Here is a 72,089-nt window from a genome sequence, read left to right as displayed (position 1 = left end):
GTGGAGAAATAGAAACACTTTTACACTGTTGGTGGGAGTGCAAATTAGTTCAACCATTGTGGAAGACAGTGTGGCGATTCCTCAAGGACCTAGAAATAGAAATTCTATTTGACCCAGCAATCCCATTACTGGTTATATATCCAAAGGATTATAAGCCATTCTATTATAAAGACGCATGCATACATATGTTCATTGCAGCACTGTTTACAATAGCAAAGACCTGGAACCAACCCAAATGCCCATCTATGATAGACTGGACAGGGAAAATGTGGCACATATACACCATGGAATACTATGCAGCCATAAAAAATGATGAGTTCGTGTCTTTTGTAGGGACATGGATGAAGCTGGAAACTATCATTCTCAGCAAACTGACACAGGAACAGAAAATCAAGCACCTCATGTTGTCACTCATAGGTGGGTGTTGAACAATGAGAACACATGGACACAGGGAGGGGAGCATCACACACTGGAGTCTGTTGTGGGGGAATAGGAGAGGGACAGCAGGGAGTAGGGAGGTTGGGGAGGGATAACATGGGGAGAAATGCCAGATACAGGTGACAGGGGGATGGAGGCAGCAAACCACATTGCCACGTATGTACCTATGTAACAATCCTGCATGTTTTGCACATGTACCCCAGAACCTAAAGTGCAATAAAATATATATATATATAATTGCTCCAGTCCTTATAAAATATTTTGATATTTTATCATGTTATTCTTAAGAAAGGATTGCAGTTCCTGTAGCTCAAGATTTTATTCTCCTTGAGTCAAAAACAAAAACAGAAGTTGCCATTATGAATCATGTTGACCCCTTGATTACATTGCTTGAGCAAAGAGGAAAGCTCTGTTGAAATTCTCGAGAAATTCCATGGCATCTAGCATTTGAGCTGATTCTTCAGGGGTGTATAGAATTTAGTTTAAACAAAGGGAGATGACAAGAAGCCTTGAGGGAAGTGAAGGAGGCGGAAAATGACAGTGCTCATTCTGGCCCGCCTGTTATAACCAGGGATGATGCCTGTTGCTTGACTGGTCACTGAGATGTTTGAAAGGTACCCTGACAGAGAGACTGCTAAATACATACAGTAGTATAGATAGACAGCACATTTGCATGTTGATTTGCCTACAGATTACAAATGTGTATTGGAATCAGTTAAGACAACAGAATCCCATAAGCTACATTCATGTTATGATATCTCGGCAGTCTATTTTATTTGCTTCCCATCTCGTTTGTAATTCCTAATCTGACTGCTGCAGATCAGAAGAAAGAACATGTGTGGTAGAAGAGAGAATTCGTTGGAATTCCTCTGGCTAAATGTTGCTAGACATCTCAGATGAGCTTTTGGTTTGTAGTCTCCTGGTCTAAGAGTCTGTAAAAGAACAGTTGATTTAATGGTTTCTGTTTTTTCACATTTGGGGGCTCTCTTTAGTGGAGAAAAATGCTGAGAATTTTTAAGGAAATATTTAAATAACTGCATTTTTTAAATCAGGAAAATTTCATATTGATGGAATCTTTTCATGTGGTATAGATTCAATTTTTTATGTAGATAGTCTTTCTATAATTTACTGATTTAAAAAACTTGGTTTCTTATATATCTGATTTAAGTTCTGGTTTTCTAATGTACCAGTCAACTGAAAGTTTTTAAGGAAACAGGTGATTTCATGCTTCTGTTTTCTTATTTGGGGGGCACTCACAATAGTGATAGCAATCCTAAAAGAGTTTCAAAGTTTACATTTAAATAGTTCCAGTTTTTCTTAAATCAGATATGAATTAATTTTTTGATGTAAATAATCTTCCTGCAATTTACTGGTTTCAAAAATGTACTTTTGTATATTGGGTTTGCTTAAAGTGAAACATGTCTAATGTACTATTGACTTTATATTAAGACCATTAAAGTATCCAGTGGACACATCTATCAATACTTCTCAACATGTGTTCTAAAATCCTATCAGGTTTAGAGGATAGGCAATCTGGAAAATTATTTCTGATGCAATATTAAAAATAAGAGTTTATTCTAATATAGCCTGTCATAAGATAATGGCTGCAAGTGGGTATGGGACCGTTTCCATGTTTGATTAGGGCATGCATATTTGACATATAAAATATTGTTCTTATTCTTGTTCATAGCAGTAGATTTATTTGGGTAAATTTTAATTTCAGTGTTGGTGATTTCATTATTGTTGAGTGTTCAGCCATTTCACAGCTTGTTAAAGATCTATTTCAAGCATTTTTTTTTCAGAACAGTTTCTCAGTATCTAATTATTAATGAGAACACACAATATGTAGAACAAATTCACATGTGCAAAACTGACAATCCCAGAAGTGTTATATTATTATTTGTATCACAGTCTTATTCATGTCAGGTAAAATCCACATTTCTCAAATTTCTCTTCTTTTCCTCACTGAGCCTCTTAGCAGGGATGCTGTACATGATACTGCAGGCATGCTGTTAGGAATATTAAAAAGTTTAAGAACCTCAAGCTGAAGAATTATGGGAAAAGGATTCAGTGTGAACTGTCAATCAGTCCTCTCTTGCCTTTTTAATTGTTTTACTTTCTTGTTGGCAATATCTTGGGGAAAATGAAACTGCGTTTGCAAAAATTATGACACTGAGAAAAATCTGACATAGGAAAATTATGACAGTGAAAGAAATCTGACCTAACCAACTCCATCTTGCTTTTAACTATCAAGCTGCCCCTGCTCATTCCCAGTTGCAGGCCAAACTAACTTTGGTAAGAATTTAGTTCATAGTTTAACTTTAAACAAAGATGATAACAATTTCTTCCTAAAACAAACCCCCTTCTTGTGTGGGGACCAGATCTCCTTTTTAGAACTAACAAATTAGCCACAAGATTGAAAATTACAGCTCAGTCACACAACTAGAAACCGAAGATTTCTAACTGCTCTAATTGCACTTACAGAGAACATTATTATTGTAAAACCTAAGATTGGTGTTTGAGGTATTTTTTTAAACCCTGCATTCTGATAGACCAACTGGTGCCATCCAGACTAGTAAATTGGCTCATCTGTTCTTGTGGCCCCACCCAGGAACTGACTCAGTGTAAGAGGATAGCTCCAATCCCTATGATTTCATCCTGACGTAACCAATCAGCATTCCCCATTCCCTAACCCCCTGCCCACCAAACTCTTTTTCAAAAACCCTAGCCTCCAAATGTTTGTGGAGGCTGATTTGAGAATAATAAAACTCCAGCCTCCTATTTAGTTGGCTCTACATGTGTTAAACTCTTTCACTATTGCAATTCTCATGTCTTGATAAGTTAGCTCTCCCTGGGCTGTGGGCAAGAAGAACCCATGAGACAGTTACAAAAATCTGAAGCTCTTTTACCTGCTACCGTTCATCAATATTAAAAAAAAAATTTATTTTCCAGGGACTTGTTTGAATTGACAGGTTCTATGCTTCATATCAAGGTCTGAACATTTTATTTCTTTTTCTAGAATGTTTCATTCCCTCAGACAGTGCATTCTTACTGAATGTTCCAACTACTTGTTGGAAGTAGCAATAATCTAAAGGATCCCATTAAGCCAGAATCAGCCTGAAGTTGCTAATGGCTGCCTGAAAGGAGCAGTTATCATTCCCTGCAAGGTGACTGGGAAGAAGCCAGAGAGCATGCATTTCTCAGGCATAATCAGCAGGACTAACCCTTGTAAACCCTCAAAGACCTCATCATAGTGAAACTATTGCTATAATACAGCAATAGTTCACAAAAAAATGCCTGGAAAAAACCAAGATTGCTATGAACGTAAATTTTCTGCAGATAAATTACAGACCACAAAATGGCAAAACTCATAAAAAATTTTCTGCGTCTGTATTTTACTTTTCTCATATATATATATTTTAACATATAGTCATGTGTGTGTGTTTGTGTGTGTGTAAAAAGAGGCATTTATCCTTATCCTTATAGATAAAAATGCAAAAAGTATGATAGTAAATAAGTTAATAACATTAATTTGTAAAATGTTATTAAATGTAATGAATTACTAATATATTTTTGAAAGAATAAGACTGAAAAGAATCGGGTACGGGTTGTAATCCAGATTTTTAGAAGAAGTTCATAAAGTCTTTAACTGAAAAATGTATCTATTTGTAGAGAAAACCCCAGAGGGAACAAGTAACATACACTGAATTATTAACTGTTGCTTAGTATGATAGGCGTGAAAGCTGTAGTCCAGGGATTAGCTTTAGATTGTGTGAGTCTTTTTCGTGGCCATATAGTCCCTGCTATATAACAATCTTTACAAAGAAACATTGAAAGGGTTAAAGAGAAAGAGATAGAAAGGTAGGTAGAAAGATTTCTATATAGGTAGATGAACAGGTTACAGTAAGAGGGAAGAGGAAGAGAAACTGATTGTTTTAATTTTTTTCTCATGTTCCATATGAAAAGTAAAACAGAATTCTTTAATAAGTTTTAGTTCTATACATCTCTTCTATGAATGTCAGTCATTTGCCCAGTGCGATGATGTAGAGAAGGAAGCTTCAATGAGACTATGTAAACATGTGACTTATCCTAATTTGCATTTTAGAGCATGTAGAAAATAGCTATTGGTCCCAGGCCATCTATTTTTAATGTATAAGTATGTTCTTTCACTCTCATCGCTTTTAAATCAAAGCTTACAGGTATTTCACTCACAGAAACCCATGTAGACACCTTCATTTTCCTGTTTGTAGCTTTTTCTGTCAGCAGAAAAGTTAATGGATTAAAACTTGAGTGAGGAAACCATGCACGTCACCACAGTTCCCTTTTACAGGGGGTATTTTTCTTAGAACGCTTTCATCAAAATTACCTTTAGTACATATTTAATTATCTTATAGTAAATCTACATTTGGCCTTCTAACCTTAAAGGCTCTAAAGGAAATGAATAAACATTGTTTATACGTTTAGAAATATTGAGAATGCCCAGAAAGCGATAGAAAGCTGAAAGGTCGTGAGTTTTTAAAAAAATAATTTTCCTCATTATGAATTAAAATGTTTTGTTTGCTACTTGAAAAAGATCTGGAGGCTATTTGCCCTAAAGCTGCCTTTTATTATTCTATACTACTTGTCCTTAAGTACTTAATTCTCTTTATAGTGAGTCCGTAGAGATCAAGGCAAGATATCCTGGGATAGAAATCCATGGATAACATTTTACATACAGCAATAATTCATATATTTTGATTAAAACATATTTCTTTACTTCCCGGCTATAGGACAGGCGCAGAATATTTTAAAAGGGTGATAGTGGGGAAATGGTCATCATTTCCTTGGATTTGGAGTACCTATGATAATGAGAGTTAATTAATAGGTGTATAAAGATCCTTAAGATTAATTGCTGTGTTCACTTAAATATCAGTTAACTTTCTAGGTACTGCTAATTATCTTTCAGGTAGCCCTTGGCAGCTCTAAAGATTTCTATGTGATGTTGATCTCAACAAAGACATAGGGGTCATTCAAGCCTCTCTAACAGAAATTCTAAGTAGGTTTCAAAAAGAGGGAAGCAAAGGGAAAATAATTTTTTTTCCTACCCCTTCTCTCCACTGGGATCTAGGCCTTTGGAAAGAAGGTTAGGGTGTGTTTTCTCTGGATTTATTGTAGAGTGTTACTTCAGCTATACATTATTCTTATATTTAGCCAGTCAACAGCCCAAAGAGCCTACCAGAACTGTTAGAAGGAGTGTGTGAGGGGAACACTCTCAAACTCTTGTCTGTCTTGAAGTAATTTAATCTAAATTTTTATTTTATTTTTTTTAGACAGAGTCTCGCCCCGTTGTTTACACTGGAGTACAGTGAGGCGATCTCAGCTCACTGGAAACTCCACCTCCCGGGTTCAAACGATTCTTCTGCCTCAGCCTCCTGAGTAGCTGGGATTACAGGCATCTGCCACCATGCCCGGCTAATTTTTGTATTTTTAGTAGAGATGGGGTTTCACCGTGTTGACCAGGCTGGTCCTGACCTTAGGTGATCTGCCTGCCTCGGCCTCCCAAAGTGCTGGGATTATAGGCGTGAGCCACCATGCCCAGCCAAAATTTCTATTAACTCAGTTACTCAATCATTCACTTGATTCTCCTCCAATCTCTCCATGCCTTACTTCACATGTAGTAGGCTGTTTATGGTGTACTCTCAGGGACAGTAATCTTTGTGTTTGCTGTCTAGTTCTTTGTCCTATACATTCTATAATCTGAAATCAGAATAGCGTTCTTTGTTGCAAAGAAGAAACTGATTCTGGCTACTTTTTTTTTTTCTGTTTTTTTCTTAGATATTTAGATTATTTTAAAAAATGTTTGTGGGTACATAGTAGGTGTATATATTTATGGACCACATTAGATATTTTGATACAGCCATTCAGTGTGAAATAAGCACATCTGGAGAATGGTATATCTGTCCCATCAAGCATTTATCCTTCAAGTTGCAAACAGTCCAATTATATTCTTTGTTATTTCAAAATATACAATGAAGTTATTATTGGCTATAGTCACCCTATTGTGCTATCAAATAGTAGGTCTTATTCATTCTTTCTATTTTTTCATACTCATTAACTATTCCCACTTCTCCCCCAAGCCCCCACTACCCTTCCAAGTCTCTGGTAATCATGTTTCTGCTCTCTATGTCCTTGAGTTTAACTGACTTGATTTTTAGATCCCACAAATTAGTGAGAACATGTGACATTTGTCTTTCTGTGCCTGGCTTATTTCACTTAACATAATGACCTCCAATTCCATCCACATTGCTGCAAATGGCTGGATCTCATTCTTTCTATGGCTGAATAGTACTCCATTTTATATATGGACCACATGATCTTTATCCATTCATCTGTTGATGGACACTTAGGTTGCCTCCAAATCTTGGCTATTGTGAACAGTGCTGCAACAAACATGGGAGTGCAGATATATCTTCCGTATACTGATTTCCTTTGTTTTGGGTATATACCCAGCAGTGGAATTGCTGGATCATATGGTAGCTCAATTTTTAGTGTTTTGAGGAACCTCCAAACTGTTCTCCATAGCGGTTGTGATGCTGGCTAACTTTAGCAGAAAAATCATCCATTTGAAGAATATTTGCTTGAGCCTGAGAGGTCAACATTGCAGTAAGCCGCAGTTGCTCCACTGCACCACTGCACTCCATGGGTGACAGAGCAAGACTGCCTAAAAAAAAATTTTTTTAATAAAATAAAAAATGAAGGATGTTGAGTAGATTGCAGATTTGAATGGAAGCCTGGAGAACAAGGCTTGGAATTATGGCAGAAGCAGAAGAATGTGGTAAGCTAAATAATACTGCCAAGGTGACATCCCAGAAAATGTCCAGTTAGGACTTTAGTAATGGAGCTGGTCATGTTCGCTGCTGGACACCAACCCCAATCATCCCTTCTGTGAATAACCTGCTGCTGCCCCTGTATTTTGTGTCTCTTGCTCTCTGGCACACACGTGTTCTTTGAGGTATCTGGGATAACTGCTAGGTTTTCAGCACCTCTCTGCATGGTGTCTTCAATGTCATTAACTACAGTTGGCCCTCTGTATACACAAGTTCTGCATCCACGTACTAAACAAACTGTGGATTGAAAATATTCTGGAAAAATAAACAATAAAAAATAACAATACAACAGTAAAAATACAAATAAAAAACCAATATAGTATAACAACTACTTACACAGCATCTACATTGTATTAGGTATTATAAGTAGTCTAGAGATGATTTAAAGTATGCAGGAGCATGTGAGTAGGTTATATGCAAATACTGTGCTGTTTTGTATAAGGGACGTGAGTATCTGCAGATTTTCCAAGGTCCATGTCTGCTAAATGGCCACAACGACCTGTGAGGAAGGCTAGTTTGAAGACTTATGAACTATAAGATGTAATCATTCTTCATGTTGTTCTTCACTTTTAAGTTGATCTTAAAAACATAGCAAACTAGAACCATTAAATCGGAAATACTCACTTCCTAATTATTTGTGTGGGTTGACTGCCATTTCCATTTATCTTAGCCAATTTTCTTTCCAAGTAGTTTCCAAACAGCCTCATAAAGAAGTAAAGTGAACAAGATGAAATTAATTTTAATAACATATTTTATTTAATCTAATATACTCAAATATTATCATTACAACATGTAGTAAGTATAAGTAATTATTGAAGAGATACCTTACATGTTTTTTCATACTGAGTATTCAGTATTCAGTGTATATTTTACATTTACAGCACATCTTATTCACACTCAACACATTTCAAGGGTGCAATCACCATATAGGACTGGCAGCTATTATATTGGATAGGGCAGGGCTAAATTATGTTACTGGATTCCAAGAGTTGGTTATGAATTCTTCAGTAAATAGTTTTGGACTGTTCTCAGATCCTCACCTGGAAGGAGAAATACAGAAAGAGAAAGAATAAATCAAAGTTATCTAAAGTGTATTTGTGCTATTTTTTTTTTTTAGATGACGTTTCGCTCTGTCACCCAGGCTGGAGTGCAGTGGTACGATCTTGGCTCACTGCAACCTCCACCTCCCAGGTTCAAGTGATTTTCCTGCCTCAGCTTCCTCAGTAGCTGGGATTACAGGTGCACGCCGCCCCAATTGGCTAATTTTCGTATTTTCAGTAGAGACGGGTTTCACCATATTGGTCAGGCAGGTCTTGAACTCTTGATCTTGTGATCCCCCCGCCTCAGCCTCCCAAAGTTCTGGGATTACAGGTGTGAGCCACTGTGCCCAGCCTAGTATGTTCTTTTTATAAAACTTATCCAGAATAAACATAAAAAAAAATTGTGATTCAAAAACTACACCTACTGTTTTTAGAAATCCAAGTAGCAGCCAACAATTATTAGGGAGGGATTACACTGTGGAAATCGAAGGAAGGCTATATCGTCAGTTAGGATTGGTTGAGAGAAAAATCAACAGCAATTTAGCAATACTGAAAGGAAGCTGGTTGAAATAGTACATTTAAAAAATAGTTGTGATAAAAATTATCCATAATAGCCAGTGAAATCTTTTTCCATCTAAGATCTTTTAAAATGACCATTGTTGAAAGGAAAGAATTGCAAGATTATTTTATTTCTGATTGGGCATACCAATGCGTTTCTTTCTTTAAACTAGTTTTGTTTTCTTCTATGGAATGGAGGCAGTGCTACAGAGATTAAGGTGCTCTCTTCTTTGATGCTATCCGTTACCAGTTTTATCCTGCTTCAAACCACAGCCATGACTTCAGTTGTCATCCACATGGTTAGTGAGCCAAGTCAACATGCTACCTGGAACTTAAAAAAAGTCTGTCAGTAACTTAGTTCATTATAACAGGCATGAAAACTGTGTTTATGTGATGCCATTGCATATAGAATATGCATGAATAATTATTAGGCATTTGGATTTTTGGATAGGACTTATTGAGAGCTCATATGAGATTGATTTTTTTTTTAATTTGCCTAAACTTTTTATCATGGAAAATTTCATATATGTGCAAAATTAGAATAAGATACAATTTTAACTGGTAGATAATATTTTTTCATCTATAACTCTATCACCAGTTACCTGAAAATAGAATTTCAGAATCATTGACAATTCATAAATAATTTCAGTATTTTTAATAAAATGCTGCATCACACCAAAAATTTAAGAATCCTAATATTATCAAACACTGAATGTTTGTATTTCTGAAATTGTCTTTTTTAAAATAATAGACTTGTCTGAATCAGGATACAGTCAAGATGTACATGTTGCCTTTGGTTAATAGGTTTAAATCTCCTAATCAACAAACTCCTTTTCCCTTTCCCCCTTGTAATGTGTTTTTGTTCATTTGTTTTGGCTTTTGTTTTTGAGACAAGGTCTCACTCTGTCACCCGGGTTGGACTGCAGTGGTGCAAACATGGCTCATTGCACCCTCAACATCCTAGCTTTAAGCCATCCTCCCAGTTCTGCCTCCTGAGTAGCTGAGACTATGGGCATGTACCACCATGCCCAGCTAGGTTTTTTAGTTTTCTGTAGAGCCAAGGTTTCATTATGTTGCCCAAGCTGGTCTCAAACTCCTGGGTTGTCTTGACCTCCCAAAGTGCTGGGATTACAGGCGTGAGCCACCTCACCCGGCCCCCATATAATATATTTTTTGGTGAGAATTAGGTAATTTGTTCTTAGAATGTCTCACAGTTTAGATTTTGCTGATTGCATCCCTGTGATATATCATGTGCCTCTGTCTCCTGCATTTCTTGTATAATAATAATTAAACTAAGAAACTCAACCAGATTTATATTTATTTATTTATTTTTTTGCTAGGAATATTTCATAGGTGCCGTTGTATGCTTTCCTATAGAATCACATAATGTCTAGCTGTATCTCTTCTTGTGATGTTAACTCTGGTGATCATGTTTATGCGTCATCAGCTTGGACCATCCATTCATTATAAAGTTCCCCATCTAATTTTTAGCAAATGGGTTTAGCAGCCATTGATGATGATTGCTTTGATCCATCATTTCATTAGGATCACAAAAATTCTAAAACTGACATTCTTTCTTAATTTATTGCCTGGAATATTTTGACATAGAAAAACTTGCCTTTATCCACAATCTGGTTACTTTGAGGTACAGTTTCTAAAGCAAAGGATTAATATTTGATTTTTTTCCTTATTTAGTAGTTTGGTTGGTTGGTTCCCTGGGGTATCCTTCAAAGGTAAATAACGTTTTGGTGTTCTTTTTTTTTTTTTTTTTTTTTTTTTAGTATTATTATAATTCCTGGATTCAAGCATGTTAAATGTATTTTAATCCCTTCTATCTATTACTGTTTTTGGTGCCTCACTCCGGCTAGTTGGAAGCCTCTTTAAGTTGGCTCTGAGTCCTTTCAACATGACTGCGGTGGATTTTGACAGCTTTCTTGCTTTCTGAAGTGCCAAGATGTTCTAGGCTCATCTTACATTTCTCCGTTCCAGATCTTGAATCAGTCATTTCTATGAGGTTTCTGGAGGTGAATAAATGTTTTTAGAGATTACACCTGGGCATCTCAAGTTTTAAGCTTAAGGAATTTTCAATCTGGAGTTCGTATTAGTTAGGGAAACTCTAATGAAAGTTGCCGTAATCTTTACCTAATGACATGGTTAGGTTTTGTATCCCCACCCAGATCTCATCTTGAGTTGTAATCCCCAGGTGTTCAGGGAGAAACCTGGTGGGAGGTGACTGGATCATGGGTGCCATTTCCCCCATGCTGTTCTCATGATAGTCAGTGAGTTCTTACAAGATCTGATGGCTTTGAAAGTATTTGTAGTTCCTCCTACACATGCTTTCTTCTCTCTCCTGCTGCCAGGTGAAGAAAGTCCTTTCTTTCCCTTCCCCTTCTACCATGATCGTAAGTTTCTGAGGCCTCCCCAGCCATGCAGAACTGAGTCAATTAAGCATCTTCCTTTGTAAATTACCCAGTCTGGGGTATTTCTGTATAGCAGTTTGAAATGGGCTAATACACCTAATATATTGGCAGACGGTCTTCCATGCAATGATTTGCAGACCCAGAAGCCTTTTATCTTACAGCTACCATACCCCTAGTGGCTCAGAATCCTGTCCTTTCAGCAGAAAAATCCAAAAATGAAAATGGACAGATACCTACTTTTAACTGCTTTGTTCTGGAGGTGATACATGCAATTTCTACTTTTTATTAGTGAGAATTAGTCATGTGGCCCCACCTCAAAGCAACATGGTGGTAAATGTAGCCCCTGGCTACAATATCTACAGTATAGATATTATACATTCTATAGAATACACATTGTACAATATGTCATAGAAGCAGAGCACACATCTTGGTTGGATGTCAAGCTCTCTTTGCCAGAGACCAGCTCTTCTGTCACCCCAAATCATGTGCTCTCCCCTACTCCTCCAGAGTCAATCCGAAGTCTCAGTTCGTTACTGCATCTGGCTCAAGGCACAGTATCTTCCCTCACATTAAATAAATATATAGTGGTGGGGTAAAGACAGGTAACCACAATAAGACTCCCATTTGGAAAAATGAAGGTAGATCACTGGTCCATAGAAATTTTGGGCTACTGTTGCATATATATTGTGAGGTCTTTCTCTTCTGACATTGAATGAAATTTCTTGATTAGACTCAAATTCTACCCTCTGAGAGCAATCCCCTGCTGATTGCTCTTTGTAGCCCTTGTCACCACTCTGGAAAATTCTTTCTTATCCATCTTCATACATGTCCACATTTAAAGTGATTATTGAAGATTGTGCCATCTTTGGAATCTATACATCTCTTGAAATCTGCTTCCTACCCTTTCAAGTTTGAAGGTAACTTTGGAAATTCTAAGTTTTTTTCCCTCCTTTTTTAAGGCTCAAAATCTCAAAGTCTTTTTTTTTTTTTTTTTTAAGAAAATGTCCTGATTTCTTTAGTAATACAATTCTTTTTTGCGGGGGAGCATAGTTTTGCTCTTGTCACCCAGGCTGGAGTGCAGTCGCGCAGTTTCAGCTCACTGCAACCTCCGCCTCCTTGGTTCAAGCGATTCTCCTGCCTCAGCCTCCTGAGTAGCTGGGATTACAGGTGCCCATCACCATGCCCAGCTAATTTTTGTATTTTTAGTAGAGATGGGTTTCCCCATGTTGGCCAGGCTGATCTTGAACTTTTGATCTCAGGTGATCCACCCACCTCAGCCTCCCAAAGTGCTGGCATTACAGGCGTGAGCCACTGCGCTCAGCCTAGTAATACAATTCTTTACCTTGGTACATCTCTAATCTATATCCTTCCAGTTAGTTCCATTTGTCAACCTCTGTCAAGATATAACTACCAAACCTTACTGTTTCCTTTGCTTCCTAATTCCCTTGGCTATATGTCTCATTTAGAGGTGGCTATTATAGGCCACTTGAAATGATAGGGAGAAAGGCATATTCTTAAGCTGACCTTTGTTCCATGGCTAAATCTAAATGGGTTTTTTCCTTCGAAGTCATTCTCAGTATCCTATCTTACTGTCTGGGATCTTTGAGGGCACTCCACTTTTTTGCTTCTGCAGGTCTCCAAATTTCTGAATGTTCTCTATCCTATACTTAAATTTTCTCATAATTTTTGCCTAAGCTCATCTCTTGCTTCCAAAAGTTTGCCAAATTGCTGACAATAACAACCAACATACACAAAAGTTACAGGCACAACAAACATGCAGTCTGCCTTTCAAATTATTGTACACCAGGTTTACCAAGTGCTTCACTGCTGGTATACATCAAAGCTCTCTAACTCTCCAGCATCCAGCATCAATTTCCTTGCTGCCCGACTGCAAGGCCAATTTTAGATATTTGTTATGGCAGCATCTCACTTGAAGGTACTAATTTCAGTATTTGTTAGGGTAATGCTGTTTGCTGTAATAGGGACTGTAACAGAATCAGAAAATTTTGGAACTAAAACAGGACTTTAGATATCCTGAAGTGTATCCAACACCGCTTCATTTTAGGAATCAGAAGCCAACATGGGAAAAGGCTGTGGCTTGCCCAGAGCCATAATGATGACCTTGAGGTGGTCCATCTACCAGTCCCACTGGGTCTTGGTGACCTTGTCCTCTTCAGCCCTTTGCTCAGCTCTGGCACATATTGGAGACTTAATGAATATTCATCAAACTGGATTGGGAATGTGTAAGTCTAACTGTATGAAGATATCATTGAGTTTCAGACAAAAAGAGAGGAAGGAAGGAAAATTCAAGAAATAATTGGAACGTCAGTAGAAATGCCTCAGGAAAGGTATAGATTACAGGAACTACATCACTGTGTTATGTGTCTTTTGTACACTTTCATGCTCTTCATCTTTTTTTGTTGTTGTTTTTATTAGGAGATGGGGTGTTGCTTTGTTGCTCGGGTTGAAGTGCAGTGGTGCAATCATAGCTCATTGTATCCTCAACTTATGGCTCAAGTGATCCTCCAGCCTCAGCCTTCTGAATAGCTGGGATATAGGCACATGCCACTATACCTGGCTAACTTAAAATGTCTCTTTGGTGCAGACAGGGTCTTTCTTTGTTGCCTAGGCTGACCTTGAACCCGTAGCTTCAAATGGTCCTTTTCCCTTGGCCTCCCAAAGTGCTATAATTACAGCCATGAGCCACTACACCCAGACTTGTGCTTCCATAATCAAAATATTAAGGACACTTTGATGTCATACTTTTGACATCAGACAGCTGTTCTTATGTCATCTTAATAATAAGCCATTTACTATTTAGATTAAAAACAACCAAGTAATTGGTCCAGCATATGGACCTCTTGATCCTAATTCCCAATCTTCCTCTCACCTGTCTCTGAACTTCTGGTGAGAAGTGGAGGTAGAGAGAGGTGGTCATAATTAGGATGAGATGGGCCAAGGTTAAGGAAAGGAGTGGTTTAAGATAATAACCATCATCTTTTTAAAAATGATTGACACATAATCATACATATTTTGAGGGGTACAATATGATGGCTCCCTACATGTGTAAATTGTGTAAAGATCAAATTAGGAAAACTAGCATATCATCACTTTAAACATCACTTTTTTTGTGATGAGAACATTAAAAAAATACATTATTCTTAACTCTAGTCATCCTACTATGTAATAGACCACCAGAATTTATTCATCTTATCTAACTATAGCTTTATACCATTGACCAATCTCTCACTATCCCTCTTCCCTCTTCTCTTCTCTATCCCTCATAACCACTGTTCTACTCTCTACTTCTATGGGAATAACTTTTTAGATTCTACATATGAGTGAAATCACACGGTATTTCTCTGCCTGGCTTATTTCACTTGAGGTAATGGTCTCCAGATTCATCCATGTTGCTGCAAATGACAAGATTTCATTCTTTTTTAATGGCTGAATACTATTCCATTGTGCATATGTATCACAGTTTATCCATTTATCTGCTGATGGATACTTAGGCATATCTTGACTATTGTGAATAGTGCTGCAGTGAGCACAGGAGTAGAGATATCTCTTCAACATACTAATTTTATTTCCTTTGGATATATACCCAGTAGTGGGATTGTTGGATCATATGGTAGTTCTATTTTTAATTTTTAAGGAACTTCCATATTGTTCCTTCCATAATGGCTGCACTAATTTAGAGTCCTACCAGCACTCTTTTCTCCACATTTTCACTGACACTTGTTATCTTTTGATATTCTGATAGTAGCCACTCTGACTGGAGTGAGGTGATAAGATCAAAGGAAAAAGCTTCTACACAGCAAAGGAAACAGTTAACAGACAAAAAGACAACCCATGGAATGGAAAAATGTATTTGCAAACTATACCTCTGATAAGGAGCTCATATCTAAAATATATAAGAAATAAATATATTTACATTTTATTTTATATAGTATATTATACAAAAAGTAATATATTTTAGGGATTGGAAGCCAACATGGGAAAGGGTTGCAGCTTGTCCAGGGCCACACAGTGACCCTGAGGTGGTACATCTACCAGTCCCACTGGGCCTTGGTGATCTTGGTCTCTTCAGCCCTTTGCTCAGCTCTGGCACATATTAGAGGCTTAATGAATATTTGTCAAATTGGACTGGGAATGTGTAAGTCTAACTATATGAGGGCATGATTGAGTTTCAGACAAAAGGAGGAAGGAAAATTCAGGAAACAACTGGAACTTCAGTAGAAATTTCAGTAGAAATTTCCAAGTAGAAATTCTGGACAAGCTGCAGCCTTTTCTTTCTTTCTTCTTTTTCTTCTTATTATTATACACTAAGTTCTGGCATACATGTGCAGAACCTGCAGGTTTGTTACATAGGTATACACATGCCAAGGTGGTTTGCTGCATCCATCAACCTGTCATCTGCAATAGGTGTTTCTCCTAATGCTATCCCTCTCCCAGCCCCCACCCCCTGACACACCCCAGTGTGTGATGTTCCCCTCCCTGTGTCCATATGTTCTCATTGTTCAACTCCCATGTATGAATGAGAACATGCAGTGTTTGGTTTTCTGTTTTTGTGTTAGTTTGCTGAGAATGATGGTTCCCAGCTTCATCCATGTCCCTGCAAAGGACATGAACTCATCCTTTTTTATGGTTGCATAGTATTCCATGGTGTATACGTGCCACATTTTCTTTATCCAGTCTATCATTGATGGGCATTCGGGTTGGTTCCAAGTCTTTGCTATTGTGAATGATAAGCTGCAGCTTTTTCTCATGTTGGCTTCCAATTTCTAAAATATATTCCAACAACTCAACAGGAAAAAAGCAAATGACCTGATTAAAAAATGGGCGAAAGACCTGGATAGGCAGTTTTCAAAAGCAGACATACAAATGGCAAACAGGTGTGTGGAATGATTGGTACCCCTAATCATTAGATAAATGCACATCATAAACTACCTTTATATTTTGATGGTGTATGAGAAATGACCTCCTGAGATTTCTATGTTAATGCTGTCTCTCACACCACATCAAAATGTAAAATGGGGTTTCAGTTTTTAGATAGAATAACACTTTTAGTGTAGGACAATGTCCAGCATGACACAAAACTCTGTAACTCTGTTGCTCGTCAATTCATTAATTCAGATGGTATTTATAATGCACCTCTTCTATACCAGGCCTTGTGCTGGCACCTAGGATATACATATGAGTTGATATAAGCTTTGTGCCAGGAGCTTACAGACTATTCATGTTTATTAAGTTTCAGAATATTGTACTGTACCAGAATATTGGGGGTAGTATTTTCAAAGATGATGAAAGTTTGCCTGGACATAGAGGTGATCTTCTTTGATTACTGTGCTTCTCCCTTATAGGTAGAGAAAACAAACTTGTAGTTCATTTCTTTCATATTTCTTCCACCCTTCAAGCCTGAAAAATGCCTGGACAGCTGGGCTAGCCCAGATTCCCTGTGAAGGTGTTCTGTTCAGTTATTTGGGGACATTTTCAGTTTCTGGGTGAGCATATCTTTAGTTTGTAAGTCAAAGTTAGTATAAAAGTTGGGTTTGTTTTAGTAAAAAAAAATTTTACATGCTGTATTACAAGAATTAAATAATGAAGAATACCTGTATACTGAGGTTAATTGTTTGGAGAGCTTTCTTGATAACTTTGGAGGATTTTATAGTGAATAATTCCAGAGGATAAATAAATTTTCGTACAGCATCATATAATGATTGTCTCAAGCTAACTTTAATTTATATGTAAAAATTCTTATTTTAAAATTCTTTTATAGAAGAGGTTAGAAAAGGGCAACGTTTGAATATATTTAAAATAGTTGCAGATTTGAGTTAGCTAAAGACGGTATATAAAAGAAGTCGTGGTGTTTATATGCTGGCTGTCATCTGAATAGGACTTTATAGAGACTCATTAGATATCACTTGTGGCTCCCAATTACCATTCATTTAGAATAGAGCCTGTGTGTTCTTTAGTCCTCTGTTTCATAGGCCTAAAATTAAATCCATCCTCATTGATTATCTTGATAGACTAAGCATGGTCATGAAAATAAAATTCACAAAATAAGAAATGAAAGTTATTAGCAAATGTGAAGGATGTAAAGAAATATGAGGAGTGTTCTACCAACCAAAGCAATGCAAATTAAAACACAACATAATATTTTTCTCTTTTCAATTTGGTAAATATGACAAAAGATTGTTGCTAACTTACGATGATGAGGTTATAAGCAAACACACATCCTTATACATCATTGAGGAATGTTTAGATTGAAAATGAATGATAAACTCCAGAGGAATATCATTTTCAATGCTGATCCTGATAGGCTTTTCTGAATCATTTTGCCATGTCTTAAATGTATGAATCATTTAAGATTGGGGCATTTTGTGTGTCAAAACCATCAATATTTCAAATAATTAAAGGATAATTATAAAAGGATTGACATTGTCCTGCAGTCCCTCACTTTAAGAGGAACGTGTGTTCTCAGTCATTTGACTGGAGAAACTTGGGTTAAGGACCATGACAAATCCAGAAGACTATGTGACAATCAGTATAAACTTATTTTAGAACTAAGGATGTTACCTTAACTTTATAGTTATTACTGCCAGCTAATCTAAGGGATAATAATGACATGATGAAAATATCATTGGCTAGAACCTGGTCCTGGTTTTAATATCAGTACCATTTTTGATCATGGGGCTGAGGCAATATTTTGATGTCACAGGTGAGGGGACAGCTAAGGCAGGAGCTCCTTAGAACAGCTTGCATTCTGCATGATCTTCAATCCACAAACTCCCTACTTCAGTAACTAATTCCTCTTTCATTGAACTGTCTCCTTTATTTTTTAGTTTTTTGCCACTAGAAAAATTTTTTAAGCTCATTTTTTTTCTCCCGTTCCTTGAACAAATGATTTCAGGCATCTATGTCAACAATTATTAAGCAAAACCAAATAATAGGTAGGAGAGATGCAGACATACTCATCATTATATCATGTTGGTTTTAGGCAAAGTAGCGTTAAGATTAGAATAAAGTTTTAAGATACTAGAAAATATCATTTAAGTTAAAATTTTAAGAAATCTAATTTTATCCCTTTTAGGAGATCAACAAATAAGGCTCTTGATAGTTCTATGTTGTTGGAAAATGGACAGTTGAGAAGTTGATATGTTGGATGGATATTTGATGATAAAGAACTCCAGTGTAGCTGTATCTGTCCATCTTTTGTATGACTTTTCCACAGCAATAAAAGTCAGGCAGAACTACTGACCCCATTTCAAGACTCAAATCTAAGCAGCCATATTTATTTCGTAGTCATTTTAATGTGAGTGTTGCTGGAGATTACCTTTAACAAAGCAAGGGACTATCTTTAGATGCTATCATCATGGTTCTTCTTTACTATTATGAAGTAAAACACATGAATTTAGGGAAGATCAAAGAAATGACTCACCAGCTCCTCACTTCACAAAAGAACATATATCTGTCATGTAAATATTACTGGGCATGTAGAGAAAATCGTTAGCCTAGTGAAAGAAAATTACACTCCTTAGAAAACCATTCCAATGAAAATGTAAAGGTTCAAGGAAGTAAATAAATAAAAAGCAAACCACCCAATTACCAGCGATGTCTCTTTGAACATTCGGTCTCTCCCTATTTTACTAATGTACTTTTATTATATCATTGTATTTTAATGAGAATATGGCTGAATAACCAGGAAAGAAAGAAAACTCAGAACAAAACCGGAAAATCTTGCTATGGACCTGCTTGAAGGATTCAGTGCACTGTCAGAAATGGATCTAGCATATAAAAACCATACTGTTACAAATAGTGTTGTTTACAGTTAAGCTATGTTTAAAAAATTCTGTCTTAATTTACAAATGACCATTAGATATGGCAAAAATCATTGTAGGTATTTGAGGATGGGTTGAAAATTACAACTCAATTCACAATCTCATTCTGCTTCACCTTATGCCCTACACCTACCTGAATTTCCAGTTGCTGTTAGAAGATGGACCAATGTCACTGTGATCATTTTTCAATATGAATACTCAAAGAAGACTAGAATCCTGAATATATAGAGCATGTTTCTTCAGATGCTTTCGTCACATTAAAAATACCAAGACATTGTATAAAGCCTAATGACTTTTATACATACATGTGTTAGTCTGTTTTCATGCTGCTGATGAAGACATACCTGAGACTGGGTATTTTATAAAGAAAAAGTGGTTTAATGGACTTATAGTTTCACATGGCTGGGGAAGCCTCCTCACCATCATGATGGAAGGAGAAAGGCACATCTTACATGGTGGCAAACAAGAGAGAATAACAGAACTTGTGCAGGGAAACTCCCCTTTATAAAACCATCAGATCTCATGAGACTTATTCACTATCATGAGAACAGCACAGGAAAGACCTGCCCCTATGATTCAATTACCTCCCACCCATTCCTTCCATGACACGTGAGAATTGTGAGAGCTAGTAGGATTCAAGATGAAATTTGAGTGGGGACACAGCCAAACCATAGCAATACCATTATATTCTGATGCTTTAGTATTTGCACATCTTTACTATGACCTAGAAGTTCAGGGCCCCAGGAACATCACTTGAGGTAGTGGGCAAACAGGAGAATGATAGAGTACTGGTGGTAGTGGTGGAACTAACTCCAAGACCCTCCTTAGCCTAAGGCGATGCCAGCTCTGTGGGAAGAAGAATGGCCAGTGTGACTTAGGAAGCAGCCACCTATTTCTGCTCACTCTCTTTGTCCTGTTCCCTTCTCTGATGGCATTCACACAAAGTAGTGCAAAGTAACCCCACAGTGAAGTTTTCATGAAATGCACTTGATGGAGCCTGGTTCCTTTTTTTTTTTTTTTTTTCAAATTGAAAGTAAATGCATATCTATTAAGGACAAGTTTGTTTACCTTTGAATATCATCCCAAATTTCACTGCTAACTTGACAGTCTCTGGGAAATACTGGTGTAGTGCAAAGAAGCTTCAGAGCAGTTGCATCTGGTCCCAGCCATGCTATGAACTGGCTAGGTGACTCAGGGAGAACCCTTCCTGCAGGTGGCAGAAGAGGGAACAGCATCTTAGTGTTTCACTCAGTTCTAAAGATTCCCTGGTTTTCAGAAAAACAGCCTATTTGCCTGTGGATTTGTCTTTCACTTTACAAGTATTTTAAACATTGAGGAATGGTATCAAGGGAATGCTGTTAGTAATATTTAGTAACTATTTTAGCTTGCCAACGAGCAGTGCAAATTACAGTAAGTACATGACGTCCTAACCTTAAAAATAAAATTAGCCTATTCATATAGGTATTTCTGCTGAACTTCAATGGAAAGTTGTTGCTTCATTTTGTTTTACCTTTAATATGTTATACACTCATGTCAGTCAAACAATCATAATCAGCGTTAGTGTTTGCAGGTGAATTTTTGCAGAAGATAGCTTCAAAAAATTTGCTTCCTAATAACCCCAACCCTGTTATTTCTCCTATGGTAAGCTACTTTCTATTTTAAAAATAGATCTGTTCTACAAGACTTCAGTTGGCCCTGGTTGGTGTCCTCTTATGCGAGTTATTTAATTTAAAAATAGAATGGTCTCAGATCTGTATCAACTAGTTTATGATGGCTTCTATCTGGAGTAAACCCCAGTGTAGGCAGTGAATTCTGTGGAGTAAAGTTTGGGAACTTTATAATCCAGTCATGTTTTCCTCTTTGGTGAACTAATAAAGTTTTGCACCCAAATTGATATTTTCCATGTATTCAGCTTATGTGTTTTCTTGGGTTAAACTTAACTTCCCCAAGAGCTGAGGGAATTTTATAATTTGGGTGGAAAAGAGATTACCGCTTCAAGGTAGTTAACATTTAACATTTTTGAAACAAGTAATCACCCATAGACTGTTTTTAGGTCAATCAAATTACTCTTTTACACAGAACAGTTTTAATTTAAAATGCACTGGTACACCTTTGGCCATATTAAAACAATCATTATTTCTTCGAATTCATATTTCCAGAGTAGAGGTGTAGCAAAACATCATTAGATAGTAATAAAGTAATACTTTTTCTATTAAAGGTAAGTTGTTTTAATTTTTCAACCTTTAAATAAAATTAGTCCTATTTTATAAAGTGAAGATATGTTTTTACATTGTTAGAAATTAAATTACCATTGATTTTGTGATGATTTAAGGCCTTAACTCAAAGATAGAAGCTCTTTTTCCCTTACAGAGTTTCAGAGATATAATTGTTTCTTTTAAAAAGTCTGAAACTTATCAAGTTACAGAAAGTGGACATAAAACATGTTATATGCCACATAGTTTTATTATTAAATTATAAATTTAAATGATACATTTTGCGACCAAAATAATTTTACCTTTTTTAAACATATTTTTCAAAATTGCGTTTTCTATAAGACCTGATTGAACAATGTTGGCATCTTGAAATATTATTCAAAGTTACAAGTTCCTCATCAGGAAGAATAATTCCTTCTTAAAATGACCTTTTGTAGAATTTGCCATATACTCCAGTCTTTAAAGGTCCTGTTTTTTTCCCCTCCAACCAGCAGAGAGCACTTTAGCTTGTAATATGAACATTACATATACAAATGAATACAGTCAAGATAATGCTTTATCAAAGAAATGGGCAAACAACTACCTTTAGTCACAGTTCATTCATTTCCTGTCAATTCATGTTTATTCCATCAATTTCCTAAAATTTGCATTCATTTAAACACGTTTATAGTTTAAAAAGAATTTTATAATGACATTTTCTTCAAATACATTCTTGTGCTATGTCCTGGGCCAGACATACTGTGTTAATTATATTTTGTATATTTTATAATCCCAATTAACTTGTAAATTTTTATGTGAATGAACTAAATGTAATCTCAATTTTTGTACCCCCTCAGTTGTTTTTGTTTTTTGTTTTTTGTTTTTAAAGAAAGAGGCCCGTGCTCTGTGGATACTCAGTAAATAGTTGTTGACAAAGGCTTATTTTGGGAGGTAAACCCCACTGCCTGGAATCTACTATAGACAAATTACTATAGGTGGATATACTATCTCTGTTGCTTGCTTAGTGAAGAATGCCAGTATTTAGGTGGGAAAGTCGAAACTGAATCCACCTGCTTAGACTCTTCAGCTTATGAAGAATTTGTATAAAGCACCCACCTCATCCTCATCCCTCAGAAGACACACTACTAATAAACAAGGTTCAGCTGATTGAAGTCAGTGAGCGGTAGAAGCAGTAAAGGTACTGCCAGTTCCCCTGTTTTCCCTGTTTTGAAGATGAGCAAGGGTTGAATCACTCAAGTACTTGAAAGGTTTATTTTGCTATATTGAGATGTCCTACCTTCTATATTGCATGACAAGAGGAATGCTACTGAAGAGCAGCAGAAAACGGAAACCGTGGTTAAATAGCAGTTCAGCGTCTGAGCAGAAATGTGGGACATAGGGATTAGATGCCCAACACCATTCTGAATTCTGGCCACCCCAGACTTATTGAAATGTGTATTATTATAATTAATGCACATACCTCAAATAGAAAGTAGCTCAAATAGCTGCCCTATAGTTGATAAAATCCATGTGGCTCTCTGAGCGTGTCACTTGTATCCCTATGCTTGACCTACTCAGCACTGGGTAAAGCACCTAAGCATCCCTCATACTCATGTCTTTCTCTGGGACTGGTGGTTCAGGTGTAGGGGAAGGAATGTTGGTTGAATATGGACACAAATCCCCTTTGTATGATAGGTAAAAAATGGGGACTATTTTAGCCTAAACAGATTTGTCCTTTTGATTTAATATTTTAATATCATCTCCTCAAACCAATGTTAAGTCCTCCCACACATACCACTGAAAAATTAGCCCTCTGTGACTTGTTTTTCCCTCTATGGCTATGTTTTGTATTCATTTGAATCCCATTTCTCCTGGAAAAAATGTTAATATTCATTTGAATGCTGTGTATCCTGAATAAAAATGTTAGAATGAGGAACTAATATGATTTATTCCTGGCTCCCAGCCCCTAGGAATGGATCTGAACCTCCTCTTCCCGTCTTTCTCCCTTTCCCACTTGTTACCTCACTCCCACCCTATACCTGTGTTAGTTATCTGCTCAAAGTACTCTGTCTTCATCTTAATGGTTGTCAGTGGTGGTTCCTAGATCCTTAATCTTTCCTGAATCAGAATGCATCTGGCATGCTTCTAAAGATGCTTAAATGACAGCTCATGATAGTGATTTGGCTGTGTTTAAATGGATGGAAGGCGTGGTGAGGGGGTTTCCACCCAGATGTGAAATACCCCAGATACTCAGAAAATATCCATATTCCTGGGGCTCAGGATGGCGTGCAGCAGGGAGCGTGGGCACAGTGTGTGGCCAGGGCAGCTGGGGAGTGTGTAATGTGATCTGAGACCTGCACTGCCCTGAACACAGTCAGGAAGCACGGAATGTTTCTGCCACAGAGACAGCAGCCTTGCTCTGATTATTTCCTGAATATTCTGGAGGGTTTCTTGTTGGTTCGTTGGTTGGTATATTCATGGAAGGAAACCAATGATTATGAATCATGTCAAATTGGGTATGGGGCTTTCCGTCATTAACCCTTCGTTAGAAATCCTTAGGTGAAGATTGGCAAATACCCCCATCTTTTTGCAAGTCACATTAAAAAAAAAGTAATCATGGAGAAAATCTAGCCTGTGATGTGACTTCTCTAGTAGTAGTAGGTCTCTTTTATTGTTTGAATCATTGAGTGTTTTTTTTCAAACCAAGTAACCTGATCTTTTATCACTCTCCCGACTGCCTCCTCCGGTATGCCCTGATGCATTCAACACATGTGTTAGTATGGGAGGCTAGCAGCACGGAGAGCAATTTACATTCGGCTTCCCAGCCTGCTAGAAGCAGCAAATCAGCCCCTGGGAAGGCTTCGGAGACTTGTCAGCAGTCTGTAGCTTATTTCTGTGTGTGTGAGGGTGTGTGTGTGTGTGTGTGTCTCTCTCTCTCACATTTCCAGGCTGAAATCACTGTGGAGGAACAAGCAACAAAGTCTTGTCAGGACCTTATCTCAGGGTAACGATTAGTTAAAAATGAAAGGCTAAAATATTGATTTTTCTTTAGAGGAATAATTGACTGTTTGCTGTAGAGAACACCCAGTTTCTTCCTGAGGAAAGCTGAACAGGGCTACATTAGCAGCCCGCGTCTCTCTGACAGCAGCAGGGGCTGGGTTGAAGCAGCGGTTCCTTTGCCTGGGGAGCACCCGTAAATGGACTTTGGTCTCAATGCTTTGACTCTTTGTCGTGGTTTTGGATGTTGGAATACCGGCGGTGATCTGTCTTGTATAAACTCACCTGATTTAAAGGAAAGATGAGTGAAGAACCAAAGGAGAAAAATGCAAAACCTGCTCACAGGAAAAGGAAAGGAAAAAAGGTAAGAAATGAATAAGCAACATGTTCTCTTCATTGTTCTCTGGCTCTGGGGAGGAAGTGATCTTTAGTCTGGATTTTTAAGAGATTGGCTTTAGATTTTAAGAAGCTGCTGGAATCGGAATGCTTTTGTTTTTCTGGTCTATTAATGGGTGTGTTCTATCTTGGAGGAAAATCACAACTCGGATACATTGCTAAAATATTTAAACAGTTAAATACAGTGATTTAGATTTCACTGAAGTGGTGTGTTTTTCATAGTGATATTCAGGATTATTAAGTAAACACATGTCCTAATTATGTGGGTGGGTGTGTTTTTTTCCTCCTTTAAATTTTACGGAATGCTTGGTAATCAACAGGGTACAATTACTGATGCATATTATTATGGTATAGATATTTAGCTGTAACATACATTTTAGGGTAACTTAGAGAAACCCGTAGTTATACTTTAACATTACAGCATGGAGGTGAACTCCATTTTAATTATTGATCACTTTATGGCTGACAAATCTCAGGTTGCATTCAACCCTTTGGTCGTACAGCCATATGCCTAGTTTGTCTATTATAATCCATAAATATGATTTTGTTTTCCATGTAAATTGAGGAATCATCAATATATTAATAGACGATTATGGTAAACCTGTAGATTCATTTTGGTTTTCTTGAATGTGTATATCTTCAAATGTGCTTCTAACTTTTTAATACATTTTGAAATGGGGAAAAAAGATCATTCCCTAGATCTGTCATTTGGTTTTGATCCATTTTGGTTTATAAATTGTCCTGGTTTTAGGGTGTGCCACCAGTGGAAAAGATGGTTAGACATCTGTAACAAAGAAAAACAAATCTCTAAAATAGGATTATGGCTCATAGATATTTAAGGAGAATGTGTGCTATATTTTAAAATCTACAGTCAAAATCTTCAGATATAATATTTTAATTACCAGGAACTCTCATATATAATTTTACCTCTTTAAAATGTTTCCTTGGCCCAATGTAATGTAATGCTCAGACGGTGGACATATAGAGAATGGTTGCTTATAGTAGAGAAAATAAGGATTTCAGCTACTCATGGAATATATCAGGCATTTAAAAAATGTTCATAGTCTGTTTATTATTAATTAAAAGATTAATTTGAATATGATGTTCTTAAGGGACCTACGACCAGCAGACTGTTCTGAGGTCACGTCTGTATACATGCCAACATTCTAGGGCAGTGGTTCGATGTCTTCCAGATAGCGAATCTGTGCAGACTGGTTTAAGTCAGCCTCGACAGGGGTTGATGATGTTGCAAAGGTGTTAGTCTGATTTCCCAAGGGAGCAGGTCTCAGCTGCACAGCACAAATGATTTAGTGCTTAGCATAGTGGCACTGGTCTCAAAAAAAAAAAAAAAACTGTCAGGTTTGCTCATGTTTATGAGATATGGCTTTAAGTGTCTGACAGGCTCCACCATGATTCTGAACACAGAGTATCATAGAGAGCCCAGACAGGCACATGAGCCACGACAGTGCAATCCAGATTAGAGTGAGTGGTGGCTGAATTCATTGTAAATCATTGAGCTTTTATGTGGAATCCTTTAACATGGACATTTTTTTTCCTTCTCTCTCTACCTTGAAATTTTCCCAGCTGTGTTCCATGTCTCCTCATATGAGGTTATCCTGCTCAGAGCACAGTATGAAGTCAATTGCTTTGAGCCTTTCTTCCTTCATTTCACACTCTCCCAACTGCTACTAGGGCACTCTTAATGAAAGCTTTGATCATCACCCTCTGCCTAGTACCTTCGAAACTCCTTACTGCCTGCTCAGTGAATACCAAATTCCTGACCATAGGGCTTGAAGCCCTCCACAGTCTAACCTGTACCAACATCTCAGGTTTTCCCCAAACCTCATCATACTTCATTCACATCTAACTCTATCCAGACCAGGGTTTTTACTAGTCCCTGAATTAAATCATTCTTCTAATGCTTGTTCTTTGTTAATTGAGAATGCATTTCTGTGCCAGCCCACTGGGTGACATCCTACCCATCCTTGAAGGTCAGACCCAGATCTTGGCCCCTTCTTGAAATCTCTTGATTCGCCTAGTTGGAAGTTAGTCTTCTGGATGAACACAGCACCTTATACTGTCTGGACACTTAACACATTCTGCTTCTTTTTCAAGCTATTGGATACCTGCTTTATTCTCTTGACCACATTGAACCTCCTGATATTTTCCTCCAAAAGCACTCAGCATGCTGCCTTGTATGCATTTGACACTAAATAAATGTCCCATTGAATTGTTTCTGCCAGCTTACTGGTCAGAGTTTACTAAGAATTTTCAGTGTTAGAGCAGATACATATCAAAAATAACATATCTTTCAAAGGAGTAGGCCTTTTCTCCCCATATTTTCTGGAAAAAGGATACAATATGTTGTTGCTGAAAAAATATGTATACATATATTTACCTTTTTATTCTGAAGCAAATATTGCAGAAGGTTTCTGGGTGCTCCAGTTGACTTATACTGAAGCAGGGGAGGGCGTGGCCAAATAAAAGCATTTCAGGTGGGAAATATATGCAACCTGCCAAACTCTGTGGCAACAAGCTCCCCAAGCATTCAAAATACTTCCTAGTGACATATGGAATTATTTTAATACAAAATTTAGTGTGACATCATTTTCCATAAAAAAATCTGTCTTACTTAAAATGGCCTTTAAAATTATGTGTTGGTGTTGAGTGTTTTCGGAAGAACAGATCACATGCTTAGGGCATTTGAGTATAAAGTCTCTCTTGAGGCCTTTAATATTGAGTCATCAAGATAAATGTAATGGAATTATATTATTTCTCTGTTAGCACATAGTATTTTTGTATTTTGATCAGGAATATAATGTTTCAAGTTGGTGTTAAGAAATGTTTTTTCTAATAATTTTCGTATTTTGTTCTGGAATGTGAAGAGGGTATCTGTGTGTATCCATATCCTATAGCTGTTTATCTCTCCTTATGCTAGTTATGAAAGGATTTGCTTAAAGAGACATGGGTGCTCTTCTAGTCTTGCTTCCTACTTAATATCTTGTCTTGAATAGATTATTGAAACTCTTTATCTTTAAAATGGGGATCATGTACCTGAGGCAGCTACCTGGGACATTAGGAAAGTAAAATAAAAATAGTAAGACCATATTTTTAAAAGAGTTTTTAAAACAATAACACCTAACCTCAAAGTGGTCATGATGGTGGAATTTCAAGCTTGATGTAGGGTAACTGATCCTATAGAAGGGATGATACAGGAGAACATATTGCCCTCTCTGAAATACTGCAAAAGTGCTTATTTTAACCAGCTACCAAGGATAAAATGTAGGAAATGACACAGAGATTTTATTTCTTTAGCATCTGTATTAGCTTGGGCTGCCATAAAAGAAAAATACAATAGACCAGGTGGCTTAACCAACACAAATTTATTGTCTCACAGTTCTGGAGACTGGAAGGCTGCAATCAGGGTGTCATCATGATCAGGTCCTGGTGGGGACACTCTTCCCAGCTTGTGATGGATCATCTTCTTGCTATGTGCTCACATGGCCTTTCCTCATTGTGTATCTTTGGAAGGAGAGGCATCTTTTCCTCTTCTTTTATGGCCACTAATCCTATTGTATTAGGATTCCATCCTTATGACCTTATTTAACCTTAACTATCTCCTGAAATCCCTGTATACACATTCAGTTACGTAACGGGTTAGAATTTTAACATATGAATTTGGGGGGTTGAGAGGAGACAAAATTTTTTTCCATAGCGGCATCCAAAGAAGGGTGTACTATCCAGGCTCACAACTTAAGTATACTTAATACATCATGTGATAGTGATTGAAATTCTTTCTATTAATTCAGTTCATTTAGCAGATGCCATGTAGGGGAGAGCCTTCAATTACTGGGGCCAGAGCCAGCTACAGGCATACCTGGGAGATATTGTGGGCTTGGTTCCAGACCACTGCAGTAAAGCAGATATCACAACTAAGCAAGTCATGCACCTTTTTTGATTTTCCAGTGCATATAAAAGTTATGTCTGCACTATGCTGTAGTCTATTAAATATAGTCTATAAGTATGTGTGTTTTTTTATGCCTTAAAAAGAAAATGTACATACCTGAAACTTCTGCAAGTCTTAATCTCTTTGTTTGTGGAGGTCATGGAGATTCTTTTTTTGATGCTGATGGGTGCTGATGGGTAGTGGTTGCCAAAGGTTGGGGTGGCTGTGGCAATTCCTTAAAATAAGACAACCATGAAGTTTGCCACATTGATGAACTATTCCTTTGATGAAAGATCTCTCTGTAACATGCAATGCTATTTGATAACATTTACTAAGAGTAGAACTTCTTTCAAAATTGAAGTCAATCTCAATCTCACCACTGCTTTATCAACTAAGTTTATGTAATACTCTAAATCTTTTGTTGTCATTTCAACAATGTTCATATTGTCTTCACCCAAGAGTACGTTCCATCTCAAGAAACCACTCTCTTTAATCATTCATAAGAAGCAACTCCTCATCCATTCAAGTTTTATTATCAGGTTGCCCCAATTCAATCACGTCTTCAGGTACTTAGTTCTCTTGCCATTTCCACTACATCTGCAGTTACTAATACTTCCCACGTTGAAGTCTTGAGTCTCCAAAGTCATCCATGAAGATTGGAATCAACTTCTTCGAAACTCCTGTTAATGTTTCTATTTTGACCTCCTCCTAGGAATCACAAATGTGCTTAATAGAACCTAGAATAGTGAATCCTTTCCAAAAGATATTCAATTTACTTTGCTCAGACCCATCAGACAAACAACTACTTATGGCATCTATAGCCTTAGAAAATGCCTATCTTAAGTAATAAGACATGAAAGTTGAAATTACTCCTTGATGATGGGTTGCAGAATGAATGTTGTGTTAGCAGGCCTGAAAACAACATTAATCTGCTTGTATATCTCCATCAGAGATCTTGGGTGACCAGGTGCATTGTCAATGAGCAGTAGTATTTTAAAAGGAATATATTTTTTTTCTGTCCAGTAGGTCTCAACAGCATGCTTAAAATATTCAGCAAACCATACTATAAACAGATGTACTGTCATCCAGGCTTTGTTGTTCCATGTATATATCATAAGCAGAGTAGATTTAGCATAATTCTTAAGGGCTCTAGGATTTTTAGAATGGTAGGTGAGCACTGGCTTTCCCTTAATGTCACTAGCTACATTAGCACCTAACAAGAAAGTTAGCCTGTCCTTTGAAGCTTTGAAACTAGGCATTGACTTCTTTCTAGTTATGACAGTCTAGGTAGCATCTTCACCCACTACAGTATAAGGCTGTTTTGTCTACATTAAATACCTGTGGTTTAGTGTAACCACCTCCATCAGTTTTCTTTGCTAGATCTTCTGGATAACTTGCTATAGCTTCTAACTCAGCACTTGCTGCTTCATTTTGCACTTCTATGTTATGAAGACAGCTTCTTTCCTTAAACCTCTTGGATCAACCTCTACTAGCTTCAAACTTTTCTTTTGCATTTTCAACTTTCTTGTTTTCACAGAATTGCAGGGAGTTGGGGCCTTGCTCTGCAAATGTTGTGGCCAGTTTTTGTTTGTTTTATTTTTAAGAGACAGCGTCTCACTCTCTGTTGCCCAAGCTAGAGCACATTGACATGATCATAGCTCACTGCAGCCTTGAACTCCTGGGTTCCAGCAGTCCTCCACTTTAGTCTTTCATCTGGGATCACAAGTGTGCTCTACCACATCTGGCTGACTTTTTTTATTTCTTGTGGAGATGAGGTATCACAATGTTGCCCACACTGGTCTCTAACTACTGGCCTCAAGTAATCCTCCCATCTTGGTCTTCCAAAGTGCTGGAATTACAGGTGTGAGTGCCACCATGCCTGGCTAGTGACTGGTTTGATCTATCCACATCACTCAGACCTTCTCCTTACCAGCAGTAAGGCTATTTTGCTTTCTCATCATTTGTGTGTTCAGTAGAGTAACACATTAACTTCTTTCAAAAACTTGTTTTTTTGCATTGATAATTTGGCTCACTGGTGAAAGAGGGCTAGTTTTTGGTCTGTCTCAGCTTTTGGCATGCCTTCCTCACTAAGCTTAACCATTTGTAGCTTTTGCTTTAAAGTGGAAGATGTGTGGCCCTTCCTTTCACTTGAACCTTTAAAGGCCATTGTAGGGTTATTACTTGGCCTAATTTCAATATCGTTGTATCTCAGGGAATAGGAGGCCCAGGAAGAGGGAGAGAGGAATAAGAACATGTCAGTGGAGCAGTCAGAACACACACACACATTTATTAATTAAGGTTTCCATCTTATATGGATGTGGTTTGTGGCTACCCAAAATAGTTACAATATAAATATGAACTTCAAACATCACTGATCCCAAATCACCGAAACAGATATAATAATAAAGAAAAAAATGGAAATATTTTGAGAATTACCAAAACATTACCCAGAGGCACAAAGCAAGCACATGGTGTTGGAAAAATGGCACTGATAGACTTGCTCATTGCAGGATTGCCATAAACCTTTAAGTTGTAAAAAAATGCCATATCTGCAAAGCACAATAAAATGAAGTATGCTGGTATGTTAAATCAATCTGTGCAGAAAGTGTTAAGGGAACCAAATAAAACTGAATTCAGGCTTTATTGGTGGCAGAAAAGAGGGAGTGGTAAATTCCATTTGGAGGATAAAATCATGAAAGGATAGTTGAAGACATGCTTGCATTGAGATTAAGAAGATATGTTTTCCAAAATGACAGAGGGTAAGAGCATTCCAGTTAGAGTGTGGGATGAGAGAGACAAAATAATTCAGAGCTGCCTGGTGTAAGCTTATGAAGCTAAGCATTGGTGTGTATATCTGGACTATAGAGTGCAGGGGTGAGTCACAGCAAGATACGATAGTAAGGAAGAAAACAAGGTCCATCCCAAGGAATCTTAGCTAACAACATCATTTTTGTCTTGGGGTTTCCCAGAAGGCTTTGAGCAGGGAAATATAGAGGTCAGACATACTTTATAGCAGGGAACTGTAACCTCCATGACATGGACTGGTATTTATTTGTGCCCTGCTGGGAACTGAGCCATACAACAGCAGGCAAGTGAGCATTACAGTCTCAGCTCCACCTCCTGTCAGATCAGTGGCAGCATTAGATTCTCATAGGAGTGTGAGCCCTACTGTGAACTGCAACATGCAAGGTATCTGGGTTGCATACTTCTTATGAGAATCTAATGCCTGATGATCTGAGGCAAAACAATTGTATCCTGAAACCATCTCCACCATCCGTGGAAAAATTGTGTTCCACGAAACTGGTCTCTGGTACCATTGGGGTCCACTGCTTCACAGGAAAACGTCCCAACTAATTGGTAGAAAGTCCAGGTCTTCATTTTTGTGCCATCATCTATCTGGTAGGACTATATGTTCCATTGGACCATGGACCAGAATATACACTTTCCTTGTCAATGATTACTGAAGATGGTCCCTTGAGTGTTTCATTTAGTGATTATTTTTTAAGGGGAAATTGGAGAAAAATATTTATATACTTAGGATTCTACTAGGTAAGGAATCACACTACAGTGAGTTTGCTTATTTTTTAGGGAAGGACAGAAAAAGGATTTTCACTATTTCAGCTCAGCTGCCTTTTCCATCTTAAGAATAAAAACTAACTTACTTTATTTAAACTAGTTTTGATGGTTTGTGTTTCTTCTAAGGGTAGATTGCATAACTTTATTTCATTCTTTCTCTTTCTACCAGGCGACCATGGCTTTGCCTGATGTGTGAGAGCTGTACTTGTTTCTTCTCTGATGAAGCTCAAATTATTCAAACATATATTTATTTTTTAAGGGAGAGTCAAAGGAATATCCATTTCTAATTTTCATTCACTGTTCCTAATGGTGCTGGAATGATATTGCTGTATTCTTATCTGGTTCTGGAGTCTTGATTAGGGTGCCTTGAATACACCATGCCCTCTTACTAAGTTGGTGGTGTGCTGGCAAACCTTGAGCACACAGCAGTTACATTGACCTGTAATTTTCATTCTTGTGTTTGGACATTGCTTAATTTGCTTACTACTGCTCTACAGGCAAATAACCTTTTGCAGTCTTTTGTTATTGAGCAGGTGATTTGAGTAATTGTGTGCTGAGCATAGTCACGTATTTAGTGCATTGTTACTTCTAATGATATACTCCATATCAAGAGGCATTTTAATTCTTTTTCATTTTACTTTATGCTTCATTGTTGAATTTTTTCTCTTAGTCTTACATAACTAGAAATTTAAAAAAAATTGTTTTCTACTTGGCTGTTAATTTTATTTTTATAAATGCTGTCCATTTTATAGTCAGTAATCATTCAAAATGATTCAATGTCTTGTGCACCCACATCCATGAAATAGAAATTTTGACTCCTCCAGTAATTAATTTGAAATGTTTATTTTGAACTTAGCATTGGAATGTGCTTATTTTAGTACAGATTTTCATGTTGTCTTTGCACAAGGTAATTGCACACTCGGAACTTTCTTTTTGTACTGAGACATTGGATGTACCTGGGATATTACTTCTTGATATCAGAATTTCATAAAATGATAGACCTTTAGTTTAATATCACCTTTTAAAAATCAAACAGTGAGAGGTGTACCTGGAGATTTTCTTCAAACTTTTTCTTAGAAAAAGGATGGGAAAATATGATTAAATTTATTTTTTATATAGTAGACTTGGGGCATAGACTCTGAGCATAGCTTTAGATTGAAAATTGGTTTGCAATCCCCTTCTCCATAATTTCAAAATCCAAAATGAAAAATTGAAATTTTTCCCTTAACTTATTTGGTGGCAAAATCTGACCTGACCTGAACACATTTGGTAGCAAAACCTGATCTAACCTTATGTGAAGCTATTTATAGTCTTTATTCATCCTACTTAGTGTGAGTATTCATGTTTTCCTGTAGAAGTAAAAATTCTTTGCTTATGGGATATTGCCCCAGACACTGCTGGGGACATTCATAATATTTATACATACCTTTCTAAGATGAAAAGTTCTGAATTCCAAAACTTTGCTGGCTGCAAGGATTTCAGAGCATGGATTGTGAGTCTGTATTGAGTTCTGAGCTGGGACTGGGAGCCAGTAAGGTTAGCTTGGGGTGAGGAGAAAGGGGCTTGTTTTTGTCCTTAATAAATTCCAGATAAAGTGGTGCTCTGTAATGCCAAGCACTATAGCAAAGGTCTGTAATGAAGTTTTCAGTTTTGTAGAAAAAAATATTTCTAGAAGCACTCTAACAGAAAACTGCTCACTTGATAATAAATCTGAACATTTGGACCAGGTGGTTTTCAGGCTAAGATTTATGAAGATTTTGTTTTGTTTTGTTTTGGTGTGGTTTTTTCTGTTTGCAAACCCAATGAATTTAATGAATTGTGACGTAGCAATAATAAAAGAAAAAAAGGGTCCTGATTACTATTTTGGAAATTCTTAATGTTTTGTTGTTCACAAGCATTTGATGAGGTCATAAAAAATAATTCTGGTATATATTTTCCAAAAGAAAGGATATAGACTTTGGGGAAACCATTGTTTGAATCATTGTACCTGCTTGCCAAGAAAATAATGTTAATCATATGAATGATAATTAATATTGCACAATTAGCACATACAATGACTTTTTCTGTCATCCATCTTAAAATTCTCATCTATGGGTATGGCTTTTATGCAACTTAATTTTTTTAAGTTATCAGTGCATTTTTTTCTGTCTGTTAGATGATATAATTTATTCCGTGGCTATGTTAATAGCTAAAAATCTAGAAATTTCTTTCAAACTCTATTGATTTTACAACCTTTGTCATTGAAATCTTCTCTTATCACTGGGGAAGTATCAGAAACAAAGCACATTTAAAACATGGTGAAACCCCATCTCTACTAATAATACAAAAAATTAGGTGGGTGTGGTGGTGCACACCTGTAGTCCCAGCTACTTGGGAGGCTGAGGCAGGTGAATTACTTGAACCTGGAAGGTGGAGGTTGCAGTGAGCCAAGATCACACCACTGCACTACAACCTGGGAGACAGAGTGAGACTACATCTCAAAAAAAAAAAAAAAAAATGCTGCCTTAAAATTGCTACATATTAATTGGTATCTCTAAAAATATTGTTAACATTTTTAGAGATACCAATTAATATACTAGCTTTAACAGCACCTGTAAGAAAAATTAAAAAAAATAAAAAATAAAAAAATAAAACTCTAAACCAATTATGAAGTTTCAATGCATGAGCAGAGTTTAGATAGTGAAACTTGGAATATTAAGCAATTTGCTTAAAACTTTCATCTAATTCACTAGTCTTTTAAGTTATATGTTCCATAAGATATGTTTGTCTGGCATTTCTACCATGGTGTGTTTAAAAATAAAGTGTAATTATGCAAAACTATTTAATAGATCTGTTTTATTGTTTTGATTCTGCCTCAATGCCATACCATTGATTCCCTCAACAAATTTTTTTTAAGCACTTACTATTCTAGGTGCAAGGAACACATGAGAGAACACAACAGACAATAAACACACACAGTGCATGACTAATGACAACTGTCACTACTTATCACTAGTTAAAATTACACAAGAGGCTGCTACAGTGGAGAGAGGTTAGGGCTCAGACACAACTCAGGATCAGGGTGGCCAGGGAAGGTCCGGTGGAGATGATGACTCTTGAGTGGTGAGTGTGTTCAGTCACCACGGGGACTTGGTCCACCCTGGAGAGATGACTGCAGAAGAAAGGAACTACTTCGGAAAAGGCCCTGTGGCGCTCAGTTTCTGAGGTAGAAACATCATTTGATCTCATAATGGACTTTCCCAGTTGTCATGAACTTAAAAGATTTCTTCACACAGCCCTCACATGTTTCTTTTTTCTTCCCAGAATCCAACCAATGTTTTGTGAATTTTAAATGTAAGGAAAAATATTTTAGGGAGTTAGCTGGGCACACATGATACCTGAACTGTACAGCATCCTGTGAATTTTTGCTGAGTGAGTGAATGATGAACTTTTATTTTACTTTCCACTTTCCTTGCAGTGCTTCTCATTGTTAGCCACTGTGATTCATGTACATGAGGAATTTAAAAACATCTTGCAGGAAACCACATCTCTCAAGCCTCCATGTAACAATTACTTAATTTGGTACACTGTCTACTTGACAAAATAGAAATACAAATAAAGGTGCACATCAGAAACTTTAACCTTGATAAGATGCTTACACATGATAATTTTTGCAAATGATATCAATGAAGCCTGTGAAATATTTCCTTAGAATACAGGCTGCCACTCCATGCATTTGTATCATATTTAACGTCAGCATTTTGTGTACTTAGTGAAAAATTAAGCAATAATTATAGCAAACCACGCTAATTCCTTGAAACAAAGCTTAATCTCTAGATAATTTATCTGGGAACATTGTGCAATTTCCCCTTGTTATTTTCATGACGCTAACTTACTTAGTCTTTGTATACGGTGATTTTACCACTAGATAATTTACCTTGGCATTTTACAAAATTGAAAAAATCTCTTTAGAATATTTTCATATTATCTTGAGCGATGGTTTCTATGTTTGTCAAGCCAGTTCCTTTTAACATAGGAACATCAAAAATACATGCAGAAGTTGAACTATGGTGGTCTATTAATGAAAAAGATTTTATGTATAATTACAGGTAATTAAGTGAATCATGTATTCAAGTAAATATTTATGAATTAACTTCAAAGTTTTTTTAAAAACAAAAGCAACTGTGGTTGTAATTTAATGGATTCTCATCCCTATCCCCCGACAGAGATGCCTATCAGAAATTTAATGGATTTCGTTCTACTACAAATGTGGGGTTATTTCACTCAATCTGTTTTGGACAAATAGAGAAGTCCAGGAAACAGCTTGGTTTCAGATATTTGAAGTTCCCTGTTCTGACCCATTAAGCAGAGCTCTTTCTCCACAATTGTTCTCTATATCTTAAAGTTAAAAATTAAATGTCTTAAAGTTAAAATTAAAAAATGTATAGAGCAATTTATAACGTTAGACTAGCAATATGTTCTAGATTCCAGCCTTTAAAAAAATTGCTAAACATGGCTTTTGATGAATTATGTGAACAAGCTTGAAACAGGTGCTAGTACCAACTTCTACCAACACATTAGTCCTTAATTGAGACATTTTCACTGTCTTTCATAGAATTTTGCTATTTTAGGAAATTTCCAAAACAAAGTTCTAAAAACATAGGAGTGATCTCTATATTATCAGAGTGTAAAAACTACAAAATATTGTTTTTAATTGCTTATATTAATGACAAATTTTCTTTTGATAGTCCACTTGGTGAAAGTGCTTTTAACACGAGTCCCTTATCTTTTTAAAAAGGCTTTTTGGAGGTAAACTCTAGATATTATATACAAGTTATAAATATGCCAATTATATTTGTCCATCTATCTACCTACCTACCTACCTACCTACCTGAGACAGAGTCACTGTCACCCAGGCTGGAGTGCAGTGGTGCAATATCGGCTCACTGCAACCTCTGCCTCCCAGGTTCAAGCGATTCTCCTGCCTCTGCCTCCTGAATAGCTGAGATTATAGGCACTCACCACCACACCTGGCTAATTTTTGTATATTTAGTAGAGATGAGTTTTCGCCATGTTGGCCAGGCTAAATATTTTTTCTTTTTAGATGACTAATGTACTGATGTGGTTGTATTAAACTAATGTGTTAACATATGCCTTTTATCTGCTACTTACAGAGCTTTTCTAGAATCTTTAACATGGAGATTCTTCTAAAAATTTTTTAATCATAAGCTTGTGGTCGAAAAAAAAATACGCTGCATGGTGACCTGGAAAGAGCAGAGATGGAATCACATATATTAGAGTTTGAATTCTGTACCACTGTTTTAAGAGCTATTCAAAATTTAAACTTACTTAAATTTTCTAAGTCCTTGTTTTTATAAAATAGGGGTATTTTGCCTAATAGGCTTAATATAAATATTAGAAACAATATATGTCAAGCAACTAGCACAGTTTTTAGCAGAAAGTAGGCATACATTCATAAAAATGAATCAAATAATGGCATTCACAGCAACTTGGATAGAATTGGAAAGCATTGTTCTAAGTGAAGTAACTTAGGAATGGAAAGCCAAACATTGTATGTTCTCACTCCTAAGTGGGAGTTAAGCTATGAGAATGCAAAGGCTTACAAATGATACTATGGACTCTGGGGAATCTGGGGAAAGGGTTTGGGGGTGAAGGATAAAAGACTACACAATGGATACAGTGTACATGGCTTGGGTGATGGGTGCCTCCAAATCTCAGACATCACTTCTAAAGAACTTATTCATCTAACCAAACACCACCTGTTCCCCAAAAACCTACTGAATTTTTTTTTAAGTAGGCATAGAGCATATAGTAGCTATTGTTCTCATTAGTGTTAAAAGCGTTGCTAGCATAAGAATAGATTTTGTGCTGCTTATCACCTGTGAAGAAAACAAACTTGGGGTCCTATAAATACAGTCCTGTCTCCCAAGTCAGAATTTTTGCCATCCTAATCTGACTGGCTTTATTTCCTTCTTTACAAATCAGAATAATTTGTTACATGATGGTAAAATTAATATGTAATGTTGATTCCTTCCTCCCTAATAAGAAAATTAGAAATTTGTCTTCCGAGCTCTACAAACATTATCTTATAAATTGCTTTAGAAAATTATATATTTACTCAATCTCTAGGGATATTTTGATTCTGGAACAAATTTATGAAACATACTGAATTATATAATCATAAAAGTTGGCAGAGATAGTTCTTAATATATTTATGTAACATTAACTTCTGATGATACACGTTAGCTAGGATTTGGATTATTAACATTACTATATTAGCATAATAGTGTATATTTTACACATATTTGTGTTCTAAAAATCCTTGGCACTCTTGTTTATTTAGGAGGAGGGAATAGGGTGGTATATAAGAGAGAACTGTGCACTGGGGCTTCAAAGTCTTAGCTATTTGTCTTGGCTCTGATGTAATAGTAGCAAGAGGCAGTGTGCTGCGAGGAATATGAGATTCAGAATCAAGTGATATGGAATTTCCCGTGGCCATTTATATGGCCACACACAAACCGCACTGTTTTCTGCCGTGAATATCTAGCACCTATTTCAAATTGTTACAATCTTACACACTTAAATTGCCACAACTTTTTGTATTTTTAGACTATATACATAAAAATGTTAAAATTCCATTGTGTTTACTGTGACATTGAACTGAAACTCCCATTTTCTAATATCAGAAATGCAGTTGAATGAGATGATACTTGTGACCCTTATGGGTTTTAAGAGCCTACTCTATAAAAGATATTGAATTCATCTTTTCAAAGCAAGGGGTAATAGGTGGGGATTGATGCATTGCTGTGTGTTTGCTGAAGGAGGTGCAAAGGCCTAAGAGAACCTCTTCTTGGTAGTTGCTGTCTTCCATTCAACAGCTAACATTACAGTGCCTCTGACGATACAGCCACCTTGTTTACTAAGTTGTATTCTGATTTTGTATTTTTATCTTTGAGATGCAAAGAAAGCAAGAAACATTTCCTAATCTTTTCACCTTTCAAGTAGAATTTCAATTGCCATCCTATATTATATTTCATAACAACAATGCAGTAAAGCATTTTGAATTTTAAAATCGTTTTTAAAAGAGCACCCTATTTAATGGCAAAGTAGTTGGACCCTTTTATGTCTGGGCCTTTTATCAAATTTCCCTCAGGGACATTTTGTGAATTGCTTACATCTATGTCATGGGCAGTTTGTCATTCTGACTTTTAAAATTGTGACAAAATACTCATAACATAAAACTTACTATTGTAATAATTATATATTGTATTGCAAAATAGATTGGTTGCAATATATATTTAAGTATACAATTCAGTGGCATTAACTATATTCACAATATTGGGCAACTATCACTGCTCTTTTGTTCCAAAACTTTCACACCCCCAACGGAAGCCCTGTGCTCAAGTCCCTCCGAATTCCTCCCTCTCCCCAGGCTCTGGCAACCGCTAATCTGCTTTCTCTATGGATCTTTCCATTCTTGATGTTCCATATGAATAGAATCATGCAATATTGTCCTTTTGTGTCTGGCTTCTTTCAGGTGGCATGTTTTTAACATTCATCCATGTTGTCACATTTATTAGTGCTGTATTTCTTTTTTTAGCTGAATAATATTGCATTGTATGGATATTCCACATTTTGTCCATCTGTGGATGGATATTTGGGTTGTTTCTATTTTTTGCCCATTGTGAATAAAGTTGCAACAAATATCGTGTATGAGTTTTTGTTCCAACGTTCATTTTGAGTTCTTTTGGGTATATACCTAGGCGTGGAATCAATGGTCATATAGTACAGTGATCCCCGAAGTTTTTGGCACCAGTGACCGGGTTTTGTGGAAGACAATTTTTTCCACAGACCACAGCAGTGGTGGAAGGGGGATGGCTTTGGGAAGAAACTATTCCACCTCAGATCATCAGGCATTAGATTCTCATAAGGAGAGCACAACCTAGGTCCCTCGCATGCATAGTTCACAACAGGGCTCATGCTCCTATGAGAATCTAATGGCACCGCTGATCTGACAGGAGGCGGAGCTCAGGCAGTAATAATGAGCACTCTCCCACTGCTCACCTCCTGCTGTGCAGCCCAGTTCCCAACAGGCCACAGACCTAGGGGTTGGGGACCCCTGATATAGTATTATATTTCCATGTTTAACTTATCTAGGAACTGCGAAGCTGTTTTCCTCTGATTGATTTCTGGACTTTGATTTCTATTGTGTTAAATATTTTACTGTTTTATTACTTATCTAGTCACATTATATATTACTATTTTGGAAGTTTTTGGATAAAATGTAGTAAAACTTTGTGTATATTAATCATAGAGAGATGGAGATAGTGGGACAGCATATGTGGATAAAGACAGTGACACTGTTCTGCCGCAAACAGAGAGGGGATCCCTGTGTGAGTTTTTAGTGAACCACAGCAGGTGCATTCCAGAGCACTGGAAACAAGTGAAATCACTATGGTTACATTCCTGATGAGGACTTTGTAATTGAAGTATAAACTTTGAACAGTGGCAGAGCTGAGAAGACTTGCAATTCCTGTTATATCCCTTAATACAACACGTCAACTGTTCCAGAACAGAGGTCATAAGATGGAACAGTAGTCCAGAAAAAAGAAATTTACACCAGGCCAGAAAGTAGATAGTGGACTTAGCTACAGCTGGCTTAAGGTTTCTTCTTGAGAGAAGTAATTTAGAGGTTTAAGTTACACGCCTTCTGTTCTGCATGTTGGTTAACTTAACCATGGTTCAAATAGTATGTAATTCTCATTTTATAGTGGAAGTTCAGTCATCTTCACTTGATTCTCTTTTAATATCTGGAGTCAGAGGATGCCCCTGAGCAGTGTTATAAAGATGTTTCTGAAGCAGGTGGGCTGTGACTGATAACTGCAGCCACGACTTTGGCCCACAATTTTGGGGAGTACCAGGTGAGCTATACCACTGGGAATTTCCTTTAATAAAGGCCTATTGAATATGTGATTGTAATGGGGAAGTTCACATCAAACAACTATTTACTGCCTTGCTCACTGCAGGAAAGAGAAAAGTGAAGGAAAGCTATTTGCTTATGGATCACATGAGCTTCACAGACAACACAGAAAAATTCCTTCGTATCAGGTACCCAGATCTCTTTCAGGTAGGGTAGGTTTTTTGTTTTATTTTCATTTTTGCTGGTACCCAACCTTATAAAAATATGCAATCAGTGCAAATTATTCCACAGTCTACCGGTCCAAACTGGTGTTTCTCCATAGGGTACTTTCTAGTCATGACATGCTACGATATCGAAGGTTTAGAATGACCTATTCAGAGGAACCATCCAAGTTTGTTTTATGGTCTTCAGATTCAAAATACAATGTAGTCTTTGTACCTGAATGCTTTAAAATTTTTTCTTGCCTTATATTTATTTATAACAAAAAAAACTTGTAATTTATTTTATTTTTTGTTTATTATTTTATTTTTAGAAACAGAGTCCTGCTCTGTTACCCAGGCTGGAGGACAGTGGCTTCATCATGACCCACTGCAGCCTCCATCTCCTGGGCTCAAGTGATCTTCCCACCACAGCCTCTTGAGTAGCTGAGACTACAGGTACACACCACCACACCCAGCTAATTTTTAAATTTTTTTTGTAGAGATGGGGGTCTCACTGTGTTGCCCAGTCTGGTCTTGAACTCCTGGCCTCAAGTTATCTTCCTGCCTCAGCCTCCCAAAGTGCTAGGATTATGTGTGTGAGCCAGTGTGCCTGGCCAAGTTTTGTATTTTCAATACTAATAGGATATATTCCAATAAAATCTGGTCTCCTTAACTAACATTTTCTTAAAATGTCTTACTTTAAATTTCTTTATAACTGGAAGTTTTTAATCATTTTTTTCTTCTAAATGTGTCTCTTATTCCCAGCCAGCTTCTGTAAGAATTTTGTACTCCAGTTCCATTTTAAAACAAAAGAATTACAAAACTGAAAATTTGGAAATATTTTTGCTGAGAGAATCAACTTAGAAGCTGTTTCATCTTTTTATTGCTAAATAAATTTTTCCCTAAATCTCATTTAGGGTCTTACATGACTCAATATATTGACTCATGGTATTAATATGATGTAATAGCTTAACTTTCATACAGTGCCTAATAATCATTCAAACTGTGTAATTACCAGGATAATACAACAAATATAAATGGTAAAGTATGATTTATTTTACCAGGAAAATAAATTTGGTATTAGGTTGGTGCAAAAGTATTGAGGTTTTTGCTATTACATTTAAGTAATAAAAGAAAATTCTCTTTGGAATGTACCTTGACACAAGAAGATGTCAGCATCTATTGGGTGGAGTTTTATTTTTCCATCCAATAGATGCTGGAATAGATGGAATTTCATTTTCCATTTAAAAATGAAATTCATAGTGGTTTTTGGCTTATCATTTACTTTAGAATGTATTCATTTACTTTCTTTATCTTTGTGCTACAAAACCTGATGCCATTGTAATTTCTGGCTTCATTGTTTTGAAGTTGGTCAGCAGCAAGCAGATATCATTTGTAAAAAGATGCTACAGCAGAGAAAGGCTAGGATTTTGTACTGTGGGCTCTTTCCTTGAGCTGCCACCAGTATGGAGCCCAGCAGGACCACCTGCGCTTACCTGCATTCATGGTGCAACACACTGTCCTGGGCTCCCTGGGTGCAGCCCTGTCCCTGCTCTCAGGGAGATTACAGTCTCATGGGTTGACTACTTTTGAATTTTACTTAGGGAAAGAGCTTTAAGTGATATGGTTTGAAAAGGGTAATGCATGCATAAAATAAAAAGCATGGCTTAAGACCAGGAAGAACACAGACTTAAAGATGTATTTTGTGCTATGGCGTATCTGAAAAAGGGGAGAAATTTGTTTTGAACACTGGTGGCAAATTCTTTTCTTTTTTTGAGACGGAGTCTTGCTCTGTCGCCAGACTGGAGTGCAGTGGCGCAATCTCGGCTCACTGCAACCTTCGCCTCCCAGGTTCAAGTGATTCTTCCGCCTCTGCCTCCTGAGTACCTGGGACCACAGGCGCGCGCCACCACGCTCAGCTAATTTTTGTATTTTTAGTAGAGACGGGGTTTCACCATGGCCAGGATGGTCTCGATCTCTTGACCTCATGATCCGCCCTCCTCTGCCTCCCAAAGTGCTGGGATTACAGGCGTGAGCCACTGCGTCCGGCCCTTGGTGGCAAATTCATACAAATCAAGAGCCAAAGAAGTAATGGAATTGAATAAATTGGGGCCAGTCTTGCCAGCTTTTAATGATTATTTAAGAAAAGCCAGAAATCTAATTTCTATGTGAAAGCTCTTGATGCTGAAATGTTGAAACTAATATATTTTTAAAAAAACTTAGCGTGGGTTGAAACAAACAAAAAACCAGTCAGCCAGCACAGTCCCTGAACTCCAAGTCTGTACCTGTTTTGACTGTGTTATAAAGGGCTGGCTACTATAATCAGTTATCACTGAGCAGAATGTTGCAGCTGAGTTCCTATGCAGAGAATCTTTGTGGTAAATGTTTATCTAATATATACCTGTCTTCTTTTCCTTTATTAATTTTCAAAAAATTTTTTTACTCTTTTAATTGTTCCAACACTGATTTTAGATTTTACTTTCCTCTCCTTCCCCTGCCCTAGGCAAAGCCTCTTAGAAAAATGATTTAATGAGCAATGGATACATTGTGTTCCCCAAAGTACTGAATAGATGATTCTGAGTAATAAAAGGACAGAGACGATAGCTGAAAAAATCTGGATAATGCCTGAGCAGCTCAAGAGCTATAAATGGAGATGGAATTTCAGATTTCCAAATTAGTACATATCAGGCAGGTATTTATTTTTTTAAAAACATATTATGAATTAACTATTTCAGAAAAATAGAAGATGAAATTAACATTTGCTGAATCCCTTCTATGTGCCCAGTATAGTCTATGAGATTTACGTAAGTTATCTCATTTTTATTAAGTCCTACAGCAAACCAATGAAGTGTTTTCTTCATTTTTTCACTAGTGATCAAGCTCAACCTACGAAATGTGTCTAAGGTTACCCAATGGGTATGAGGCCGACCAAGGATTCCAGCCCTTCAGAATCCAAAGCCTAGTTTCTTCCATCTTGCCCTTTCAGCACTTTCCTATATTAGGGAAGTTTGCCATTTAGGCAGCACAATTAAATTTCAATAATTGTAATTTATCAGTTGGTTATCACTGTATTATTTCATTCTCATGCTGCTGATAAAGACATATCTGAGACTGGGCAATTTTCCAAAGAAAGAAGTTCATTAGACTTACAGTTCCACATGGCTGGAGAGGCTTCACAATCATGGTGGAAGGCAAGGAGGAACAAGTCCTCTTATGTGGATGGCAGCAGGCAAAGAGAGAGCTTGTGCAGAAAAACTCCCATTTTTAAAACCATCAGCTCTCGTGAAACCTATTCACTATCACGAGAACAGCATGGGAAAGATCCATCCCACGGTTCAACTACCTACCTCCGGGTCCCTCCCAAAACATGTGGGGATTATGGGAGCTACAAGATGAGATTTGAGTGGGGATACAGCCAAACTGTATCAATCACAAAGTGAAGGAAGCAGGAACACCTACTTTAGTAGATTTTGTAAAGCTTGAGTAGATTTAGTTCTTTACACTTTATTGCTACATACAGCAAATTTCCAAGATTTTGCAGTTGGGTTCATAAAAACAGCTCAGATCTCACATCTGAGCTGACTGATACATGAACATTAGTAATAAGTAAGTCTATCTTCACTAAAGTGCAATTCCAAATTCACAAGGTATCCAAGATCCTTAACAAAAACATATGCTTGTACTTTGTAATTATACATAAAACTTTAAAGTCAGTGATGTTTATATTTATTGTTGTAATAAAAACATTTTGTTGAAATCTCACATATGTATATTTTAGTTGGTTGTGAAATCTGAGACATGGATATTTAAAAAGTGTTATGCATTCAATCTCATTAATACTTAGTTAAGAGCAGCACAAAAATTAGCTTACATTTTATAATTATAGAGTAGAAGATACATGAAGACTCCTATTTCTAATTGTAGGTTAACAAGAAATGAATATGAATATCATGTTTTCTCAGTTCTAAGTGATATAATATGTCTCTGAAATTGGAGTGTATCTTGTAATCGATAAAGTCTTATCCTTGGTATTGTCCAGGCAGCAGCCTTGATGAAGTTGTCATTGCTCTCATGTGTGCAGACTTGGTTGTTATTGCAGGTAGTATGATTGTAATGCCTCACAATTTTAGTCAACAAATAATTAAAGATCTTTTGAGAGAAGAATTTTCAGATAGTAGGTTGGAAGAAGTTCCTGGAGACAGTTGTGGAGCACATTAGAAATGCTGCATCATCTCCCATCTTGATGGAACAAAGGTTGATGTTACATGTGAAACAAGGCATTGATGACTTGATTTCAAGTAGGACTTAAAAGAGTAGGACTCTGAATATGAAGAAGTATTAAGAATACCTTAACCAGGCTGGGCGTGGTGGCTCATGCCTGTAATCCCAGCACTTTGGGAGGCTGAGGCAGGCGGATCACTAGGTCAGGAGATTGAGACCATTCTGGCCAACATGGTGAAACTCATCTCTACTAAAAAATCCAAAAATTAGCTGGGCGTGGTGGCACGCACTTGTAGCCCCAGTTACTTGGGAGGCTGAGGCAGGAGAATTGCTTGAACCCGGGAGGCAGAGGTTGCAGTGAGCTGAGATTGTGCCACTGCACTCCAGCCTGGCACCTGGCAACAAAGCAAGACTCTGTCTCAAAAAAAAAAAAAAAAAAAAAAATACCTTAACCAGTTTATTTTACTTATATTTTCCCGTTTTACATGCATATTAAGGTCATATGAGATAAAAGTCTGTCTATAAATGAGTCTAATTTTTCAAAAAGACTAAATTTGAAAGTTCATGTAATAATCAATTGAATTATAATTTGACAGTATTTTTCTTTGTGCTACATTAAAATGGTACATTTCATAAGCAATGGCATCTTAAATGTAATTAAACGTAGTAAATAACACTTCAGATCAAAATTCAAAGCTCAGAAATAATTCGTATTTTCATCACTAAAATTAGATACTTAGTATTAAGTTTTCTCTATGCTATAATAATTCATATCACTCAATTATAATTTTAAAACTTCTATGTAGTTCTAGAAGACAGGGTTTTTCTTCGAGATTAAACCAATGTCAAAATAAGTATATAAACTGAACACACATATCTTCTTTTCAAATTTTTGTAGTTTAATTTGTAAATGGCATCCCAAAAGTCAGCAGTGTGTACCAATTTAAATTTGTAAGTAAGATAAAATCAAAAGTCGAAACATAATTGAATGGCCTGAAAATTAATTGGCTCTCACTTTGATGCCTTCTGTAAATGTTTCCTCAATAATGGCCCTTTCTACTATTTTCAATGTGATTCTTATTTTTAAAACAGTTGTTCTTTGATCTGTTATTGAATGTATTGACCATGCCTTTTCATTTTGAATCTGCACTTTAAAACTATTACAGTGATAGATATCCTTGAATATTCAGATTATAAATTCATGTATAAAATACTGTTATATTGAAAAAGTAAGCAAACAAAAAATCCAAACCAGGCACTTTATTGTGTGATATATTCAAAAGAGCCCGTATCATGATATTGGTAAAATATGCAATTGAAGACATAGGAAGTATTTAACTTAACTTTTGTGCATAAAAAATTATTAATAAGGATACACTAAATCCTTTCATAATTGTAGCTATATTGAAATGATGGAAGCTCACTCCTGAAGAGACATTGCGTAATATTTGAAATGATATGGTTGATATATTAAGCAGAAGTTACAAAAAGGCATAAAATCTAGTGTATGAGTAAAAAACAAAAGCAAAAACAAAAAATTTTTGCCAGTTTATGAAAAAACCATAAAGTAAAATTGACTATACTATAGCAATGACTTCTCCAAAGATATGTTAGCTCCAGAAAGTGCTTGTTCATGCTTTTCTGCTGACTTTAAAAAGCAGATGCATAATTGTAAAGTTAAATATCATTTTTCAATCTTTATACTTTCATGCTGCCATTTTGTTTTATGTTTATTTTTTAGAGAATATATTTTACTATCTTTTAGGAATATAAAAAATACACCTTATTATGAAAATACCAGAAAAATTTGAAAACAAAAACAAAAAAGAGAAGAAATCTATATAGCCATTTTAAAAAATTCATTTTAGTGTTTTAGACTTTTTAGAAATTTACATCTTTTCTATATTCTTTTAAAAACTCTAAACATATATATTTTCCATTTCTTTTAATAAAAATGGTATATTCACCTGAAATTTTCCAAATACATTTATACCAAGCTTTAAAGGAATCACACATGGCAAATTCCTCTTATTTAGTTACTTACAGAAAAGAATCTAAAGGCTGCTTACATATCTTATTTTAATCAAGCCTATGCATTCCTAAGACACATGAATATTTTTACACATTATTACATTTATATAATCATAAATATGTAATATATTAATATATATACTTATAAAAGTATATAAATGTAATATTTTTATAATCTTATTAACAAAAATGGTGTGATTTACATATAATTTTACTGTCACGATTTTTAGTTTCAATAATTTTCATGTGATATGGCAGATTACCAAACAGTTCTGTTCTCTCAGTTTGAATTATTCTAGTTCACTTCAACAAAAGTAAAGCTTCCCTATGGAAGGATAGTAAATACTCTTGCTTATTTCTTTGAAGGCATTCATGTCTTCTACTCTTCTTGATAGCATGTTCCTTCTAGGTATCTGTGCAAACAACCCAGAGTAATATGCCACCTAGTGACCCTATAAAGAATTCACAATTTTCAATCAATAGCCCAGAACACATTAAAGGCATTTCATAGAGCAGGTCTTTATCAAAATGCCTGCCAACAATACGTGTGTATGTACTGCTTGGGATCTTCTCTTTCATTTATATTTCCAAACGTCAATTATGATAATAATATTTGGATTTGATGTAAAAAACTTCAACATACAATTTTCATTCCTCCTGAAGTAATGAATGTGATAGTTCTCAATAAAATCCAAGTTAAGTGGCCAAATGGCCTAGAATTCTGGGCAGATTAATCTTTTTTGTGTCTAGAATATAGTTAAGTGTTTCAGCAAGTTAAAATATGTTATAAGCACTAGTTCAGTTAATTATGTACCTTAGAAATAAGCATTAGGCCTCTTCCCTGAGGTAGAAGTAAGAGAATTGTTCTCTAAACAGCATATACATGAGTAGTAAGAAAAATGTTGTTTTATAGTATTTATACTGTTGAAGAATAAGAATAAATTATTAAACTACAGTAAATTAATAGCAAGAACATTATACATTTATCCCTGTTGTAAAGTTATTGAATCATAAACAGTAAGCCAAATATTAATTATTAATATTTTAAAATACAGCTTTTGAAACCTATTTCAATGTTATTAAATATTTTAAACTCATGGTATCTAACATTTCCTGGAAAACCATGCTGTTTTTGTGTACACCACAGTCAACATGATGGGGGGTGCATGTGTGTCTATGTGTGTGCATGAAACACGCCCTTCTCTCACTCATATGTGTAGCAATTATTGATTAGCTTGGTTTCCTTAATAATTATATCATTCAGAAAGGCTGGTAATAAAGGCTTGGTTTCTTAATTTCCATGGTAATTGGAAATGTCCACAATATTGCAATTGAGGATTTAACAATTATACATTTTCATTGTGCATGTGATTTGGATTTTGGTATTAAGTTGTGTGTTAAGTGAGCAGAAGCTGTAAATTCTTATTATAGAAAGCCCTGGTCTGGGTGCAGTGACTCACACCTGTAATCCCAGCAATTTGGCAGCCCAAGGCAGGCAGATCACGAGGTCAGGAGTTTGAGACCAGCCTGGCCAACGTGGTGAAACTCCGTCTCTACTAAAAATACAAAAATTAGCAGGGCTTGGTGTGGTGAGCCTGTAATCCTGGCTACTCAGGAGGCTGAGACAGGAGAATCGCTTGAACATGGGAGGCGGAGGTTGCAGTGAGCCAAGATCATGCCACTGCACTCCAGTCTGGGCGACAGAGCAAGAATCCATTTCAAAAAAAAAAAAGAAAGAAAAAAAGAAAGGCCTGAAGTCTCAGCTTCAGCTTTCCTAACCACAAAAATGGGATAACATGATGTCTTGTCTACCTCATGAGTTTGTTGTAAGAATTAAATGAGATTGAGAATGTGAACTTTTTCTATGGTTTATAACCATGTTGTTTACATAGAATGCCAATTATCATAATAATCCTGTACTATAGTGTTTTAGAAACTAGTTATATATTAGAATAAAGGAATGAACTATTACAATCAATGGGAACTAGTAAGGTATATTTAACTACTTAAGTCTATAAGTGAAGAATGTTAATAAATCAGGACCCAACCCTTATTTTGAACTATCACACTTAAAATATTTGGGAAATATGGCCGGGTGCAGTGGCTCATGCCTGTAATCCCAACACTTTGGGAGGCCAAGGTGGGCAGATCACTTGAAGTCAGGAGTTCGAGACCAGCCTGGCCAATACAGTGAAACCCCATCTCTACTATAACAAAAACGAAAACAAAATAGCCGCACATGGTGGTAAGCACCTGTGATCCCAGCCACTCTGTAGGCTGAGGTGGGAGAATCCTGTGACCCGGGAGGCAGAGGTTGCAGTGAGCTGAGATTGTGTCATTGTACTTTAGCTTGGGTGAGAGAGAGAGACTCCATCTAAAAAATTAAAGAAATGGGAAATATTTAAAAATTGGTTTGAAATTCATTTGATTATATAAAACAGGTAGTTTGATATTTTCTGAAGCTGTGTATTATTTATTGTTAGGTATTATGAATGTTCTCTGTGAATGTTTTCAAATATTTTGGAAAACTTTACTCTTTGAGAGAAAATGATGAGAACCTGTCCTCAGAGCAAATGGTGCTTATTATGCCATTTCAGACTTGTGTGTTTCTTTTGCAGTGTCTTCTAATTTTAACTAATAGTTTCCACTCAAAGGAAATCTGTGTGGTGTTTTTTTTTCTTAGAGATTAAATAAAACATAGGGCTATGATGTCAAGATAGACAGCTCCAGCCTTCTATATTGCTTGAGGATCAGTTTGTAAAACAAGATTTCATACTACCTTTAAGAGTTTGAATGGATAACAGGCTTGCCTTTTGTTCTATCCTTTTTGTAAATACATGGTTAATTTGCTTAATAAGGGCAATTTCTCCTCCATCTTCCCGGCTGGGCCCCCATGTCTGTCTGTCTATCTGTCTCTCTCTCTCTTCTGGTTAACTGCAAAAGTTATTTATAAGAGTTGCATTGAGGGAACTGACAAGATGAGGAAACAAAGGCAACATTAGTAGCACTTCCAGAGTATGCCTGGTTTCAAGTTCAGGCTCTGATGTTTACCAGCCGTGTGATCTTGGGCAAATCACTTTACCTTTTTGTGATTCTGTTTTAACTTTTGTAAAATGAGGTTAATATCATCTACCTTATAGAATCGTTATGAGGATTACATGAGTTAAAATGTCACCTGGCACTGGGAAGCACTATGAGAGGATCTGCCTCTCATAAAGTGGCCTGACGTAACTTTTGTTGATTTTGTTTTCATTTGAATGTTTATTCAATATGGTTTCATTTTTGTAATTTTTTTTTCCTCTGTGTGTATGTTCTACCTTTTTGCAGAAATTAAGCTTAGTTGCTTGTTATGGGACGGGTCACATGCCTGAAGGAAGTGAAATTGCAGGATTAAATAGAGCAGTTGAATGGAATGGAATGTTAATTGCTAAGTCAAAATCAATACAGAATATACTGGAATAAGGCAATTTACACTAAAGTCATGCAAAACTCCTAGTATTTACCTTAAATTTTTAAGTGGCCAGTCATTTCTGTGGATCCTTTTAATTTCAGAAATAAGCCGTAAATTAGAGAAATTCAATTGCTTTCAGGATAAAAATGAAATAAAGAAATGTAATAATATTACATGGTAACTATAATTATGAATGTGGAAATACCTTGTAATTATAAAAAGATTATCCAGACTTGGCGCCATGGCTCATGTCTATAATTTCAATAATTTCAGCTCCTCAGAAGGCTGAGGCACGAGAATCACTTGAGGCCAGGAGTTCTAGGCCAGGAGTTCGACACCAGCCTGGGCAACATAATGAGCCCCTGTATCTACAAATAACGAAAAAATTAGCCACGCATGGTGGTGCATGCCTGTAGTACCAGCTACTCAAGAGGTTGAAATGGGAGGATTGCTTGAGTCCAGGAATTTGAGGCCACAGTGAGGTATGATTGTGCCACTGCTCTCTGGCCTAGGCAACAGAGTGAGACTTTGTCTCTAAATAATAAAAAGACTCTCCAGATGTGGGTTATTATTATCTGTTGTATCTTTGCCTTCTGCAGAGGAGCCTTGCTTTCTGGAAGGCATGGCAAGGATTAACATGTTGGTGCGAAGAGCCAGTTACCTCTCAGTCCCTTTGGGCTGAGGCCTCCTTCTGAAAACTCATTATAGCATTATCTTGTCTTGTAAGTGGATGATAGCACAGGCTTAGCATTGTGCCAATTATATAATTTTAATGATATAAACTGAGGTGATACTGCCATTGTGTCATGTCCTTAAGAAAATCAAAATATCATATAAGCAGATTTTAATTATAGTGCCCTCTGCATGTCTATCCTGATCTTTTGACCTTGTGATTCAGATCTAGATATACAATATTCTTCCTTTGACTTGGTAAATATTTTAGACTAGATCTAGTATTTCTTTCAATCCTTTGAAAATCTTATTCATGAGAATTATAAGAACTGTTCTTGCCATCATACTTGCAAGCTTGAAGGCTTTTAGTATTTCTTTTTTTTCATATTTTATAACCAAGATTTATAATACTTGCTAGCACAAGACAGACTAGAAACTCTATGAAGTATTTGTAGAACTTTTTATTATTATTATTATTTGACTTAAAACCACAGAATTTCGATTCTGGAAGTACCTCCACAAAACATTTAGTTCAATAAAAGACATCAGTATGCTCCCCAGAGATATATAGCTGGAAAACAAGATGAAATTGCAATCCCTGGACAAATAATTTCTGACACTGCTAGTTCTCAAGTCTCACTTTTCTGTTCTCTCCCACAACTTTGGTATCTTCCTTGTATCATTTGGCTTCCATCTCTTCTCCTGTTGCATCTGATGTTGCTGATCATGTCTTTCTAAAAGCACCCCTAGGTTTCCTTTACAGCCTTTAATCGATCCTCTTCCCACCCTAGCATCATCACTGTTCATCACGAGTTTGATTTACTATTTTATGGTCTTTTGTACTGACTGATTATGGTTGTTTAACTTTTTAAAAACATCAGTGATTGTTAATAAGAGAGTCTGCTGGGAAAGAATCAAGAAGGGACAATCTTAGCCAAGATAACATGGCATAATGTTCCATTTAAAAAAATATTATCTACACCCTAAAATGATTAGTTCACTAGCAAATCACATAACTACACATCTACCATTGAATTATTTGAGGATTTTAAATGGATTTGTGTTAAAATACTATTTGGTTTTTTTTTTTTTTTGAGACGGAGTTTCACTCTTGTTACCCAGGCTGGAGTGCAATGGCACAATCTCGGCGCACCGCAACCTCCGCCTCCTGGGTTCAGGCAATTCTCCTGCCTCAGCCTCCTGAGTAGCTGGGATTACAGGCAGGCGCCACCGTGCCTAGCTAATTTTTTGTATTTTTAGTAGAGACGGGGTTTCACCATGTTGACCAGGATGGTCTCGATCTCTTGACCTCGTGATCCACCCGCTTCGGCAGGCTTGAGCCACCGCGCTCGGCCAAAATACCATTTGTTGAGATAAAGTAATATGGAAATCTACAAACATTGGTGATGAATATTTAGACTTCTTCAGTTGTTGTATATTAAAGAGTACTATAGATTAACACAAACAAAATGATCAAGACAGCCTTATAAATGAGAGAATATGGCTAGAACCTACCAATTTTGCATTATTTTAGTATTTGTATGTGTTGCTTTAGATTAAAATCTAAGTCTGTCACTTCAGAATGAGCTGTCTAATAATATTTTCATATGTGTAACTGCCAGTTAGAGATAACTTGAAGTTCAGTGCAAAGTCATTATCTTTTAAAGGAAGAATTTGTTAACCTGTCAGAGTTTGAAGGTTATTAATGGTGATTAAATATAGGGGGAAAAATGGAAAGCAATATTTCAAGTGAGGTACTAAAGAAAGCAGAAATGTGGCAGGGATGGCAGAAGAGAATGTTAAATTATTTTATGTTTAGGATTTAGTAATCATGTTTTCATTACTCTTTTTTACTTCTCAGAGACCATAATGACATTCTAATTTAAAATTCTTATATAACAGCATCAACATCAGATAGTCTATTGAGTTAAAGGGTATTATCTCAAAATGGGTTGAAATATGACAAGACTAATATTGTTTCCTGCCAGGACACATTGAGTGGGCTCTTAAAATAAAGCATATATGGCTGTTTATTGATGCCTGCCCCCTTCTCTAGGTTGCCTTCTGGATAGAGTTTTTTATACAGTACATTTTGCTTTCTGCAAATTTCTGGGCATACAGCATACAAGTACATAGAGCCTCCTGAGTGTTTTGCACTATAGCAAGCCAGGGAGAAAGAAATAGACGTAGCCCCTTCTCCCATTCCATTGTCTTTCCCCTCGAGGAGTTTACACTGTTATTGAAAAGATGGGAAATTAAGCAACAAAAACAGTAACATGAGTAGCTTATTAAGTAAAATTGAGACATAAGCTGTATGTCCTATAGACGTTTAGAAGAGATAAGAACTGAGTCTGGACAGATTGACTAAGGAAAGCACCATGCTGGAGCTGGGAATTGAGCTAAACTTTGAAAGTTTTGACAATTAAGTAGGTGGGAGAAGGTGGGCATTGTGAGAAAGTGGAATTTATATCTCAGGAATGAATATTTGAAAATTTTAGATTAAATTTTATGAGATTAAAAATATTTAAAAATAAATACATGTACATGACATAAAAATAAAAATGTATAAGTAGTGGGTACAGACCCAGTGACAAGAAAATTCTTCCCCAAAGAGACGATCACTATTACCAATTCCCTCTCAGAGATAGTCTGTGTATACAAAAATGTGTGTGTGTGTGTGTGTGTGTGTGTGTGTGTGTCTATCCGTCTATATTTTTTTCCCTGGAACTGACCTTTTCCATGAAGAGATACCTTGCTCTTCACTACAGCTCAAGTCAATATATGGAAGTGCTTACATTATTTAAATACTTTAACTACTCACCTATTGATAAACATTTGGCTCATTTCCAATCTTTAGCTTTTACAAATGCTGCAGTAAACATACGTATATCTTTGTGCATTCAATGTTTTTGTGGGATACATTCCTAGAAATAGGAATCTAGGGGCAAAAGATGTATACTCTAAATTTATAGATATTGCCAAATTTCCCTCCACAGAGTATCTCCCAATTTATCCCATATTTCCTCTCAATCATAAATAGGACATCCTGTTTCCCTACAGCTCTGCCATCACATAGGGTCATCAGACTTTTTGATATTTGTCAATGTGAAAGGAGAAAAATGTATTTCAGTTAAAATGTATGTTTCTTAGGTTCATGAGATTCTAAGTAATATGCATAGCACAGTCCCTTATGGACGATTCAAAACATGGTATTTTACTAGAAAGATTACTTGTAGGATACTTACTGGTTTCAGTGACAGCTACAAAGCCGCACTAAGGGCAAGCTGAATCATGTTGGGTATGTGTGGTGTTAATTACCTTAGTGTTGTTGCCATATATTTTTCTGGCTCCCACAGCTTTAAACATCATTAAAGTAAGTGAAAGAAAACGCAATGTTTCAAACCTCAACCTGTTGTTGAGTGGGCTCTCAACTGCTTGAATTAATGACTCAGTGAATGAATGGGAATCTTAACCTTTAGAAAGGTGAGATTTCAAAGGCAGGAGAGATAAACCTCACGTTCTGGTTTTATTCTCTGATCATGTAATTATTTTAATTCTCTCTCTACCCAAAGGCTAATCAAGGGCAGAATGAAGAAATATGCATTATATTATCCTTAGTGTCCTGAAATAATAAATAATGTACTTTATTGATAAAATGGTTCTGGATTTCTTTCTGTGATTTTGTTCCCCTTACTTCATATCCACATCTGCTATAAGGCATTTTTAAAATTAATAAACCTGCAAGATGTATCTTCTTAGTAAAACAACAAAACAAAACAAAACAAAACCAAAAACCCAACCCTGCCTAGAAAAGAGAATATAGCCAATCCAAACATCCTTAGTATTTTTTCATGTTGTGAACTGGTGTATTGAGGGAATGTAATTCCCAAAGTAGGGAAGATTAAGGGGGTATTTGGGGTAAATTTCTGTTATTGTAACTGGAATGCAGGATCTCAGACACAATAAAAGAACCAGACAGTTGCTAGAGGGTGGGGACTCATATTTTTTTTTTTTTTTTTTTTTTTTTGCTGGGGGGAAGTACCATCAAATGAGTCTAAAATTCACAGAAAGGAAAGAAAAGGATTTAAAACAAAAATTACAGCCAAACAGTTGGTAATTGGTGTGTGGTGTTCACAAGTATGAGGGGAAGTGAGAAGATGTTTCTTGGCTCAAACGTCTTATTCTCAAATAAACTACAAATGTGTTTACAAATTAAGAGCACACTAATCTATAGCAGCTCAGCCCCAAGGAAGTAGATTTTGTTTTTTAGTGCTCAGAAATGAAGGGTTCCCACAAGGAACTTTGCCTACTGTGCCAGATAAAAGGATCCTCACAAACAAAGCAATAATTCAGTTACCTGTTCCTGAATAAAAATCTCTGTTTTATTTTTAATCTAAGTACAGTAATTTCCCAATTTAGCTTTTTGGGAAAAGCCTGTCAGGGTGCTATGACAACCCTCATTTTCCTTCCTCAAAGGAGCTCCCTCCTTTGCCAAAGCCATATTCTAGCCTACTAAGTAGTGGGACTTCATCTTTAGCCACACTTTTAGGAGTACTCTAGAGAGTCTGGGTGTTATTCTTAAGATATTTATAGCAAAAAGAGTTGAGTGAAAGCCGGGTGCTGTGGTGGTATAGGGGTTATTTTTAGTACTTTCAGCACTTTGTGTTTTTCCAAAACTCTTGGCTTCTATGAACGAGATGTAAAAATCACTAGATTTCTTTCTTTACAGTACTATAGAGCAGTTTAAAAAAGAAAGAAAGAAAATGTAATATTATCTCACATTTCTAAATCTGAGTTTGTTTGCCATTTTTATATTGTTAAACCTATCTTTTATCTTCTGCACAGGCACAGATTGAGCTTAATACCATTATTGGTTTACTGATTACAAGGGTGATGCATACCAGTGAGAAATATGAACAATATAGAGACCAACAAATCAGAAAATGAAAATCCCCTTTTAATCCCCATCAGATGAAATCTCAATGAAGAGTTTTGAGGAGAGTCATACAGACTTTTGTCTGCATATTTTCATTGCATATGTAAATGTGCACACATACGTGCTTATTTTTGACCTAAGATAATATTGTATGCTTTTTCCTGAAGCTTTGCTTTTTTTCCATTTGTCAATATGTTTTGCTCATGGTTGCGTGCGAGTACATGTAGCATTACTGGATTACTTTTTAACTATTTGATGTTCCATTATGACTATATCATAGTTTAGTAAACCAGTTGCCTTTTGATACGTATTTATGTTATTTTCAGTTTTTCACTTAGACAATACTATAGCAATAAATATCTTTGTACATGCTGATGCAAATATTTCCACAGTATACTTGGAGTAAAATTTTGATGTGCATATTTAAAAAAACTGAAGCCTTTAAATGAGCAAATTGTCACTGTCATGACAGGATTTTTAAAGGTAGAGTTATTTTAGAAAACTAAGTAAAGTCTAAACCCAATGGCTATGTTGGTGATAGGTCCCATCACCTCTCCATTCATAATAACAGAATGCAATAATTTGCCCAATCTCTTGAGTTTTAGAGACATTCTAAACTGCCCTCTGTGTAGCTTTGTGAAGCTCTCACCGTGGTATCTCTTAATCACATTGTCATGGCATCTTCATCCATGTACCTTCCCCACCGTACCATGCTTTCTCTTAGCTGACAGTGTTTAGTATTGACTCAATAAATGGATTCCTAATGTGCTTCCTGATGGAACTCAGAAAGCAATTTAACCCAGTTGCAATAACCATGTTTTAGAAAGATTAAACCCATTTGGATTACTTTACACCAAAGAAGGAGATTTATCTGAAAGATCCAGATGAATTTCATGGATCCCATGGGTTTAAAGCACAGTCATACCTCAGAAAAGACTAGAACCAGGAACTGAAAAGCCATATAAAACTGAGGTCACTTCATCTTCCCAAGACCTTGGGATTTCTCATCTCTGTGTCTGTTCTGCTCTCATTCATTTTTTGGATAATCAATTATCTTGGCCCATTAAGTAGAAACAACCACCCAAAGCCATCAAGCATTTAACAAAATCAACTGTCTTAGAGTCATAGTTCCAGATTTCCTAGGACAGAATGTTTTATTGGTCAGTGTAGTCATATGTTCACCCCTGGTACAGTTAGGGAATCAAAGCTAAGGAGCCTTACCTTTTCTTCTTATCAATCACTTCCTTCTTCTCAGATGTTATTCTCTCAGAGAGGCCTTTTACCCACCCAAAATGTACCCCATGTCCATGACTTTTCCTCTCTTGATCCTGTATTGTTGTTTCATGGCACTTAATTTTGAGCTACTTGGTTTTTTTCCCAACAGAATATTAGCTTCGTGGTAAAAGAGAACATATCTATCATATTTATTGCCATAATACCAGGGCCTAAAGTAGTGTTTGTTTTCATAGCAGGCACTCAATAAATACACGGTGGGTGAAGACCCAAGTGGACAGACCCAGAAGACACTCCTTTGTCTTGCAGAGGCTATCTCTTGGGATTTTAGTGGCTAGTGTACATTTAATTGTACCTTTCAGCTTCTCTCAGAGCTTTTTTGTCCTATATGTGCATTTGACTACTTCTCTTATTTGGAGACCATATATTTCACTACTCTTAATTTAGACAGGGCACTGCTACCTTCAAATTGCTTACAGTTTTATTTATTTAATCTCATAGCAACCATACAGGGTAAGCAAGTTAGGTATCATCTTCTTTGGTAGATATATTAACTGAGACATTGCAGGATTTGTTCAAACTCAAATACCTAGTAGACAATGGAGTTCATTCTAGAACTCAACTCTTTGCTGGTGTTCCTCTCAATAATCTCTAGCTCCTAGGATTAATTATTGGGAATCAACAAGGAACTTTTAGTTCCGACCCAACAGTGCTATTTCTTCCTAAGGTACAACAAAGCACCATGCCAAGAAAAATCAATGGTATTATAGTGTACATCTGTTTTTCTTTAACTTCCTATAAATCAATTTTATATGCATGAAATTTCTAACAATAATAGTTGTATTTTTATATATTTCTATTTCAAGATAGTGTTGATACAAAATTGTGACATTTCAAGTATTAATTTTAGTTTCATTTTTTAATTCATAGCCTATTTTATGCTTCCCTTGGTAACAGATCTCTGAAAATGTATTATCAGAGAACAAATACTGTGATACTCTGCATTTGTTCTCCTTTAGCTTTTATTACTACTTATTCATTCACTGTTAATGGAGAGATTACTGTGTGCTATCTTTAAAGAACTTTATGGAAATAACTTGTGTCTGTTGAATGTAGACAACCAACAAAAAAAATGGAAATATATATGCAAATATTTTCATTAGAAGCCATTGTTTCCATAACTATGGCACAGAGATTATAATTTTAAACATACCATTTATTTTGAGGAAGTATAAAAGTTATTAAAATGGATGCTGTCTCATTCAGTAGTAAATATATATTTACTATTTTCTGTATAAGAGAAGACAACCCCTAGCTTTAGAAGTTTTAAATGCAGAAGAAAAAGTTACATTAAAAAATAACTGCAGAACCATGGTGTATGTTAAATGTATTTGAGCCTTCTTTCTATGTATCTGGCCCAGTGTCTAGTGGATTTCATAGCACACAGAATAGAATAGGTAGATGTTTGTTGAATGGCTAAATAAATAAATGACTGGATACTTAAACAAACTTCCAAGTAGAGCCATTAAAGGAAAAGGCTTGATGAAGAAGTAGGCTTTTAAGGGCAGTGTGGGAGCTGGAAGGCAAGTATTTCAGGCAGAGAGAATTAATAAGAGTCATGATTTCTTTTTCTAAGGAAGCAAAAGATAATGAACTATGGCATGAAGACTGCTGACAAACAGGTAACTGGGAGGAGTTGGCTTTTAAGAATCTTGTACACCTTACTATACAGAAAAGTCTAGTATATAAGGCTTTTCTTTAGTGGTGGACAAATTTGGAGTTCTGTAGAGAATGCATTTTCCTTATCTGTTATCCTTATTCACCACCGGCCCTTTTCTTTGCCTCATTCAGTTTTAATCATCATCCTGAAATATCTTTTCTACTTCTAAAAACAACTATCAAGGGACATGTGACCCAACCCAAATATGAAACTATGGTTGGCGGCCCCATGGATAAGGAACAACACAAAATTAAGTATAACCACAGTTGCCCTGCTTAGAGGGAAATGACATTTATCTGAAATTATTTTTGATGTGCTCAGATTTTAAAAAAGAACCTAGAATTTATTCATTATGCTAATAAATTTTAAATGTATTCCCTTATAAGAATGACTCATTATGAATCACACCTTATAGGAGCATTTTAGTCATTGTACACAAATGAAATAATGACAAAGGAAAATGAAATGTCACCTTGTTTGTTCCATTATTTTAACTGTGGCTTAAAATTCAGATTATTTTTAAGTTATAGCCTATGGCCAATACACCATATATTCCAATTCTATCATATTTTTGAAAATCAAGTACAAATTTTTAAATTTGTGAAATAAGGCTGCTCAGGAATATTTATTTCATTTGAGCAGTACGTTATTTTCATTATATAGAAATTAATGAATATACTTTTTCCATGACATAAAATTAATTTCCATTTTTTCCATAAATTTCAAAGGCAGGCTTCTCATTTAAGCCAGTGAGTTGGAGTATTGTGAATATAATATTAAAATATATACCAAGAATGACTCTGAATTATCAGATGGGTTATCTGGTAGATATTTTACTTAATCCCATCATTTAATACCTCTGTTTTCTGTGCATATGATGTGACGGTTAGAGGTTCTCAGTTGCAAATGATACCTACTGTCCACTTTAAAAGTGTTTTTTATATAACAATCTTAAAATAATTAGTATGTACAAGAGATACATGAAAAATCTAAAACTAGATTTGCATCACATTAAGTTGCTGAATTGTTTAACACATCCTTTTATATATTTTTCCCCAAATCTTGTACCAACTGTTAGAAGAACTGAGTAGCTATAACAAAGGCATTTCAGAAAATAAGACAACTGTTTTCATTCTACAAAATGGCAGTCCTGAATGAAAACTTTTGTTTAGTTGAATGTGAAATTTAAAATCCTCTCTCTAAATTTTCATTTCTTTCAAATCCTTCTGCTTAAATGTGAATTTTTTTTGCCATTTTTTTTTTCTGTATAATTTTTCTTGAAGCTGAATGTCAACAGTAGCGATTTCTGGCTCTTGCTGGGGCAGACATTTAGGTTAATGCTTCTGCTGGCTTTGTTTCAGCCTACTGAAGAATTTTGATTACAATTATTGGGATTACTTTAATTTAGAAAAGTGCCAGTCGCTTTTTGCAAGCATGATTTATTCTCGAATAAATCAAATTAAAAGTTTTTATAGACAGCAGACCTGTTTTCTTGGCTCTTATACTCTTGGGTGCACTATTACAGAAGAAGAAACTAGAAGAAAGAAGATGACTTATTAGAGATGAGTCAGACTCTGTTGTGGAAAGCTTTGTCACCCATCAAACCACAGTTAACTGGGTGGGTGCATTTTGCTTATCCCTCTTTTCAGTAGAAGTGGCCATGTTTTGTTGTTTATGTGATTCACCTTTTCTTGAAGTGGTATGAGAAGATCCCAGAAAAAGGAATCTTATATCTGAACTTGTGTTAGGTATATTTCATGATATTCAGGAAAGAACGTTCCTCTCCTTGAACATGTCAACTATTTTAGAAGCATACCCTATTATTTTATGAAGGCACTATTTTCATGTTTAGCTTGTAAAAGTTTATTTAAAAGGATTTAAAAGAAGGAAAGCAGATGAGTTGCAGGTGGCATTTGTCTAATTTTTTGCTATTACATCATTGTAACTACACAGCTTGTTTAATTTTTCATGCATGCTTTAAAATATGTATGCACTATTCTGTAAAACAAGTTTTCTGAAGCTTAACTAAGGGGATGCAGACTTAAAGTAGGATTGTTAAATTTTTCATCTGCAATTATAAAATCAGTGATTATGATCTTGACAAAAATAATTACATATGCATTTTATGATGGGTTTGATAACCCATGTTATCATGGTTGTGGATTCCTGAAATGGTTGTGGATTCCTGAAAAATAACCAAGTAAACTTGTTGAAAGTAGTTTTTAGTCACTCCTAATAATATCACAAGCATTTTATAAAATATTTGTAACCACATAGAATTCTGTTTCGCTTAGTTGTGATTTGCAATGGCATCCTCGAAGAGAAAATAATTTGATTGTTATGAAAATCTTGAATTGAAACAACTAACGTTGTTTCCAAAATAATATTTGTGATTTTTTAGTTGGAGGTTTCAAACAGTTGCTTTGCTGATAGTTAGAGCAACCATTGTTTAATTATCATTGCTTCCTTAAGAGGCCTCTTTATACAATTTTTTTCTAATCATCTCCCCACAGTGAAATGTTAGTACTAGATCTACTTTATATCTCTTTATGTCCTATATTTATATCTGTACTTTATGCATAAAAATGATGTGCAATGTGTGAGAGTTTTCTTCCCCCAACTCCAGAACCAACATGTGGTTAATTACCCTGTGAGGGTAATTAACACCCCCACCAAGAATGCATGATCTAGAGTAAACTCCATTTAACCCTGACTGAGGTAAGATCAGTAACAAGCCAGGAAATTACAGCCCCTTCTCTTTATTGCTAAGTAATATAGAGGGTACATAATTTTCTAAGATGTAACATTAGGCTTCCTTACTATATTATTTCCACTATATATAGCTAACCAGTGTGTATTTGCCAAATATTCAAATGGAAAACAATTGTCTCTTCAGATAAAGGGGCTTTCAGAGCTTTCTGAAATAAAGGACTATTTTGAGAAAGGAGAATTTCTGCTGGGTATCACCAAATCAGAAATTTTGAGTGAACATATTTTTCATTGCTATAAAATAGAGAAATGAATAGTGAGGAATTTCCCATTCTGGATTTGGCTCACACAGTATATTGGTTTCATCTCTGGCCTAAACTGGAAAGCCCACTGACACTGAGTGATTGTGAAACCGCAAACGTTAGAGCCCAGTAAGTGTTGGGATGTTTCTAAATCTCCAAGTGCTAAGATTTACGGTTGCCAGTCTACAGTGACCTGTATTCCTAGTGGCAATGCTGAATAGTTTCACAAAAAGAAAAACATGTTTCAGGGTAGGCGCTCTGGAGCCCTAGCTGCAGTGAACCCAGCTTGCTTCCAGCAGTTGTATGAATATTTACCCAGCTGTGATGAAATCAGGTTTGGTTTTGAGGATCCCTGAAGGTTTAGCAGTGGAGGCTGATTGACGCCAGGTGATCCTGCGGGGGATTTTTGTTTTGAGTTTGTTTCTTGCTGAAAAGCTGGGGAAGTACTTTTCCATCCTATAGCATTGGGACTTTTGTCACAAGCCAATAGTTTACCAATTGCAGTAACAAGAAACATGTATTTTCTGCATACTTGAAAACAGACAATTGCCATTTTAACTGTTACAGCCAGCTTATGGCTATGATTTCAGACTAATTACAGTTTTCTCGCATATACTAATAACTCTAATTTAGAATTTTTGAATAATCACACTCTCAGGTAGAACTGACAAGCTTTTAAGAAGTAAAAACTTTGTGTATATCCTGGAGGAAATTAGGTTGTTGCAGATTTAATGCTCTGCCCTACAGTAATGAGATGTATTATTTTTCTTGAGTGCCAATATATTTTATGCATAAGACTGTTTGAAGCAACTTCAATTAGAAAAAATATATGTACTGAAGAATTCTTTGACTTATTGCAATTTAGAACACCCATTTATCTTTTACTGTGTAGCTGACCCCTGACCTTCACAAATTTAATAGCAGAGTCTCAGTATTTCCCAAGTGATCCAGAGTAATATGCAGTTCTGCTGAGACATGAATTTGTTTGGAGTTCTGGAAGGCTGATGAGCAGAGGTAATTCACTTAGTGAGAAGCCTAGCCATCCACTCAAGACCTGCCACCCATTGCACTCTGACTGTCCTATAGCGTTTGTTTGCACCTATGGAGGAAATTATGTGCTGGAGTAATCCATGAATTTGGGGAATCACAGAGGTCTCTAGCTTATCTAGTCATACATATCAGCACTCTGTGTCTATTGTTACTATTCTAAAATATCAGAGCAGTGACTCTTAACACCACCAACTAAAGATTCCTATATGGACCTCCTGAGAATCACTTCCATAGTAAAAAGATTGTGTCATAAATCCTCAGCATGTCAGGGCAGGAAGAACAAGCAGAGGAAAGAAACCAACTGGAATGAGGCTTGAATATAACAATAGAAACAAAACACCTCAATTTTTTATTAAATATCTTACTATATCCAGTGCTACTATATATTACAAGGATAAATCTTGCTGATATTCTAATGAATAATAGAATAATTTCTTAAATTAAGTCTTTGTTGCAATTAGATAAAGGTAGATGGTATAAAGGGGCTTGAGAACAATAGTCCATATTCCTCTTTAACTTTCTTCTCTACCAGTTAATCTTATATATTTACCTTTGGAATATAAAACAGCTATTCCCTAAACATAATTCAACCCAGCTCATGGTAAAATGAACATGCATTATAAATAATGGGGTCAGAAACGGATTCGGTTTTATTGTGCATTTGTTCCCTCTTCACCCTCATTCTCCACTTGCTTTTTTCAGTGTTCGTGATACTTCCCCCAGAACCCACAGAATTATCTCTTCTTAACTCCACTTCCCATGATGCTACTAGGCTGTAATTTCCACTAGCTTCATCTTTTGTCTTGAGAAGTGCTTACTGGCATGTGTGTAGGAATGTTTTGGTAAAGAAGAAGAGTGCCTAGGCTGGGCTTTAGAAGATTGGAGAGGCTGGAGCCCTTCTTCAGCTGCTCTGGAGAAGAAATAAACTCTCTGCCCAGCTCCTGGGAGGGTGCTGAGCTCTCCTCTGAGTGACAGCTTCCTTGACCCAAACATGATGGGATTCTTCTGACTCACACAGATCCAGTCCAGCTCTGAAGTTCTGAGTGTTCGTGAATTCTATTATTACTAGTCACTCCATCATCTACACAACCAGGGAGCCACTGTGCCTCCCAGAGCCTGGTACCAGCTCCATTTGATCCAGTCCTGTCCAAATTGAGTGGCAAGGGCCTGGGGCAGGCAAGAACTGAGTTCATGAGAGCAGCACTTCTCAAACCTTTAGAGTCCCAGGATCAAGTTCACACACAAGAAATGCTGGAGGGACATTTCAAGGAGTTGCATTCCAACATGATCCACTCTGTTTTATGACTTTTGCTGGCTGAGAAGAATTGCTTGCAGCCCTGAGCAGGCTTTCTTATCCTCCTAAGGGTACCTGTTAAACATTGAGTCACTCTTCTTACAATTACCCTCGCCAGGTTCCCTGTCCAACCTTGCCCACCACAACTTGCTCAGCTCAAAGGTCTGTCTCACACCGACACCCATAAAATTATCCATCTTCAGTGATTGCAAAAATTATTATACTTAGTGATCATATTTGTCAGCATGCTTGAAAAGGGCCTATAGCATTCTGGTTAAAAACCAGTGGTCTAAAGAAGTGTTTTTCAAAGCCCGGAGACCAAGAGAGATCACCATCCATATCACCTGGAACTTGTTAGAAATGCAAATGATCACCACGACCCCAGCCTTGACTGCATGAGAAACTCTGCAATTGAGATAGTGCAATCTATGTTTTAGCAAGGGCTGCAAACAGTTCACAGCCAGCAAAAGTTGTAAAATAGAGCGTATCATGTTGAAATGCAACTCCTTGAAATGTATTCCTCTAGCATTTCTTGTGTGTGAACTTGATCCTGGAACTCTAAAGGTTTGATAAATGCTGCTCTCATGAACTCAGCTCTTGCCTGCCCCAGGCTCTTGCCACTCAATTTGGACAGGACTGGACAGGAGCTGGTACCAGGCCCTGGGAGGCACAGCGGCTCCCTGGTTGTGTAAATGAAAGAGTGCACCGCATTTAGCATTCTGATGCCTGCTGAAATTTGGTCTGCTGTACAAAGATGACCATGCATACATTCAACTGAGAGGCCTGAGGAGAGGCCTGATTGTGAGAAGTATGTAACTGGATCTCTTTAGACCCCAACATGCAGATTAATCTCAGTAAAAATCATTCAAATTGATCACAGCCCACTTTGATTTTAGAAAGTGGTTCCTAAGCTCTGGCTGCGTGTCAGAATCAGGCTTTTAAACAATATGCATTCCTATGTTTCATCTGCGTTATTTCAATTCGGTCTAGTCTGAGGCCCAGGTGCCTGTTTTAAAATACACTCTCCAGGTGTGTCTGCAGCTAGTCTGCAGTGTTTGTGAATTACTTATCTGGATGGTGCTTCTCAAGCGTGAGTGAACATTAGAGTCACCAGGAGGCCTTCTTTAGCCTGATTCCTGGCCCCATTCCTAGAGATATCTTTTCAAGAGGTCTGAAATAAGATCAGGAATCTGCTTTTCTAACAAACTTCTAGGTGATACTGGTTCGTGGACCTCAGAGCGCTCTGACCTAGAAAGCTGCAATACAAACTTCGGAGCTTCCAAGTAAATATCATGCTTGCTTTTGTGAGCTCACCAAGACTTGCAACAATCTCATTGATGTCTCCTATTTATCATTATTTTCCTTATTTTTTCGAAATAGCTGTTATATTTACATAATTAGCTATTTCAAAAAACAAGAAAAATAAAAGTATAAAAGGACATGTAGTAAATTTTCTTTCTTCTGGTCCACAGCCACTATTTTTCCTCACCAGAGACAACTAATATTACTAGTTAATTGTGTGTCTCTCCAGAGATATTTATGTTTACAAAGGCATATGTATATGAATATATACACACTGAACTTCCTTAGTAATTAAAATGTGAGCATTCCCTGTTCTGCACCTTGCTGTTTTCACCTAATATACTTTGTGACCCTTTCCCTTTTAGTACCTAGAAGGCTCCCTGGTTCTTTGTGTGTGGTTGTGTGGTACTCATTGCACGACTTTCTCGTAATATATTTCAACAGCCTCTATTCATGGGCATAAATGAGTTGCCAGTCATGGAGTCCACAAATAACGAGCAGCCACCCAAAGTCCAAAAACATCACATCTGAGCAAATCACCTTATCCTCTCCATTAGCTCCTGGAGATCACTTTCTGAACATTGTCCATTAATTGTATTCTCATTGCTTCTAAGTAAGCAAGAACAAAGTTTAGTTGTGCTCAATGTAAAATGTAATTTTAAAAATTACCATTAACGTATTAAATGAAGACTTCTCTTGGATAAGGGAGGGTGGAGAGTGATATTTATTGAGTGCACCTTCAGGGCCATGTCCTTGGATTGAGGTGTTCTCAAACTCAGTGGTTAGGAGGCAGATTCTTGGTGGATATATGTTTGTGTTTGTTTGTTTGTTTTCCACAAAATAGCATCCGGCTGTGAGAAATTAAGGCTTAGAGCTAGCAAATAGTGGAGCTAAGGTGTTAACTTGCATCTTCTAAACTTCAGAACCCTGTGTGTGCATTCCCTTATGAGTGTCTTCAGGTTCGGGGTGCTCAAGGCCATGGGGGCTCAAATCCCAGCTTCCTTAGCAGGGCCAGCTTTAGGCTAAGGTGAGTAAGGCTTGTATGGCAACAAACTTATGGAGGCGCACACTTTCAGAATCATCCCCGTATGTGTGAGGTGCCTCATTTGCCCTGGTCTAGTCAGCCCCAGTGCCTTAGTTTCCTTATCTATAAAAATTGCACCTATATCACTGGGGGTTTTTTGGTGAAGATTAACAGAATTGAGGATTAATACAATTTAAGCACATAAAATATTTACAAGTCCTTACCTATTACAAGTTCTAGTTAAACTCAGTGATCATTAAGTTCAGTGTCTTGATTCTTCCCCTATGTAGAACAGTCATAATCTTGATTAAATAAATAGGGCTTCAGAGGCTCAGAAATTTAAAAAAGAACAAAGAAAAATTTTGATAGCTTCTAATGAGCTTCCTTTCATGGACTGACTCAAATAGGAAGATCAAGATCCTGTCATCTCCTTTCAAGTCATCATCTCCTAAAAATGTACCCAACAGAAACCACTGCCTGGGCATCAAGATTGGCTTCTATCCTGGGGTGGGGGTAGAAGGGGCAGGGTTCTGGCAAAGGCCAGCCACTGCAAGGGGTCAGGCCAGGGGAAGGCGTTCTCAAGACTGGATCCTTGTTTCCTTCTCCTTCAAAAGCAGGAGGTGGGATGGGGGAATCCCGATTCCTTTTTAATGCCAGCTTTTATTCCATTCCTTTTGAGAATTCCCTCCTTCCCACACTTCCTCCCACTCAATATCCAAAAATATTAATGCTTGAGAATGAAAACAAATTCTGAGGCTTTTAAGTAAGTCCTTTGAAAATGTCTATCATGTGTCTTATATATTGGTTTAGAAAGTAAGATGATCAGGGGTTGCATATAGATGGTGTTAATGTAATGTCTAAATGCTCTATTGTCACATCTTATGTTTGCCAGTGGTTAATCAGAACCAAGACTAACAGATTCATGACTAAAAGCTGTCAGCTGGTGTTTGTAAGGCATATTTTTTCTTTTCTTTAAAAATGAATGTTCCTTCAGAGCACGCTAATAAACATGTTTGAACTTTGCCATTTTTGCTTTTGCTATGAGGAAAATCAGCTCACTCTGTGTATATATTTACAACACTCTGGAGTGAATGCATGTGAGCCCTCAAAGTATTTCCGTATATAATCGATCTTAATTTTCAAAATAAATTGTATTGATTAAACCTCTATTGATGTGTGGGGGTGGCACACAGATCAGTTGGTGACTGACAGCCTCTTCCACCATGTGCGTCTGTGAAGACAGTCCTGATTGCACTCTCATTGTGTTTATGCCTAGGCATTTGGGAACATTTTGTGATCCAATGTTTCAGAGCCTTCTGAAAGCCTTTGCTTGGGAAAAGCACACTCAGGCCCGATGACTGCATGCTAGCCTGGCATATATATATGACTGTTGTTTCTGGCACTTTGCAGATATGTTTTCTCTCACCCTTATTGTCTACCCCCACTTCATCTCAGGAAAGCAGCTGCTGTGCACCCCCTTGCTGGTTGTTCTTTGCATATGCCTTCTGTGCATGTCATGGTACTGTTGTGAGTATCCTTTGAGGATTGGTAGATTACAATGTTCATGGTAATAGTGAACCCGTCATATCTTTAACAGATGGCTCGGATGTGAAACTCAAATAAATGTCCATATTGGGTTAGTATCGCGGCATTATTATAAATGTTAATGTCACCCATCTCAATTGTTTAGGCAGTGGACGCCAAACTATTTTAATCATTCATTCAGTTGTAAAAACTCGGCATCTGTACACGATATAGATCAATGATTACTAACAGGAGATGCTTTTGTCTCCCAGGGGACAACTGACAATGTCTGGAGACACTTGTGTTGCTGCAGAGGTTGGGGAGGTGGGTGAGGAGTGATGCTGTAGACATCTAGGAGGAAAAGGACAAGGATACTGTTAAACATCCCAAATGCACGGGGCATCACCCCACAGCAAAGAATGATCTAGCCTAAAATGTCAAGTACGCTGAGGTTTCAAAACCCTGATGCATAGGTTGAACCATATGAAATGCACACAATTTTTAATTATGCATATTAGGCTGAACCACATAAAACTGCAAATATTTTGATTTATAAAAATGGAAGTTCATACCATTCAACCTAATGTATATAATTACAGATTTTCGAATGAACTGCTGTACAAATAACTTATTTACATTATAAAATTCAAGAACATTGATTTTTATAAAGGCTATAATTGAGAATTTTAGTATTTTCTTTTTGTTTGCTTATGGATCATTTTGCATGTATCCCACCTTGGTAAGCACTGTTCTGGACTTTTGTTTAATCTGAAGGTTGATGTGACTGCCATCAGTTTATTAGGCTAGAGCACTGTCCTGCTGTGCTCTTTGGAGCAGATAGGGGTTCTTTGGTGATTTCTACGGTGAAATCGGGTAGGGCAGACAGACCTATAGGAATTTTGGCTCTAATCTTGTTTGCTATGTCAACTGAAGCAGCTCTTCCCTGAAATCCTGAAAATATCCACCTTCCATTTAGATTGCATTGCAAGAAAGGCTTTAGCAGGCAAAATTATAGTTTGAAAACCACTGAAGGAGATGGTAACTTTCCGAAGTACAGGGATTATTTCCTTTCTCTGTAACCTCAGTATGTAGTACATAGCAACTGCTCAATAAATGCTCTTTTGAATGAATTTCAGAGAAAATGCTACTTGAATTGAGGGGGACTTTGAATTATGGAAAGGCAATTTTTTTCTTTTAGCAATACTTTCTGAAAAAAAATTATGATTTTCTTAAGGTTCTTAGCCGTAGGCAGGTTTATAGGTGATTTTTATTTTGTTAGTTTATCTGGTGGCATTTACTTAGAACTCAAGTGGCTGTGTGTTTCTGAACCCCTTTCTCTCTCTCTCTTTTGTGTTCTTAAATTTCCTGCAATCAATATGGATTACTAAAAACAAAAGACTTCTCCTGCATACGGTTACATAGTGTACATTGATCTTATGAAGCATTTTGAAGAGATCTGGTGCTTATCTTCCTAGCACCTAAGCAACTGATGAATGTTAGGCTTACCTAGGGAGGTTTGAAAAATCCAGATACCTGATCTGGGGTAGCTCCCTAACATCAGTATTTTTAAAATGGTTCTTGGTGATTCTAGTTTTCAGTCAGAGCTGAGAGCTATTGATTTAGAAATTATCATTTGTTTTCTACATCTTCTTTTTAAATTTAACTGCCTATATAGCACTTTATGTAAATGGTCTCCAATATCTATATATGTAAGTGAAAAACAAGACGTGGATATTTATTAGATGTATGTATGTATATACATATATGTATGTGTGTGTATAACATGGATATTCACACAACACATATATTCAGAAAATGACTTATAGAGAGACGCACCACAATTTTGAGTGCTGATCACTTGAGTGAGATTTGGGGTTTGGAGACTCGCTAACTGTCCAGTTTGCATTTTTTCCCTATGAGCATTGAAAAAACAAAAGAGCAAAAACAACAAACTGCACTGAGCCTGTATTCCCTTATCAACCTACATTTTTACATTTCTTCATACTAGTCTTTTTCTAAATATACCATGTGGGTCTCTCATTGCTTTTCCACTGCATTGACATAATTTCTTTGGAAATCTATTGTAGAAACTATTAATTTGGCACTGGGAAAAGCTAATTATCTCTACCCTAACAACCTCTTTAGAAAGATTCTAATATGTTCCTACCACAATGCCTTTTTTGTTTCAAAGTCTTGATGGGTAAGCGTATTATACTAAAGAGCTGCTTTGTCACAACGATCTGGAATAATCACTCCTGACATTTTTATGAGTCACTGCAAAATTCAAAGAATGTCTGTTTGATGAAACACATAATAAAAGGGACTCCAATGTATAGAAGCAGAGTGTTAGGGATAATGTTATGTTTTATAGTCGCCTCAGCTGAGATTGATACTGTTTTTAAAGTTGCTACTGATTTCACTGCTCTAATAACACTGATGAAATCATTCTTAGGAAGCCAACATTACAGTACTCAGAGAACAATCCATCAAATACATCTTTTGTATACTGAAGAAAATAACAGCTTTAAAAGGCCTTCTAATTTTTCTGTCAACTGTGTGTGAAGAATGAGTGTATTTGATTTCACTGAGAGGATCCTGTTAACTAAGGGAATTACGCAAGTGAAAAATACCATTAGGATGGGGAATTCTTTCACAGTTGACTTGCTTTATATTGTCCTGGAGGAGTCAGAGTTTCTGACAAGTTCCATGTAAGCCTAGGCTAGCTCACATTACATTTTATTTCTAGATTTTTGAGGCTCAAATATCCTTTCTCTACAATCTCTGAAAAAGCTTAAATCAATTTGGCCTGATTTTCCTTGATGCAGCATCAGGCAGTCTGGACCAGTTCCCCCCTTCTGCAAATGTTAGAGCTTTCACATCTGTGCAGAATCAGTGAACTCACAGGAACTAATATTTGCCAGGTGCTTCATCATTTACAAAGTGCATTCACATGCATTTGTTCCCCACAATAACGCCGATGATATAAGCATTCTATTCCCTCCACATTGCAAGGAAGTTAAATGATTGTCCAAATTCACGGTTTGAATAGATAGGACCAAAATACACGGTAAAGGGGTAGGAATCCTTTTATGTTGACAAAATAAAAATAAATAAATAAAAACAGTTGACAAAATCTGGTGTATCTTCTCTCAAAAAGAACTGCAGCCACATAGGACAGAACCCACATCTCTTATTTCCTTAGTAACCACTGCAGTTTAGCATATACAGTA

This window comes from Aotus nancymaae, unplaced genomic scaffold (assembly GCF_030222135.1).
Source record: "Aotus nancymaae isolate 86718 unplaced genomic scaffold, 86718_ANA_hifiasm-v0.15.2.pri h1tg000010l, whole genome shotgun sequence".
Classification (NCBI taxonomy): domain Eukaryota; kingdom Metazoa; phylum Chordata; class Mammalia; order Primates; family Aotidae; genus Aotus; species Aotus nancymaae.
This window is presented reverse-complemented; position numbering follows the sequence as displayed.